Raw genomic sequence first — 71,875 nt, forward strand, 5'->3', positions numbered from 1 at the left:
TGTGAGACGTTCCCGTGTTCTGGGCCAGTGCGGGGTCAGGGGCTAAACCAAGACTGGGGCTGGGATGGAAACATGGGCGTCACTTGGGCTGGCTGTCCCCAAGCCCAGGCTTCAGATCACCACTGAAAGGCGTGCACAGGCAGGGAGAGTGCAGACCATCAGAAAGCAATCAAGGCTCGAGCCCCTGGGACCGGCGTCTTCATTGGCTTAGGATTTGCTCTGAGCATGGATCGCCAGCCCCGCGTGAAGTGGTCGATCCAGTTCCAGACACCTGGAGTCTGCCGTGTGCTGCTGGGGGCAGAGGGGGCCCGGTGGATTCTTTCCCGTGGGACCCTGGTCGTAGCTGTCCACTGGAACAAGTGGGGAACCCGCCCCTTGGAGGCCAGCAGGGTGAAGAACGGGCCACGGGAGTCGCCCGGGGATGTCGGCTGGGGTGGAAGCTGTCTCTCATCATGGACGCCCTGGTCGCAGCCGCATGTTCCTCTGCTGTCCAGAGGAGAGGGTCCCACGTGAACTTCAGCTGGGAGGCAGCCAAGGGCAGATGACTGTGGCCGTCCACTCCCCGGGCACACGGCAGCCCACTCTATCCATGCTGTCTTGGGATGGGCAGCTGGGATGGTCCGTCTTCCATGCACGGGGTAGCTGAGATGCAGCTGTGTGCTGTGGTCAGCTCCAAGTCACACAAGTAGACATAGTCCAGGTGGCCAGGGGACCGCACACCATGCTGGCTGAGGGCAGAGTCCACTTCATGGAACTCAAGTGACCTGGGTGTGTGCCAATGTGTCTGTCAATGTTTGTATTGGGGTGTGCCACAGGTGTGTGTCATGGATGTGCCACGGGTGTGTGTTCTGGGTGTCACAGATGTCATGAGTGTGTGTCCTGGGTGTGTCACAGGTATGAGTCATGGGTGTGTATCATGGTGTGCCCTGGGTGTGTCACAGACATCATGAGTGTGTGTCCTGCGTGTGTTATAGGTGTGTGTCATGGGTTTGTGTCAGTGTGCGTGTATTGTGTGTCATGGTGTGTGTCATGCACCTGTGTCACACGTGTGTCATGCATCTGTCTCAGGTGTCGCGAGTGTATGTCACCAGTGGGTGTCACGGGTGTGTGAACTCCCACCCCAGGGGCACTGGCGGCCGGGTGTCTTGAGGTGGTCACTTCCGAGTTGCTTCTAGCCCCACGTGACAGGAAACAACAGGGATAAGCACTGGCCTCGCCTGGAGGAACCTCCGCTGCCCCGCCCTGTGGGGGACACGGCGGCCGGCGGGGTCCCTGCTCTGAGCCCGCGGCAGGAGCGTCCTGTTCCTGAAGCTGCTGAGCGACACTGAAGGCGGAATGCTGAGTGAAGCCACACGTGAAGCACGGGGTCCTGGGCTTGCTGACACTGCAGCGCTGGCCGCTGTGTAGCCCCAACACTGAAACACATGAAGTCGTGTGTCCCTGCGGGCGCAGATCTGAGAAGCCATCCTCGCACTGTCATCACCGTGGGAACAACAGGGCGCAGGCTGACAACACCCGAAGGCACCGGCCAATGGTTTGCTGGCTCGGGACGCCAGTATGTCCTGCACACCACTCGGCAGGACCTCCTCCAGGTAGGTGAAGGAGTGCGCCCTGAAGCAGGGTCAAGTGCAGCATGTCAGTGCACGGTGCAGCATGTCAATCCCCGTGACTGACAGGTGTCAGTGGCTGGCGCAGTGCCATGCAGGTTTCCCTCATGATGAGCGGGTGTCATGGGTAGGCGTCATGGGTGGGTATCATGAGTGGGTGTGGTAGGCGGTGTCCGTCCATGTGACTGACAGGTGTCACCACACGGCTCCCCTCTGCATGATTGACGGGTGGTGCAGTGCGTGTGCTGGCCGCACATCACCACTCACTTGGGACCCATTGTGGTGTCACCAGGTGGTAGGAATTTTCCTGGCTCCACCATCATCTTGTGGGACGATCCTCATATTCGTGATTTGTCATTAACCAAAATGTCATTATGCGGCACATGACTGAAATAAAATATTACTAAAATAGTAAAAACTAATGGCTTAATTTATATTATGTTCTATAATTTATAAAGTGATTTTCCCTGCAATACATCATGTTAATGTGCTTGACTGGATGTAGGTAGAGCCATTTTACACCCCAAAGACATCTTGTAAAAGATTCCAAAAGTATCTGATTTGAGATGGATTTTATGGTGAGATGAGTATTTTGTAGAGTAGAGAAAGAACAGCCTTTCATGATTAATCCATTCTGCATATTTCTCATTTTCTATCCAGGAAATTAAATAAAACTGACCAGCAGGCCTTGGGGTGCTGAGGGAGAAAGGAGAATGACCCAGCCACGGCCAAGACCACGGCCACGGCCACTGACGTTGCCACTGCCACTGGGAGAGGGCAGGGCTCGGACCCTGGGAGACCTGGCACCTGGCACAGTTACAGCCGACGGAGTGAGGTCCACGCTGGGCTCGGGGGCTCACGGTAGGGGCTGAGAGGACAGAGATGGATGGGGCCGGACAGCGAGGCCCTGCCAGCCGGGGCCCTTCCAGGGGGACGGCTGCAAGCGGGGGTCCTGGGGCTGGGTCCTCCCGGTGCTGGGATGACAGTGGGCCGCAGGTAAGCAGAGAGCTCAGAGTCGCACCCCACAGAGCACACGGGGACGTTGCCATGGGGCCTTGTGGCCTTGTGGCCTTGTGGCTGGGGATGCTAAGATTGGACGCTGATGCCTGCCTTCTGTTTGCTGCACCCTGGAAGCGCCTGGACGGGCAGAGGAGGGGACGGGCAGGTCGCAGAGCGCAGCCTGCTCGGGGCCTGGAAGGAAGGGAGGGCACCAGGGTGGGGCGTCTGTGATCTGTCCCCAGCCTGCGCCCACAGACGGCCCTGAGCCCGTGGGCGGCCTCAGGTGAGAGCTGTAGGAGCTGTTTCTGAGGGGTCCCCGGGCTCTGAGAACACGGAGTCCTGAGCTCCCGCCGCCCAGGGCCCCTCCAACCTGCCTGGTGTGAGCGACACAATCTGGTGAGCTTCTAGCCCACCGGAGCCAACACTGCGCCCTCTGGGTCCTCAGGTGCTGGGGAGCCAGGGTGAGGCCAGCGGGCGGGCCCAGCCAGTGCCGTGGTGCAGGAGCGGTGTCTTCATGGGGCTGAGCTCCTGCTCAGAGCCGATCATCTTGCAGCGAAGCTCACGCCCTCTCTGCAAGCTGTGCCTGACCCGCGGAGCACGCAGCCTCAGAGCTGCGCCGAACCCTGGGGGCACGTTGCTCCTGTGGGGCGGCTGTCACGGCCTGGCCCCAGGCTGGCCGGGTGAGGCGATGGGGTCCTCCGTCCTCTGGTCCTTGCGCACAGCAGTGGCTTCAGTCTGCGCCCACACAGCCTCAGAGGGCGCCTGGGGCCACCTAGGGCACCTCAGCAAGAACCCAGCAGTGGCGGCCACTCCTCGCCCCTGCTCCTCACCCCGCCCCCACTCTTCACCCCTGCTCCCCCTCCTCCACTCTTTACCCCTGCTCCCCTTCCCCCATTCTTAATCCCTGCTCCTCCTCCCCTGCTTCTCACCCCTGCCTCCATGCTCCCCCTCCCCTGCTCCCCCTCCCTTGTTCCCCTGCTCCCCCTTCTCCCTTTTCCGTTCCTCTCCCCTGCTAGCCCCACTCTTCACCCCTGCTTCCCCTCCTCCACTCTTAATCCCTGCTCCCCTCCCCACTCCTCATCCTTGCTCCCCCTCCTCTCCCCCCTCCCCTATTTCCCCTCCCCTACTCTTCCCTGCTCCTCACCCCCACTCCCCCCCTCCTGCTCCCGCTCTGGTGCTTCTTACCCCAGACCCTCCTCGTCTACTCCTCACCCCTGCCCCTGCTCCCCCTCCCCTGCTCTTCCACCCCCACTCCTCACCCCAGGTCCTCCACCCCATTTCAATCGCAGTGGCTCTAATTAATAGATTCTGTATCTCAGCCTCCATGTCAGAAGTGTTTGGAAACGTCTCTTGCTTTGCCAACATATTTACAGAGTTTGAACGTACCAGCTGGGTCACAGTACAGGTGCGTGCAACCTGGTGACGCACGTGGGCCGACACGCGTTTGCTTCCGCCTGTGTCCGTGCCCTGGGTGTGCTGACTTTCTCGTGACTCAGGGAGATTAGGGCCCCAATTATCCTAACAGTGGTGAGGTTCCCACGGAGACGCAGGCCAAGGTTAGGCTGTGCTTACTCAGGGCTGAGCAAACGCCCACGAGGCAAGCGTGGGGAGGACTGTGGAGAGAAAGTGGGAAGTTCAAGATTCCCGACCGACCGACAGCTCCTGCTCCATTCATTCCTCTTCCCCAGTCCTGCACACGCACGCACAGGAGCAGGAGCCCTGGTGTGCCCCAGGGTGCAGACACGGGGTGGGTGCAGAAGCTCTTGGGGAACTGGGTCAGAGTCAGGGCACAGAGGGGAGAACGTGACTGACAGATGACGGTGCAGCACTCAGCGTGGACAGAGTCTAGAATGGGGCCAAGCTCCCAGCTGCTCCCGTTAGTGGGAGGTGTGCCCTCGACCCCTTGACTTCTGCACAGAGCAGTTCTCCTGTAGGAGCGTTGCACAGCCACTGAGGGGTGTTGCAAGCCACTCAGGGGTGTTGCACAACCACTCAGGGGTGTTGCAAGTCACTCTGGTCATTGATCCCTACACAGCCAAAACAACCCAGCAGGCCACTGACCTTTGTTCTGAGTTTTATTTTGATTTTTTTTAAAGAGGAACAATTCCTGGCCCCAAGGAAGCACACGGGAAGACTTGGGAGAGCCGACAGTTTGCTTGCTTCTGTGTTTGTCACGCTCTGCCTCCATGCTGGTCTGCTGAGTGAGAAGCCAGCACTGTTCCTGGGCCTCCTGCAGGTGGGGGCGGCACAGCCTGCAACCCAGGTGCTCTGTGTGCATGGCCGGGGCGGGAGTCACTGACTACACCGGCGCTGTGCCGGCTGCTGCCTGTGGATTGGTGCTCAGTCTTCTCTCTGTCCCTGCGCTGTCTGAGAAGAGAGAACAGAGCTGACTGGTTAGCAGTCCCTGTTCCCAACAGGCTGCGGGCTATCGCCTGAGTGCTTTGTAGGTGACGCGGACACAGGGCTGTCTGGTGAGGAGCCGTGAGAGGAGCCTGAGGTTTGAGCATAGGGGCGCAGGTTCCAGGTGGAGGTAGAGGCATGGAGATGTGTGGGGACTGGTGGGCCTGGGTATGGGCAGGTGCAGGGACCAGCGGGCCTGGGGACCAGCAGGCCTGGGGACTGATGGGCAGGCCTGGGGTGGGCAGGTCTGTGGACCTGCAGGCCTGGGGCGTGTCTGTTAGGGAAATGGAGACTGCAGGAACACGACGGGACAGGAGGCATCAGAGGACATTCACCACAAACAGCAGGCAGAGCTGCAGACTCGGCGCTGGGCGCAAGGCTGTGGGAGCTGCCAGCTGGCGTCTGCCCCAATTTCACGCCTGGCGAGGGTTCTCTCACGCAGAGCCCACAACGTATCCCCACGTACCCCAGAGACTGGCTCTGGATGGCTGATACTCCCCGATTCTTTACGGGCTGATGTCAGCGGCTGCCTGCCTCCCTGTCTCAGTCATAATAGGCTTTAACGCTGGACGGAAACCCAAACAATCCGGAGATTTCATGAGAGAGGCATCCTTGCAGGAAACCTGAGCCCAGGCGTCAGCAGCCACTGTCCCTGGGCTCCTGGCCACCTCACGGAGTCCATGCACCTGGACGTGGGCACTCATCCCCACATAGTGCCTGTCCCTGAGCTCCCGGCCACCTCACGGAGGCCGTGCACCCGGACGTGGGCACTCATCCCCACACAGTGCCTGTCCCTGGGCTCCCGGCCACCTCACGGAGGCCGTGCACCTGGACGCGGGCACTCATCCCCACGCCGTGCTTTTGTTTGGTTTAATTCCTGCAGCTTGTTCAGAGTTGTTATCCGCAGGGAACTGCTGTGACAGCCGTGAAGAGGATGAAGCCAGATCACAGGACTAGTGCCTGTCCTGGCCACAGTGACCCTCCGCTCCTCTGAGTTCAGGCCCTGAGAACACACGGGCAAGCCGCCCGTGAGACGCCACTGCAGGCAGCAACCTATGGCTTGGAGGGAAGGGCTGGGTAGAGGCACAGTGTGCACACCCCTGGAGGTACAGTGTGCACGCGCATGGAGGTACAGTGTGCACACACCTGGAGGTACAGTGTGCACACACATGGAGGTATGGTGTGCATGTTCATGGAGGTATGGTGTGCACACCCCTGGAGGTACGGTGTGCACGCGCGTGGAGGTATGGTGTGCACACACCTGGAGGTACAGTGTGCACATGCATGGCAGTACAGTGTGCACACACCTGGAAGTACGGTGTGCACACGTGTGGAAGTGTGATGTGCACACATGTGGAGGCATGGTGTACACACACCTGGAAGTATGGTGTGCACATGCATGGAGGTTTTGTGCGCACACATGTGGTAATACAGTGTGCACACACATGGAGATACAGTGTACACACACATGGAGGTATGGCATGCTTACATGTGGAGGTATGGTGTGCACACATGTGGAGGTATGGTGTGTGTGGGGAGCAATCCGGACTGGACTGAGTTACTGGAATTAAGACTTATTCTATGCATCTGCTCTCCCACAATATGGTGCTGGGAGAGAAGTAAACAGCTTCCGCACAGCTGCCTCCAGTTCAACCAATAAACTGTAGGACCTGCTCCTGATTGGAGAGCAGCGTACTCGGCGTGTGGGCAGCCGAGTTGGGATTGGCGGAGGAGGACTATAAAGGAGGAGAGAGACGGCATGCACCAGGAACATCTAAGGGGAACATCTATGGGGAACATCTAAGGGAACCCGTGCAGCCCCCGAGAGAACCAGCCGGCGGTGTGCCGCTCCCCTGCGGAAGTGGGGAATGCGGCCAGGGGGAACTGCCCTTCCACGGAGGTGGAAGGGATAGTAGCCAACCCGGGAGAAACCAGCAGCAAACCCGGGGAGGGCCGAGCAGACGAAAGAACAGCGCAGGGTCCTGTGTCGTTCCTCCACGAAGAGGGGGAGCGACAGTGTGCACACTTGTGGAGGTATGGTGTGCTTACATGTGGAGGTATGGTGTGCACACATGTGGAGGTATGGTGTGCACACTTGTGGAGGTATGGTGTGCACACATGTGGAGGTATGGCATGCTTACATGTGGAGGTATGGTGTGCACACATGTGGTGATACAGTGTGCACACACATGGAGGTACAGTGTACACACATGCGCTGATGCCTGGGGGTTTCACGAGCCGTGAGTCTGTGTCAACCCACACTCCTTTCATGCCCGACGCTGGGCTGACTTGCGTCCACGTTTCCCGCCGCCAGTTGAAGATCACTTCCATTCTTTCCACTCAGAACGCGGTTCCACCCGGCCCAGGTGCTGTGCTGGGCTGGAGAAGGTGCGGCAGTCAGAGCGCTGGAGCCAACACAGAGCATGCAGTGGGCCTGGGGGCGGGAGGTGGCCCTGGCCTGGGTTGGGGGGTCTGAGGACAGGCTGGCGTTTCGGCTGGACCTTGCAGGGTGGAGGGGAGCGGGGCATGTTCCAGGCAGGAGGCGCGGCCTGTGTGCAGGCGACAGAGAGAGCACAGATCCCAGGCTGCGGTGGCCGGCTGGGCTGGGCGGGAGGGAGACAGTCTGCTCAGAGCTCCTGCCTGAGGGCAGGGGTGGGTGGGTGGGTGGGTCTGCAGGCTCCGCCCTCCCTGCAGGGCCCCAGTGGCACCAGTGCCTGCTCGGCTTCCAACCCGTGCTGCTCTCTCTGTGGCACCCTCGCCCATGCTCTCACCATCCCCTTGCGAGAGTGACAAACCGGATCACGCCTCCGGCCAGTGTGTACTCTCACTCAGGCCTTTGGACACGCATGTGCCCCGGAGGCCGACGCGGACAGCACGCTCCATTTAGACTTGAACCTGGATGCTCAGGCAGCTCCCTCTCTCTGTGAGCAGCACCTCCGCCTCTCCAGCCTTGCCTTGGACGTCTTCCTGAAGCTGACCCCTCCCGCAGCTCCGCCCTCCACCCGTCCTGAGCAGTGGTTCTCAGAGCCATCGGCTGATGCTCACATCTGTCAAACACGACGCAGCTGGAGCGGGAATTTTTTGCCTAGACTTCTGCAGTATGAGCTCGCACTCCCATTCCTGCTGTGGCCCTTGCTCTAAAGCCCCCAGCTCCGAGCCAGGGGCTTCTGGGAAGCCATGGACTATGGTTGCTTGTAGAAATGGCTCCCAGGGCAAGAGGGAGACATGGGATAAACACCGCAGGGCTGTCGGGAGGAAGAAGGGCAGAGCTGGGGACGTCCCTCGGAGAAGCACGTGTATAAGAAGGCGACCCCAAGGGCTCCGAGGGCCGGACACTGGCCAAAGCCCTGGCCAACACAGCCGGGGGGTCCGTGGAGTGCCGCCCTCCCTAGGGAAAGAGGGGCAGCTGCTGTCGGGGGCGGCAGAAGTGGGTGTGGAGCTTGGACTGACCTCGGGGGCAGGAGCAAAGCTCCCCTCAGAATTCCTGCCTTCGGGCCCTTGTTCCGGGCTGGTGACCAGAGAAACCACAACCCAAGCCTAAGGTGCACATCAGGAGAAGTTGAGGTCGCACGATTTGCAAAACAAACCCAAGTTCTGTCGGGGGGAGCATAAACCCCAGCCTCAGAGAATTCTCAGATAAAGAGGTAGAGCCACAGTCAGAATGAACCAAAACCCAGGAAGCAACAGAGGCAGCGGGAGCCAAACCAGGGACGACAGCAGGAAGCAAACAAGGCAGACTCGCGGCCGCACTGACTACGAGCGCTCCGGTTGAGACGCGGTGTCAGAACAAAGTCCAAGAACTGCAGGAAGTTAGCGAGGACCAGGGCGAGGGAGCGAGGCGCTGCAGGGAACAGAAACCAGAGACTGTTCTAGAAGCTAGCCGTTGTGTGAGGCACGCTGTCAGTAGAGACAGGGGATGGAGAATTAAATTATCCAGGTTACAGGGACCGGAAATGACAACCACAGAGCTGAGGGCAGGGACAGAGTGAGGGTGGATGCAGGAACGGGCGAACTCGTCCCTGTCACGGACCCAGAGAACCCGAAATCCAGCGGAAGTGCGGTGAGATGCGTCCCCCGACCACAGCAGGCGGAGCTCTGGGGAGCGGGAGAGGACCCTGCAGGCAGAGAGCAGAGAGATCTGACCTTCAGACTGACACAGGTGCTTGGAAAACCACGCTCTGAGGGTCCCCAAGGGGAGGAGGCTTCTCCAGGCAGACAGACAGGAAAGAGCTGCCTGGAGAGAGACAGCGCCACTAAGGAAACTTGCCAACCACACCTGCGGAGTGCAGAGGGAGAGAGGGAGGGAGGGAAGGAAGGAGGGGGAGAGAGGGAGAGAGGGAGGGAGGGAAGGAAGGAGGGGGAGAGAGGGAGAGAGGGAGGGAGGGAAAGAGGGAGGGAGGGAGGGAGAGGGAGAGAGGGAGGGAGGGAGAGAGGAGGAGAGAGAGAGAGAGAGGGAGGGAGGGAGAGGGAGGGAGGGAGAGAGAGAAGGAGAGGGAGAGGGAGGGAGAGAGGTGGGAAATGCAGGGTGGGCGGGGGAGGGGAGGGGCGGGGGTGGTGAGCGTGGAGGTAAATCAGAATGAATGCCGTTTGTCTGAAACTTAAACAGGGCACGGGTTGGTTTGTGTGCTCAGAAAGCAGAAGACTGGGCTGATGCCGGCAGACAGGAAGCCAGCGGGGCGGCGCTGTCCGCGGCGAGGCCCCTGTGGCATGGCGTGTGCGGCCACAGCGAGGGGACACGGGGCTTCTGTGAGGCGTGGGATCCGCACTCCAGAGCCACGTGTCGTCGGCTGCGGCGGCTGTGAGGATGTGCGACCCGCAGGGTTCTCCAAAGGCGGCCGCGATGGGCTTGGGATGCTCCCGGCTGTGACGGAGGAAGTTAATGTTCTATTTTGTTGAGCTCAAATCCACTGAAGTACACGCTTAATGGCTCTAGTGTCTGCAGAGGTGGGCGGGGCTCAGGGCAGCCAGAGAAGCCAGGGCGGCGGCAGGCCCCTCCCCCATCAGTCTGGAGGGGATGTGGCCACACCCTCCACAGCCACAGGGCACCCAGGTCTTCTTCCCAGTGCGGGCTCCCAGGCCGTGAGGGCCTCTCTGCGCCTTCAGCTGAGTGAAAGCGTTCTTGTTCTGAGACAAAATTCACCTGCTGCTCCGGAAGACTCCCTGTCCCTGTCCCCGGCGTCCCCGGCGTCCCCGGCGCTGCCTGCAGGATGTGAGCGCTCTCAACAGCCTTGGGGACACAACAGCCCCCCGCCAGGCCGCCCTCTGCCCCTCTGCTCACCGCACACCTCCTCTCCCCCCCACCCCGTCCCGGGTGCTGGCACCACCGATCTGTCTCCACATCTGAGATGCAATGACAGGACACGGCGCCTCCGTCTCCATGTCTGTGATGCGATACATGGAGCACACATGTGATAGGGACGTAGCATGTCTGTCTCCACATTTGTGATGTGATACATGGGGCACATATGTGATAGGGACGTAGCATGTCTGTCTCCATGTCTGTGATGCGATACATGGAGCACATATGTGATAGGGACGTAGCATGTCTGTCTCCATGTCTGTGATGTGATACATGGGGCACATATGTGATAGGGACGTAGCATGCCTGTCTCCATGTCTGTGATGTGATACATGGAGCACACATGTGATAGGGACGTAGCATGTCTGTCTCCATGTCTGTGATGTGATACACGTGGAACCACACATGTATCACACACATCACAGGGACACGGCATGTCTCTCTCCATGTCTGACCTCCATCATGTCTGTGATGCGATACACGTGGACTCACACAGGGCACATATGTGACAGGGGTGCGGCATCTCCGTCTCCACTCGTGTTTTTCTGACACAATGGTTTTGCAGAGCGTCTGTGTGTTCACTCTGCCCAGCGGGGAGCAGGTGGTTGGCCGGATTCCACCTCTTCACCGACGCTGGGCATGGGCCGTGCTGAGGTGTACGGTGGCGTCACACCCCGGGTGTGCCGATGGCCGTGACCCTGGCCTCACGGGTCTGTCCGCATAGGGGCAGCATCTTCGGGCAATCCTTGCTTCCGCCCGCTCGTAGATGGGGTGTTTTATTCTTGAGGCCAGGCTTCGCTGGGTCCTGGGCTGTGCCTCTGGTGCCTGCCAGCCCCGGGCGGCTCAGCGCTCACCGCTTTGCTGTCTTGATGAGGTTCCACGTGGCACTGCTCTTCTTGTGTAAACCCCGGCCAGACCTTCCATCTGAGTGTTTTCTCCCATTTCCCACTTCTCCCGTGGTCTGTTTTCAGTCCTGCTTACGTAAGCTCCTTTGAGGGGACCAAGTGTCTCCAGTACTTTTTGTTTAAAAGGCTAAGTCTATTATTTGCTTACTTTTGGCCTTTAGAAAAAACAGTGGGTGTGTTTCTGCGGTCTGACCCGTGGGTCTTTGTTCTATCGATTGGCACATTTGTCGTTCAGTCCATGCCGTCTTGGTTATGGCGGCTACAGCGCGCGTCTTTGTACCCAGTAGACCGGTGACCGGCACCGTCTCTGCATCAGGACTGCTTCACCAAGCCGGCCCGCGTTGGCACCCTGGCCTGTGCCTGCTTTTCTCATGGCCGTCGTGCGAACGTGGCAAACCCGTCCTGGGAGACCCGGCATTGTGCTATGGAGAGTTCTAGAAGGCGCGGACACCGTGTCTCATCAGCACTTAGTAGAGTGGGTTTCTGAGACTGATGTTTCGTATCTGCGTATCTATCGATTGTGAACGGCACAGCCCTTTCTCTCCTTGCCTGCTCACTGCCGGCCGATGAGCTGGATTCGCCGTATTTGCCCAATTCCTGAGAGCTTGCCGGGCTGGCTGTTGCTTGCTAGATCCCTGGAGCTGCGTGCAGGCCGCGGTCTGGCTGTTTCCTGCTCTCAGAGGAGCAGGCCTCCTCCCCGCCGCCTTCCCGGCCGCGCTGGCCGCGACGCTCACACAGCCGTGCTCAGGTCCTCGTGCGCGGCACCCAGCTGCTCTGCCCTGCATCGCGGGTTTCCTGGTCGGTGCTGCTTTCCCGCGGGGAGCTCCCCTGCGCCCTGTTGTCCGCGTGGCTCTCATCATGCGTGCCGTGAGTGTGATCCTCCCGGGCTCTTCCTGGGCTGACAGATGCGAATGCTCTGCGGTGCACACACGGGGTCACGGGGTCCACGTTCCAGCTCCGTGAGTGCACACTGCTGTGTGCGGGTGCTGCAGCCCCTTGGCTCATTTCACTGAGAATATTTGTGTCCGCATTCTCGAGGGTTTTTGGGTTGTCCTTGTCTCCTTGGGCAGCCTCAACTTCAGAAAACGCATGGGGAGGGCTTTCGCTGCCGTCTTCTGGAGGAGTGTGGATACGGGCGGCAGGCATCGTTCCAACGTGCAGCAGAATTCTCCGGTATCACCATCTGGGGCCAGATAGTCACTTTGTGAATTTTTTTAAAGGAGTTGGTTTATTGATTTGAAAGTCAGAGTTATAGAGAGAGGTAGAGCCAGAGAGAGAGAGAGAGGGGTCTTCCATCCACTGGTTCACTCCCCAAGTGACCACAATGGCCAGAGCTGAGCTGATCTGAAGCCAGGAGCCAGGAGCTTCTTCCAGGTCTCCCACGTGGGTGCAGGATCCCAAGCACTTGGGCCGTTTTCCACTGCTTTCCCAGGCCACAGCAGAGAGCTAGATCGGAAGTAGAGCAGCCGGGACTCAAACCGGCGCCTGTATGGGATGCTGGCCAGCGCTTCAGGAAGCGGCTTTACCTGCTATGCCACAGCGCCGGCCCCAGTGAATTTTTAAATTGCAAATTTAATTCCTTAGCAATCACAGGGCTATAACGTCACCTATTTAATATTGTTATAATTTTAAAATCTACAATTAGAAGCATTTATTGTATTTACAAGGTGTAATCACCACTGCTCATTCCAGAACATTCCCTCCACCTTCGGCACCAACAGCAGCAGTGCTGCCCTCGCCCACCCCACCGCTGCCTGGGGACCATGCACTTGCTGCCCCTGAAGATCTGTGCATAGGGACGGTGCTGAACATACATGGAACACACAACACGTGGCCGTCGCCTTTCCCGTCTGGCTTCTTTCCCTTAGCACATTCTCAGGTGTTTTCCATGTTGGAGCATACACCACTACTTTATCATTTTTACGTAAAAATAACATTCTACCATATGAAATCCGTTACGTGAAATCCATTTTGCTTTTCCGTTTTTCAGTTGTTGTATACGAACAGCTTCAATTCCTTGGCTATTGTGTACAACAGTGATTTAAATATTCAATTATTAGTTTTTTCATAAATATACATTTTCAAGTATCTTGGATATATACCCCGCAGTGGGGTTTCTGGACCATATAGTAGTTCTACATTGACTTTGTGGAAAAGCCATCAAAATATTCTCTAAATCGGCTGCACCATTCACATCCCCATCGGTGACGGGGGTTCCAGCTTCTCCACGTCCTTGCCAGTGCTTTCGGTCGCGTGACGTTTGGTTTCAGCGTCTACGTGGGTCCTGACAGTGCCCAGCAAGGCCCTTGCCTCCCTCCAGCAGCGGGCGCCACTGAACGCCTTCCCACGGCTTCTGGCCGTTTGAGTCCTACTGGTGAGATGACCCCGTCTTTCCACCTGCTTAGTAAGGACCCGGGAGTCTCCTCGGGAGAGGATGGTTCGCATCCTTCCCTTGCCTGCTCCTTGACTGTGTTTCCGTCACTCAGGTGAAAACGTCCTCTGGGTGCTGCCTGCGACGCTGGCGTCCCTCGTGGACTCCGGTTTGGTGCAAGTCCCGGCTGCTCCACTTCTGATCCAGCTCCCTGCTAATGGTCTGGGAAAAGCAGGGGAAGATGGCCCAGGTGATTGGGCCCTGCTGCCCGTGTGGGAGACCAGGAAGAAACTCCTGGCTCCTCCTTCGGCTTTGCCCAGCCCTGGCCATTGCGGTCATGTGCAGGGTGGACCAGAGGATGGAGGACCTGTCTGTCCCTCCCTCTCTGGAATTCTAACTTTCACATAAATGAATAAATCTAAAAAAAGAGAAACTGACCTTTTTACAACCTATGTGTGAGAGCTTTGTCGAATGTTCAACTGGAAAATCCTTTTGCCATTTTCTGATTGTCTTTTCACTTTCTTAGTCGTGTCAATTAAAGCACAAAGTTTTAAATTTTGATTCCGTTCAATTTATCAATTTTTTTCCTTGCACGTCCTTTAGCTGTCATATCTAAGAAGCTGATGCTCATTCATGCTTATAAAGATTGACACCTTTGCTTCCTTGTAGGGTTTCGCAGTTTAACTCCTGCAGGCAGGCCTTCTTCCCATGCTGGACTAACGGCTGGAGGCGGTATGCCAGATGGTTCTAGCTGCATTATTTTGCATGTGGATGTCCACGTATCATGCACAATTTGTTGAGAATGCTATTCTTTGCTCATTGAATCGTCTTGTCTAGAATCGGTTGCTGAGACTGCGTGGATTTGCTGCTGAACCCTGAACCCTGATCTTTGTGTCTGTCCTGGCAGCGCAATGATTTGGTGCTGCTACTACAGCTTTGCAGTGAGTTTAAAAGCTGACAGCTGTGAGTCCTCCCAAATTCGTCCCTTTTCCGGACTGTTTGCTTATCTCAGGGCTCTTTCATTTCACGCAGATTTTAGAAAGAACTCGCCCGTGTCTGCGAAAACACAGCCACAGCTTCGGTAGAGACTGCATGGAAAGTGCAGAGCAGCCTGCACACGCTGAGCCGGGCGTGGCCGGGGGCAGCCCCACCTGTCGTCACCGGTCGTCACCTGTTGTCACCTGTCGTCACCTGTCGTCGCCTGTCGTCGCCTGTCGTCACCTGTCGCCGCCTGTCTCGCCTGTCGTCGCCTGTCGTCGCCTGTCGTCACCTGTCGCCACCTGTCGTCGCCTGTCGTCGCCTGTCCTCGCCTGTCCTCACCTGTCGTCGCCTGTCGTCGCCTGTCGTCACCTGTCGTCGCCTGTCCTCGCCTGTCCTCACCTGTTGTCGCCTGTCGTCACCTGTCCTCGCCTGTCGTCGCCTGTCGTCACCGGGCCAGCTCTCCTGAGCCATGCGATGCCACGTCCTAAGGCGGCGCTGACTTTCTCTGAAGGACATTTGGTAACTTTCTGTGCACCAGTATTCAGCTTAATTCTGTTTTCCAGCCTGTGACTGGTCGGTGCTAATTCTGCGTCGCAGGCAGCGGATGCATCGCTTCCGCATGTGTGCGCGTCCGTGTCTGCAGGACAGGCTTCGTTTGCATTGGTGGCCCCAGTGCCACTTCAGCATCACACTGGGCCCACTGCCATGTCTCCACCCTGGGGTGTGTCACCCAGTCCACTGAGGGCCTAAACAGAACCAAACGGCAGGTGGAGATCAGCTGGCTTCTGTCTGGTTGCCTGGGCTGATGTCGCTCTCTGTCTACGACACGGCAGGTCCTCAGGGCTGCTGACACGGGCTGGGATTCGTGCCTTCTGCTCCCTTGCTCTCGGGCCTCTGAGCTGAGCCTCTGTGTTTCCTGGTCCCCAGTGTGCGGATGGCTGACGGCAGGGATTCTCAGCCTCCATGACCACGAGTCAGTGCCTTACAATAAACCCCGTACACACCTGTGTGCACACAGACCATCCGCCATGCATCCATCTGCCCACTGTCCAGTGTCCATCAACCATCTGTCATCCACCACCACCTGGCTCGTTCTTTCTACCATCTATCTATCTACATCTACCATCTATCTATCTACATCTACCATCTATCTATCTACATCTATCTATCATCTATCTATTATCTATCTATCTATCATCTATCTATCTACATCTATCTATCATCTATCTATTATCTATCTATCTATCATCTATCTATCTACATCTATCATCTATCTATCTATCACGTTCATCGCATTGCATCGGTTTCTGGACAACTGTAACACATTATTTTAAGTTGAATTGCCTTTTCGTCTACATTTTTAGGATTGTTTATTACAAGTGTATGTAGGTAAATGTTTTCATGTTAACCTGTGTTTTGTAAGCTTTCTGAACTCATTTATTAGCTCTAAAATTATTTGCCAGGGTGTTTAATATTTCCTATGTGCAAAATAAAATCGCCTGCACACAGAGTCCTTTCTATTTGACCACCTGAGTTCTGCGTCTTCTTTCCTTGCCTGGCTGCCGTGACTGGGACGGCCAGGCCGATGTTGAAGTGGAGAGCCAGTCCTGCCCTGTGCTGTGCGTGAGCGAGATTGCAGACGCCTGTCTCAGGCAGGGAAATCCCGCCCTCCTCTGTTCCCGACTCCAGCATGAAGAGCCGGGTCTGAGAAAGTGCCGTTCTTCATCCACGCACACGGTCACGGGGCCTTCTGTGCCGTTCCCATGACTGTGATTCATTGCCGTGACAGATATTTCTAATGCAGAATCCGTCTTCTATTCTTAGCATGGACCTCGGCGGGCCGTGCTCATAACTTGTTTCATATTTGCGAGGTGTCGTTTTCTAGTACTTTGGTGAGACTTTTCGCATCGCTGTTCGTAGAGGATATTGGTCTCTAGTTTTCCATGACAGCATCGCGATGCTTTGTGGAGTGAGCTGGGAGCTCTCCCTTTTCCTGGTTGCTCTGGAAGAGCTGGTGGGGATCGGTGCTGATTCTTCGTCGACTCTGACAGAATTTGTAAGGAAGCCTGATGGGGCTGGCTTTGCTCCAGGCAAAGTGCTGTGGCCGCCACTCAGCCTGGCCGTGTACCAGAGCTGTCCGTCTCCGCAGCACGTCTGGTTGTGTCTCAGAAACACTGGTTTGTGGTGTCATGGTTATTTCAGCCTTTCTGTCAATTTTGTCACTTAATGCAGTTTCTGATTCATTTGTATTTAATGTAATCCATTGATATTGTGTGTAATCGACAAGGAGGATTCGTATCTGTGATTTTGCTTTCACATTAAAAATGTCTTAAATGTTTTTTGTTGCATTTCACTGTTAATGCCTTCTTTTGTGTTAAATAGATATTTTCTAGTACATATATCCTTGTTTTACTATATTTTAGTTATTTCCTTAGCAGTTACACTGGGGACTGCTATTACCACATCAACTTAATTTAAGAGTGTGAGAAACCTCGTTTTCCTAGTGTGCCCTCTGTCCACTCTTCCCTGCGTTGCTGGTATCATAGAAATTCTGAATTTACACGTGTGTGACCATGAACATAGACTAAGTATGATCACGTTACATGGCTTACTTTGAAATCAGTGGGAGGAAAGAAGCCTACCACCCAGTGAACACTGACACTCCTACCGCCCAGTGTATATGAACACTCTTACCGCCCAGTGAACACTGACTCTCCTACCGCCCAATGAACACTGACACTCCTACTGACCAGTGAACACTGACACTCCTACTGCCCAGTGTACATGAACACTCTTACCACCCAGTGAACACTGACACTCCTACTGACCAGTGAACACTGACTCTCTCCTACCGCCCAGTGAACACTGACTCTTCCACTGCTCAGTGAACACTGACACTCTTACTGCCCAGTGAACACTGACACTCTCTTACCGCCCAGTGAACACTGACTCTCCTACTGACCAGTGAACACTGACTCTCCTACCATCCAGTGAACACTGACACTCCTACTGCCCAGTGAACACTGACACTGTTACCACCCAGTGAACACTGACACTGTTACCACCCAGTGAACACTGACACTCTTACCGCCCAGTGAACACTGACACTGTTACCACCCAGTGAACACTGACACTCTTACCGCCCAGTGAACACTGACACTGTTACCGCCCAGTGAACACTGACACTCTTACCGCCCAGTGAACACTGACACTGTTACCACCCAGCGTACATGAACACTCTCCTACCACCCAGTGAACACTGACTCTCCTACCGCCCAGTGAACACGACTCTCTCTTAGGCCCAGTGAACGATCTCAAACACTCCCTTGTTACACAGCTGCGCATTTTCTGCACCCTGCCTTGCTTCTCCCACCTGCATTCAGGACGCGTCCACGTATCAGCCAATGGCGCCCGGGGTTACTGCTCTGTGCGGTTTGCCGGCAGCGCGTCCGCCCAGCGGGTGCCCAGCCAGGAGCGCCCTCAAACTTCTCCACTTTGCTGGTCCCAGGGCTTCTCTCCTTTGCGCACTCTGCCGTCCACTGCCTCTGTCCTGGGGCTTCCTGCGAGACGAGACGTCGGCTGCCGATCTCAACAGACATTCCTCACTCAGGCTGAATCATTCCCGCCTTTGCCATTTACAATGTGAACATGACTTCTCCATGGACTTTGTGAAGCTTGTTGCATTTCTTGGATTCTCAGATGAACGCCTTTCATGAGGTTGTGGAGTTCCTGGCCGTCATTTCTTCAAGCGTTTGCTCCCCCGTCTTCGCCTCGTCCACTGCCGAGGCTCCTGCCCGCCTCTCCGATGCGTGTGCTCGTCACATCTCACGATGCCTGAGCCTTGCTCACTTCTTTCTCTGCTCGCAGACCGGACACAGACACACAGACACACAGATCGGGCATGTGAAGATGCACATACACACAGACACATACAGACGTGCAGACACACAGATAGGCATCCACATACACAGACACATTGAGACACAAACACACACACAGAGACACACACATGCAGACACACAGGCACACAGACACGGGCATGTGCAGATGCACACAAACACATGTAGACACAGAAACACATGTGGGCACGCATGTAGACAGATAAAACACACATGCAGAGATACACACAGATACACACCACACAGAAAATACATACTAACACACTCATAGACACTGAGACACATGTAGACATGCACATGGATGTGCAGACACACACACAGACACTTAAATGCACAAACACACATACACACAGAGACCCAGATATGCTCTGGCACAGATACACAGATACTAAACATGCACCCACATGCACACACACAGACATGTGCAGACACAAATACACAGAGACACACACATGTAGACACACACAGAAACATGCAGACACACAGGCATATATACACGGAGACACACACAGACATGTGTGGACACAGATATATACCATGCACACACACACACACACACTAACACACACATAGACATTGATGCACATGTAGACATAGGCATGGACACACAGACCCACACATATACATGCAGACACACAGACACACAGAGAGACATGTACAGACATGCATGGACAGATACACACCACACACTCACATGCACACACAGACACATGCAGACACACACACAGAGACACACACACTAACACAGACAATTAGACATATGTAGACCTGGGCATGAACACACAGACACACACAGAGATATGTGCAGAACTGGACACGCAGAGACACACACAAACATGCATAGACACAGATACACACCACACACCCACACACACACATAGACACAGGGAGGAGGCGCCGTCGGCAGGCTGAGCAGAGACCTCGGGGGCAGCCAGGTGGGGCACGGAGGCGATGTTGGGTTTGCAGCTCCAGCTCTGAGCAAATGCAGTCCTGTGCTGCGAGCCCCCAGGCAGGCTGTGCTGCTAAATCTGTGGGTGTGGGCGTGGCTCCTGCACTCCCTACATCAAGCCTCCTGGCCAGACACTGACCTTCCAAGTCCAGTGTGCAGTCCCTTGATCCTTTTGTCCCTAGAGAGGACTGGTGCAGATTCGGTCCAATCAGCTTTGCTCCCCGTGACACATGCTCCTCCAGGGCCCCCAAGACTCCCGATGGGACAATCAAGAGTAGACTTGTGCTCTCATTGAAAGTACTTCCTGTGTGGGGCCACCATCCACATGACCCCTGAGCACATCCACATGATCCGTGAGCACCTGCTCACCCACACCCATGAGCACCTGCTCCCCCACACCCATGAGCACCTGCTCACCACACCCATGAGTACCTGCTCCATCCACACCCATGAGTACCTGCGCACCCACACCCATGAGTACCTGCTCCATCCACACCCATGAGCACCTGCTCACCCACACCCATGAGCACCTGCGCACCCACACCCATGAGCACCTGCTCACCCACACCCATGAGCATGTGCTCACCACACCCATGAGCACCTGCTCACCCACACCCATGAGCACCTGCTCCATCCACACCCATGAGCACCTGCTCCACCCACACCCATGAGCACCTGCGCACCCACACCCATGAGCACCTGCTCCATCCACACCCATGAGCACCTGCTCCACCCACACCCATGAGCACCTGCTCACCCACACCCATGAGCACCTGCTCCATCCACACCCATGAGCACCTGCTCACCCACACCCATGAGTACGTGCTCCACCCACAAACATGAGTACCTGCTCACCCACACCCATGAGCACCTGCTCACCAACACCCATGAGCACCTGCTCACCCACACCCATGAGTACCTGCTCCACCCACACCCATGAGTACCTGCTCCACCCACACCCATGAGTACCTGCTCCACCCACACCCATGAGTACCTGCTCACCAACACCCATGAGCACCTGCTCACCCACACCCATGAGTACCTGCTCCACCCACACCCATGAGTACCTGCTCACCCACACCCATGAGTACCTGCTCCATCCACACCCATGAGCACCTGCTCACCCACACCCATGAGTACCTGCTCACCCACACCCATGAGCACCTGCTCAGCCACACCCATGAGTACCTGCTCACCCACAGCATGAGCACCTGCTCCCCCACACCCATGAGTATCTGCTCACCACACCCATGAGCACCTGCTCACACACACCCATGAGCACCTCCTCACCCACACCCATGAGTACCTGCTCACCCACACCCATGAGCACCAGCTCACCCACACCCATGAGCACCTGCTCCACCCACACCCATGAGCACCTGCGCACCCACACCCATGAGCACCTGCTCACCCACACCCATGAGTACCTGCTCAGCCACACCCATGAGTACCTGCTCCATCCACACCCATGAGTACCTGCTCCACCCACACCCATGAGTACCTGCTCACCCACACCCATGAGCACCTGTTCACACACACCCATGAGTACCTGCTCACCACACCCATGAGTACCTGCTCACCCACACCCATGAGCACCTGTTCACACACACCCATGAGCACCTGCTCACCACACCCATGAGTACCTGCTCACCCACACCCATGAGCACCTGCTCCACCCACACCCATGAGCACCTGCTCCACCCACACCCATGAGCACCTGCTCACCCACACCCATGAGCACCTGCTCCCCCACACCCATGAGCACCTGCTCACCCACACCCATGAGCACCTGCTCCATCCACACCCATGAGCACCTGCTCACCCACACCCATGAGTACCTGCTCCATCCACACCCATGAGCACCTGCTCACCCACACCCATGAGCACCTGCGCACCCACACCCATGAGCACCTGCTCCATCCACACCCATGAGTACCTGCTCCATCCACACCCATGCGCACCTGCTCCCCCACACCCATGAGTACCTGCTCACCCACACCCATGAGCACCTGCTCCATCCACACCCATGAGTACCTGCTCACCCACACCCATGAGTACCTGCTCCATCCACACCCATGAGCACCTGCTCACCACACCCATGAGCACCTGCTCACCCACACCCATGAGCACCTGCTCCATCCACACCCATGAGTACCTGCTCCACCCACACCCATGAGCACCTGCTCCATCCACACCCATGAGCACCTGCTCACCCACACCCATGAGCACCTGCTCCATCCACACCCATGAGCACCTGCTCACCCACACCCATGAGCACCTGCTCACCCACACCCATGAGCACCTGCTCCACCCACACCCATGAGCACCTGCTCACCACACCCATGAGTACCTGCTCACCCACACCCATGAGCACCTGCTCCACCCACACCCATGAGCACCTGCTCCACCCACACCCATGAGCACCTGCTCACCCACACCCATGAGCACCTGCTCCCCCACACCCATGAGCACCTGCTCACCCACACCCATGAGCACCTGCTCCATCCACACCCATGAGCACCTGCTCACCCACACCCATGAATACCTGCTCCATCCACACCCATGAGCACCTGCTCACCCACACCCATGAGCACCTGCGCACCCACACCCATGAGCACCTGCTCCACCCATACCCATGAGCACGTGCTCACCACACCCATGAGTACCTGCTCACCCATACCCATGAGTACCTGCTCACCCACACCCATGAGCACCTGCTCCCCCACACCCATGAGCACCTGCTCACCCACACCCATGAGCACCTGCTCACCACACCCATGAGCACCTGCTCCCCCACACCCATGAGCACCTGCTCACCCACACCCATGAGTACCTGCTCACCACACACATGAGTACCTGCTCCCCCACACCCATGAGCACCAGCTCACCCACACCCATGAGCACCTGCTCCACCCACACCCATGAGTACCTGCTCACCACACCCATGAGCACCTGCTCACCCACACCCATGAGCACCTGCTCACCCACACCCATGAGTACCTGCCCCACCCACACCCATGAGCACCTGCTCCATCCACACCCATGAGCACCTTCTCCATCCACACCCATGAGCACCTGCTCACCACACCCATGAGTACCTGCTCACCCATACCCATGAGTACCTGCTCACCCACACCCATGAGCACCTGCTCCCCCACACCCATGAGCACCTGCTCCATCCACACCCATGAGTACCTGCTCCATCCACACCCATGCGCACCTGCTCCCCCACACCCATGAGTACCTGCTCACCCACACCCATGAGCACCTGCTCCATCCACACCCATGAGTACCTGCTCACCCACACCCATGAGTACCTGCTCCATCCACACCCATGAGCACCTGCTCACCACACCCATGAGCACCTGCTCACCCACACCCATGAGCACCTGCTCCATCCACACCCATGAGTACCTGCTCCACCCACACCCATGAGCACCTGCTCCATCCACACCCATGAGCACCTGCTCACCCACACCCATGAGCACCTGCTCCATCCACACCCATGAGCACCTGCTCACCCACACCCATGAGCACCTGCTCACCCACACCCATGAGCACCTGCTCCACCCACACCCATGAGCACCTGCTCACCACACCCATGAGTACCTGCTCACCCACACCCATGAGCACCTGCTCCACCCACACCCATGAGCACCTGCTCCACCCACACCCATGAGCACCTGCTCACCCACACCCATGAGCACCTGCTCCCCCACACCCATGAGCACCTGCTCACCCACACCCATGAGTACCTGCTCACCCACACCCATGAGCACCTGCTCACCCACACCCATGAGTACCTGCTCCATCCACACCCATGAGCACCTGCTCACCACACCCATGAGTACCTGCTCACCCACACCCATGAGCACCTGCTCCACCCACACCCATGAGCACCTGCTCCATCCACACCCATGAGCACCTGCTCACCAACACCCATGAGTACCTGCTCACCCACACCCATGAGCACCTGCTCAACCACACCCATGAGTACCTGCTCCATCCACACCCATGAGCACCTGCTCACCCACACCCATGAGCACCTTCTCCATCCACACCCATGAGCACCTGCTCACCACACCCATGAGCACCTGCTCACCCACACCCATGAGCACCTTCTCCACCCACACGCATGAGCACCTGCTCCACCCGCCTACTCTGTGCCAGCATGCATGGGCCTTGGCTCCTAGGAGAAGTGGAGCCAACATCAGTGCCAAGTTCCTCTGCAGCCACTAGCAAAATGCTTTAGAAAACATTTGTGACTTCCGCTGATTCCGAGAGGCAGACTCTGCCATCACGGCTGCGCGAAGCTGTCCCAGCCTTGCTGGGAGTGCTGGAGATTGGAGGATCAATCACTAAATGCATCATGCAGTGAGCACACCTTAATCAACATCCCTTGTGACGCAATCATGGCAAAGCAGAGTGTACGGGACGTTGCCCTCAGGAGACTCCCAGCCCCGTGGGAGCTGCAGCCTGGAACATCCACACAGAAGTCCCCGTGAGGACGCACGAGGCGGCTCGGGAGAGCCAGGGGAGGTGCGGGCAGAGGGGTGGAGTCCTAAGAGCTCAGGGAAGCTGAGTTCAAGGAACCTAGAGGTGACTGACAACCAGATGGGGCTAAACACAGACGTGCACGTGTGTCGCTGCCGTGATGACTGACGTGGTGAATGTGGTTGAACTGGGACTGGCTGGAAAACAAATTAAAGCCAGGGTGACCCTAGAGAGAGAGAGGCTGTGAGGTAGGGATGTGTGCTCTTCCCTCAGCCAGGCCTTGCTGAAGGCACGAGGGCCCTGGGCAGGCGCAGTGGTCGCTGCAGCGTGCAGAGGGGCAGCTGTCCCTGTGCGGGAAGAGCCCTACAGAGCTGGGAGCAGGGCTGGGAGCAGGGCTGGGTCACGGTCGCAGCGGTGCGGTCAGTGGGTTTCCAGCTGAAACCTCCTCCTTCCCAGCCCCAAAGCCCAGCTTCTCGGAGTTCCAGTCAGAAGGGTTTGTGGGAGTGGGGCGCGTGTGGCCAATCAGCACCACAACTGTGGACCGGGCATGGACCCAGGGCCCTCGGCATGGACCCAGGGCCCTCGGCATGGATCCAGGACCCTCGCCATGGACTCAGGGCCCTTGGTGTGGACCCAGGGCCCTTGGCATGGACCTAGGGCCCTCGGCGTGGACCCAGGGCCCTCGCTGAGGCTCTGGGCAAATCACTGACCCCTTGCCAGTGCCCGGCCCCTCTGCAGAGGGCGTTGTCGCAGGGACCTTGTGAGGGTGACTGGTCATGTGGAATTCCTGGACATCACAGCCGCACACGACATGCTCATCACTGGCGACCGAGAGGAAGGCAGCAGGGAGGCCCGCGGGCCCCGGGGTGGAGGAGCCTCCGTGCTCAGAGGCTCGTCAGCCTGATGTTCCACAGGCGCCTGCCTGGTGGCTCTCGGAGGACTCCCAGGGCCGGGGAAGCCTGGGACAAGGCAGACACCTTAGGCCAGCGGTGTTCCCAGGGCTCGAAGGGCAGAACTGGCCTTGCCCAAACCGTAGCTGATGGCGATGGAGAAATCCTAGTTAGTGATTAAGGAAGACATCACAGAGGCTGAGCTGATGTCCCCTGCCTGGGCGCACTCGAGGGTCCTTGTCTCTGCTTCTTGCTGTCCTAGACGACCTGCCTGGAGGACTTGGACAGGCCACACGCAAGCCGCTCCCCTAATGCCCTTTGTCTCCTGGCTCAGGGTCCCCACCTCTACACATGCACCTGCACAGGACACCCCACCTGTTCACATGGCGATACACCTGTTTACACAGCTGCCCTCACACCCGTTCACATGCCAACACACCTGTTCACACAGCCATCCTCACACCTGTTCACATGGTGACACACTTGTTCACACAGCTGTCCTCACACCTGCTCACCTTTCACACAGCTGCTCTCACATCTGTTAATGTGGCAACACACCTGTTCATGTGGTGACATATTTGTTCACACAGCTGCCCTCACACCTGTTCACATGGCAACACAGCTGTTCACACAGCTGTCCTCACACCCGTTCACATGGTGACACACTTGTTCACACAGCTGTCCTCAGATCTGCTCACCTGTTCGCACAGCTGCTCTCACACTTGTTCACATGGCAACACACCTGTTCACACAGCTGCCCTCACACCTGTTCACATGGCGACACACCTGTTCAAACAGCTGCTCTCATAGCTGTTCACATGGCAACACAGCTGTTCACACAGCTGTCCTCACACCCGTTCACATGGCGACACACCTGTTCACACAGCTGTCCTCAGACCTGCTCACCTGTTTGCACAGCTGCTCTCACACCTGTTCACATGGCAACACACCTGTTCACACAGCTGCTCTCACACCTGTTCACATGGCAACACAGCTGTCCTCACACCCGTTCACATGGTGACACACCTGTTCACACAGCTGTCCTCAGACCTGCTCACCTGTTCACACAGCTGCTCTCACACCTGTTCACATGGCAATGCTCTCACACCTGTTCACATGGCAATGCTCTCACACCTGTTCACATGGCAACACACCTGTTCACACAGCTGCTCTCACACCTGTTCACATGGCGACACACCTGTTCACATAGCTGCTCTCACACCTGTTCACATGGCAACACCCCTGTTCACACAGCTGCTCTCACACCCGTTCACATGGTGACACACCTGTTCAAATGGTGACACACCTGTTCACACAGCTGTCCTCACACCCGTTCACATGGTGACACACCTGTTCACATGGTGACACACCTGTTCACACAGCCATCCTCACACCTGTTCACCTTTCACACAGCTGCTCACAGCCCTGCTCTCACTCTGGGCACCCCCTGCCCGGCTGCGCTCCTGTGGAGAGAGCTCCCCGTTGTTCAGGGGGGTCCTCTTCAGCAGATACCAGCTTCTCCTGCAACGCCGCCCCAGCTCATCTCCAGATGAAGTCCTCCAGGCCTCCTCCACCACAAGCACCTTCGCCTTGGCAACTGCTCAGCCGGCATTTAATAGAGGAGGAGGCGTGAACGGCCGAGCCCTTTCACCATGCGTGGAAACAGCTTTCCTGCCTCTAAGAGGGGAGGGGCCTGTGCCTCAGGCCTGCCGGTTCTCACCCCGGAGATGACAAATGGCTCCCCATGCTCAGCCCTGGACGAACGCCACCTCCTCTTGGTGGGAAGCAGGAGGCCTCCCATTAATCCAGCATCATTAATTCAGCAGGAATGCGATGTCTCGTGATGACCTTGATTCTGTTTTGTGGTGATTCTTCAAGCTCACAGGCTGGGGAGGTGTGTGTGGCCAGGCGGCTCTGTGCGGGCTGAGACGGTAGTGGGCGGGCTCCTCTCCTCTTGGCCCTGTCCGGCTGCTTCCTTCCTTTGAGTTCTCCTGGCTGCCCAGACCCCGACTCGGGCCCCCTTCCCTGACTGCCCTGAGCATGCTCGGGGTGGCCCCTGTGGCTGGCACTCCGATTCTTCAGCACCTCCACATTCGTGTGCACGAGACACACGGGCAGGTGTCACCGTTGTCAGCCTCCTCCCGTTTGGTTAACCTCAGTCTCCCTGTGGCCATGCAGGCTGTCGCCACGGAGAGGAAAAGGGATTCAACAGCGCACAGCAGAGATTCAGCCCCAGGAGCTGTTTCTGTCTCCTGCGTTCCCTTTGCTGCTGATGCTGGAGGCAGGTGTGGCTCTCTCCTTGCCACAGCCCACACTCTTGGTCCTGCCTGACACGCTCAGCAAGGTCCCACGAGCTAGGAGGAGCCCTGGGGGCTACCGCTGGCTGCTGGGCAGTTCCCAAGGGAGCCCCCGCCCCCCGTTTCCACTCTCTACAGGGAGGGGGCTGTCCAAGAGGTCCCAGGATTGAGGATTCTACAGAGCCGAGGACTTCGGCTCTTCATGGAACTGTTCCTGAGTGTGGGGGGCAGAGCTAAATGCAAGGAGCGAATTGGAACCAGTGCCTCTGTTTCCCCAGCTTTGTTGGGTCCTTGTGGTAGATGTGTAGAGCAACGTGCATCATTCTGGCTTTCATCAGAGGGAACTGAGGCTCAGCTCGGAGGCTGCTTTCCCCGAAGCCCACCCGTGCAGGAGACGCAGCAGCGCTGGTCTCTGTGCCTGAGTCAGAAGTTCTGCCGGGAATCTGCCTCCCACCCTGCGCCGGGAACCCCCGGAGAAGCTGGCCTTGATTGGCTGTGTGCGGTCCACGTGTGAGGGGTGAAGCCAGCACTCACACCCTGTGCTGTGCCGACGCCCGTGGCCGCGCAGGCCTGCCTCTGCACAAGAATGCAAAGCTTAGGTACTTTCCCGGGGCTCGCTCTCTCTCGTGAAGGCACCCATGTGGCTCCCACGCATCTCTGACGTGGGCAGGTTTGCAGCAGACAGAGGGAGAGGAAAGGACGCTGGCCAAGGCGCTGGCAGCACCCAGGCCTGGTGGGCCCCTTGTGTGCCTTCCCTTGTGTGGCCACAGAGAGCGTCCAGTGCTGGACCTTGCTGGCTGATAGAAAACCCACACTCGGTGTCTGCCTCAGGAAAGCGACGGGTCACAGAGGAGTTGGAAGGTGCTGTGGCCCTCGCCTGCAGGTCACGTGGACGGGGGCACCGGTGCTGCCCACCTGCGGTCCTGGGGGTGCCATCGGGGCACCCAGAGACCCTGCTCCTCCCTCTCCCAGGAACCCCAGGGCCGTGGGGCAGCTGCCGTCTTTCCCTTTGCTGCTGCCCTGCCCATCCCCTTCCCAGCCGTTTCTGTGGTCACATTCTGGAACCTTCACCAGCTGCCCTGCACTCCTGGAGGTGATCGGAGTCTTCAGCGGGTGCCCTTGATGGGACAAGCACAGGAGCCCAGGTGGGGCTGACCTGGCCAGAGGAGGGCGCCGCTTGTTCCCGTGCCGGGCGCCGCTCCCCGTTGGGTGCAGGCTGAGCTGTGCGTGTTTAAGCAGTGCAGAGGGCACACGCTGGCCCACGTGACCTCCCAGCCCCATGCACCACCGCGTTTCAGATTCTCGCAGTTCCCTCTGGAGAGTGATCGCTTTGCCGAAATCCGATGCAGGGTTTGCAGGTGCGACTTTCCCCAGTTGCCCCCGTCCCGTTCATCCCAGTCTGCTCCAGTCTAGGACTGCAGGCCTTTAAGAACTGTTTGAGAACTTCCATTTTGACTATGACCTTATCTAAATATGGTAAGAGTCGGTGAACTCAAAAGGCTTCCATAGCCTTGGCAACTCATGACTGGAGCCTAGGGAGATTACTGATGCCATAAACAAGAGTGTCAAATTGTTAAGTCAACAACAGGAGTCACTGTGCACTTACTCCTCATGTAGGATCTCGGCCCTTAATGTGCTGTACATTGTGATTTAATGCTGTAACTAGTACTCAAACAGTATTTTTCACTTTGTGTTTCTATGTGGGTGCAAACTGTTGAAATCTTTACTTAATATATACTAAACTGATCTTCTATATATAAGAGAAATGAAAATGAATCTCGATGTGAATGCAAGGGGAGAAGGAGCGAGAAAGGGGAGGGTTGTGGGTGGGAGGGAAGTTATGGTGGGGGGGAAGCCATTGTAATCCATAAGCTGTACTTTGGAAATTTATATTCATTAAATAAAAGTTTAAAAAAAGAGAGAGAGAGAAAAGAACTGCTTGGATCACAACCCCCAGCCGAGTGTGCTAGCTCCGGTGCTTCATGGTCAGGTCTGTGCGACGCGTGTGCAGAAAATCACCTGGCCTGCCCCTGCCCATCCCCGCCAACCCACACCAGCCGTTCTTTGCTGCCCGTGCCCACTGGTTGTGCGCCGCCGTGCCCCACCCCGCCCTCTGCTGGCCCTCGCAGTGGCTCTGGTGCGCGGCCTGGGTCTCTCCTCCCTGCAGACCCTATCCCAGGGGCCATCAGCACCGCCGCTTGATCATGGCCGTGCAGCTTCCTGCTGCTCCTTGCCCGTGATGTGTTCCCGGGGCTCGGACAATCGGCAGCCTGAGACGGCAGTTGAGGGGAGATTTCTGCCCTCCGCCGGGCGCCGCCTGAGGCTTTGGTCTCTGAGACAGTGACGCGGAGGCGGGGCTTGCCAGAGCTGCGGGGCGGTCACTGCCGCTGGCCTGAGGGTCCCCTGTGTTTCCTGCCCACAGCCCCTGAGACTCGCCAGGCCTTGCTGTCATCCAAGTCTCAAACGTCATCTCCAATGTGAGGGAACCCTTGCATTTCCGGCAGATCGCCCGCTGAGTGAGGAGCATCCTGCTCGGACGCGTCTCCCGGTCGGCCATCTCTGCTTCTCCTTCCCGCCCCAACAATTTGGACTTGTAACCCCCCCTTAGACTAGTAACCTGCCCTCACTAGTAACCACCCCACAGACTAGTAACCACCCTGCTGGACTAGTAACCCCCGATGACTAGTAAACCCCCCCGGACTAGTAACCCCCTGGACTAGTAACCACAACCCTTGGACTAGTAACCACCCCCCTGGACTAGTAAAACCCACCTGGACTAACAAGTACCCCCCTGGACTAGTAACACCCCAGGACTAGTAACCACCCCCCTTGGACTAGTAACCACCACCCTGGAATAGTAAACTCCCTGGACTAGTAACCACCCAAAGGATTAGTAACCCCATCTGGACTAGTAAACACCCCCTGGACTAGTAGCCACCCCCCTGGAATAGTTACCACCCCCCTGGACTAGTAAATCCCACCCGGACTAATAACCACCCCTCTGGACTAGTAACACCCCAGGACTAGTAACCACCCACTTGGACTAGTAACCACCACCCTGAACTAGTAACCACCCCATTACTGGTAACCACTCCCCTGGACTAGTAACCACCCCATTACTGGTAACCACGCCCCTGGACTAGTAACCACCACAGTATGATTTTCTTGATCCAGAAAACCTCAGCTTAAGCGTACATTGTCCAAGCCTCACCCTGCTTCTCAGTGGCTCTGCACAGGGCAGGCTGCACTCCTCACCAGTGCCCTCCTCACACTCCCTCCTCACTCTCCCTCCTCACACTCCCTCCTCACACTCCCCCTCACACTCCCTCCTCACACTCCCTCCTCACACTCCCTCCTCACACTCCCTCCTCACTCTCCCTCCTCACACTCCCTCCTCACACTCCCCCTCACACTCCCTCCTCACACTCCCTCCTCACACTCCCTCCTCACCAGTGCCCTCCTCACACTCCCTCCTCACACTCCCTCCTCACACTCCCTCCTCACACTCACTCCTCACACTCCCTCCTCACACTCCCTCCTCACTCTCCCTCCTCACACTCCCTCCTCACACTCCCTCCTCACACTCCCTCCTCACACTCCCTCCTCACACTCCCTCCTCACCAGTGCCCTCCTCACACTCCCTCCTCATATTCCCTCCTCACACTCGCTCCTCATATTCCCTCCTCACACTCGCTCCTCACACTCCCTCCTCACACTCCCTCCTCACTCTCCCTCCTCACACTCCCTCCTCACCAGTGCCCTCCTCACACTCCCTCCTCACACTCCCTCCTCACACTCCCTCCTCACACTCCCTCCTCACACTCCCTCCTCACACTCCCTCCTCACCAGTGCCCTCCTCACACTCCCTCCTCACACTCCCTCCTCACTCTCCCTCCTCACACTCCCTCCTCACACTCCCTCCTCACACTCCCTCCTCACACTCCCTCCTCACTCTCCCTCCTCACACTCCCTCCTCACACTCCCTCCTCACCAGTGCCCTCCTCACACTCCCTCCTCACACTCACTCCTCACTCTCCCTCCTCACACTCCCTCCTCACACTCCCTCCTCACACTCCCTCCTCACTCTCCCTCCTCACACTCCCTCCTCACACTCCCTCCTCACCAGTGTCCTCCTCACACTCCCTCCTCACCAGTGCCCTCCTCACACTCCCTCCTCACACTCCCTCCTCACACTCCCTCCTCACACTCCCTCCTCACACTCGCTCCTCACACTCCCTCCTCACTCTCCCTCCTCACACTCCCTCCTCACCAGTGCCCTCCTCACACTCCCTCCTCACACTCCCTCCTCACACTCCCTCCTCACACTCCCTCCTCACCAGTGCCCTCCTCACACTCCCTCCTCACACTCCCTCCTCACACTCCCTCCTCACCAGTGCCCTCCTCACACTCCCTCCTCACACTCCCTCCTCACTCTCCCTCCTCACACTCCCTCCTCACCAGTGCCCTCCTCACACTCCCTCCTCACACTCCCTCCTCACACTCCCTCCTCACACTCCCTCCTCACACTCCCTCCTCACCAGTGCCCTCCTCACACTCCCTCCTCACACTCCCTCCTCACACTCCCTCCTCACTCTCCCTCCTCACACTCCCTCCTCACACTCCCTCCTCACACTCCCTCCTCACACTCCCTCCTCACTCTCCCTCCTCACACTCCCTCCTCACACTCCCTCCTCACACTCCCTCCTCACACTCCCTCCTCACACTCCCTCCTCACCAGTGCCCTCCTCACACTCCCTCCTCACACTCCCTCCTCACACTCCCTCCTCACACTCCCTCCTCACTCTCCCTCCTCACCAGTGCCCTCCTCACACTCCCTCCTCACACTCCCTCCTCACACTCTCTCCTCACTCTCCCTCCTCACCAGTGCCCTCCTCACACTCCCTCCTCACCAGTGTCCTCCTCACCAGTGCCCTCCTCACACTCCCTCCTCACTCTCCCTCCTCACCAGTGCCCTCCTCACACTCCCTCCTCACACTCCCTCCTCACACTCCCTCCTCACACTCCCTCCTCACTCTCCCTCCTCACACTCCCTCCTCACCAGTGCCCTCCTCACACTCCCTCCTCACACTCCCTCCTCACACTCCCTCCTCACACTCCCTCCTCACTCTCCCTCCTCACACTCCCTCCTCATACTCCCTCCTCACACTCCCTCCTCACACTCACTCCTCACACTCCCTCCTCACTCTCCCTCCTCACCAGTGCCCTCCTCACACTCCCTCCTCACACTCGCTCCTCACACTCCCTCCTCACACTCCCTCCTCACACTCCCTCCTCACACTCCCTCCTCACACTCCCTCCTCACCAGTGCCCTCCTCACACTCCCTCCTCACACTCCCTCCTCACACTCCCTCCTCACACTCCCTCCTCACACTCCCTCCTCACACTGCCCTTGTCACCCTTGCCCTCCTCACACTCCCTGGGAGTGGTAGTCAGCTGCATGGTGTCAAGGACTGACTCCCCACCCTGACTGACTCCTCACCGCTGACTTCGGTGGCCCATGTCCTCGCTGGCTGCTCCATAAGTCCATTTCTAGGGCTAAATACCTGGGCCAGTGTCGCTCCCCCTCTTCGTGGAGGAACGACACAGGACCCTGCGCTGTTCTTTCGTCTGCTCGGCCCTCCCCGGGTTTGCTGCTGGTTCTTCCCGGGTTGGCTACTATCCCTTCCACCTCCGTGGAAGGGCAGTTCCCCCTGGCCACATTCCCCACTTCCGCAGGGGAGCAGCACACCGCCGGCCGGCTTTCTTGGGGGCTGCACGGGTTCCCTTAGATGTTCCCCATAGATGTTCCTGGTGCATGCCATCTCTCTCCTCCCTTATAGTCCTCTTCTGCCAATCCCAACTCGGCTGCCCACACGCCGAGTACGCTGCTCTCCTCCAATCAGGAGCAGGTCCTACAGTTTATTGGTTGAACTGGAGGCAGCTGCGTAGAAGCTGTTTTCTCCTCTCCCAGCGCCATATTGTGGGAGAGCAGATGCATAGAATAAGTCTTAATTCCAGTAACTCAGTCTAGTCCGGATTGCTCCCCACAGATCCCCCTTTCTTTTTATTTTTGGCGTTGATACGCGCCTGTCTTCGGTGTCCCGCGGCACACACTCTGCTCTACTTGCTAGAGTTGCCACAGGTTCTTACAAGTCCTATCAATCAGGCAAACCGAATCCGGGTCCTCTCTTCGCCATTGTGAGGAGGTTTTTAGGCGCTGATACATGCCTGTGTTCGGTGCCCTGCAGCGCATGCTCTGCTCTGCCTGCAGGGGCTTACAAGCCCTAACAATCAGGCAAACCGAATCCAAGCCTTCTCATTGCCATATTGTGGGGGAGACTTATTAGTGTTGGTTCGTGCCTATCTTCGGTGACCTGCGGCGCATAAGCTGCTAGCCGCCGCAGGTGCTCATCGCCTCACTAATCGGGCAGACCGAATCCAAGCTTTCTCATTGCCATGTTGAGGGGAGGCCTTTCTATTTCTCTATTTCTCTATCTCCGGGCATTCCTATTTCTCTCATTTTACTTCTAAACTGTTTCTCTTATCCCTGCGGCTTCCCGGCGGCGCTCGCCCCGAGGCTGCTTCTCGGCACCTCGCCCCGCGGCAGCTTCACGGCTCTGCGCGGCTTCCCGGCGCCTCGCCCCGCCGGCGGGTTCCCGGCTCTGCGCGCACGCTCCGCGGTCTCCACGCACTTCGCGCCCGCACCACGGCCTTGCGCCAGCCCCGCGTTTCCTATCTATTCACGCCCCGTGCTCTCTCTGCACGCAGCGGCTTCCGCGAATGTTTCCGCCACCACCGGCATTCAGTCCAAGTTCCCCGGACTAACCTGGCGAATCCTGGCGGCCCATGTCTCTGCCTCTGGTTCCAGATCTTCGCCTCTTGCTCCCCGGGGTGACTTGAAGAATTCCAAGATGGCTTGGCCTGCACTCGCGGCTTCATCCTCCCTAACATTTTTCTCTACCCGGTATGTTTCCCTAAGTTTTCTTCCAACAATATTCCTCCCTCATTTCTCCTGGCCTCTCTCCACAGTCCGTATCCAAGTCTAAGTTTCTTATAGGTTTCACTTTCACTTTCAACCTGCAGTCCGTATCTGAGTCTAAGTTTCTTCTTGCTTTCACTTTAAATCCTAACTTCTTTCCCACAGTCCGTATCCGAGTCCAAGCCTCCTCCAGGTTTCACTTTCGCTTTCAATCTCCTAGCTTCCCCGCCATAGTCCGCATCCGAGTCTATGAAAGCTTTCACTTTCGCTTTAAATCCTAACTTCTTTCCCACAGTCCATATCCGAGTCTATGCCTAGGCTTTCAATAGCTTCTTCCGGCACCTTTCTCGTCCGGCTTTCCCCTAGGCTCTTCGCTAGTCTCTCTCTCCGGTATTTTCCTGCTTCCTCCCGTTTCTTCCCTCCTAAGTTTCCTATCCGTCCTAGGTTTCCTATCCGAGTCACGGCACCATTATGTCGCTCCCCCTCTTCGTGGAGGAACGACACAGGACCCTGCCCTGTTCTTTCGTCTGCTCGGCCCTCCCCGGGTTTGCTGCTGGTTCTTCCCGGGTTGGCTACTATCCCTTCCACCTCCGTGGAAGGGCAGTTCCCCCTGGCCACATTCCCCACTTCCGCAGGGGAGCAGCACACCGCCGGCCGGCTTTCTCGGGGGCTGCACGGGTTCCCTTAGATGTTCCCCATAGATGTTCCTGGTGCATGCCGTCTCTCTCCTCCCTTATAGTCCTCTTCTGCCAATCCCAACTCGGCTGCCCACACGCCGAGTATGCTGCTCTCCTCCAATCAGGAGTAGGTCCTACAGTTTATTGGTTGAACTGGAGGCAGCTGCGTAGAAGCTGTTTTCTCCTCTCCCAGCGCCATATTGTGGGAGAGCAGATGCATAGAATAAGTCTTAATTCCAGTAACTCAGTCTAGTCCGGATTGCTCCCCACAGGCCAGCCTTACCTGTCCTCACTCACACCTCGCGTCCAGTGTCTCTGGAAAGCTTGGAGGACATATCCTCAAAATGCACCCACGATCTGCATTGTAAAGTTAGTATAATGCCCTGTCTGTGTGCCGCTGCATTTACCCCGAGCGCTGGGCAAGTTGATGAGTGCACTTGGAAAACCAGCAGGACACACAAACTCGCCTGGAAGAGAGCAGCGGGGGGTTCTGAGCCTGCCGGACAGAGAGCTCTGACGTGGAGGGTGAAGCGGTGGGGCCCCAGCGAATGCTGTTAAGAGCAGAAGATCCAGAGACAGCGTGCGACGTGCGATGTGCAACGTGCGAGCGCTTCCCGTGCAAGGGACTCGGCCTGCAGGCCAAGTGCAGCACTGGCGAGCAGAGAGGACACACAGTGCCCTGTCTGCCTTGACTGTGGCATTGGGCCCAAGCACGGTGTCCCTTCTGCCCTGACTGTGGCGTTGGGCCCAAGCAACACACCCATGATGGAAATTTCAACAAAACAAAAATGGAAAATGAAAATTCTCCTAAATCAAAGGCAAAATAAAACTAAACTTGCAGGGTACCACATGCGTACTATAGTTGAAATAAATGTGCAGACCTTAATTATTCAAATGCATTCAAATCAATAACTTGTGTGCTACAAAGAAAGACTGTGAGAAGGTAAACCCATTCCAGTGTCGCATTCTATCAATACTGACATTGCTGACCTGAAACATGCACACATGGGGAACCCTACCCCGAGGCCAGACTGCAGGCTGGAAGCAGCAACACCCAGAGGTCAAGACAGAGTGGGAGGTGTCCTGCAGCTTCACCACACAGAAGGGACAGGCGGTGAGGGTGTCCTAGCAACACCACAGAGAGGGGACAGGTGGTGAGGGTTTCCTAGCAACACCACAGTGAAGGTACAGGGGGTGAGGGTGTCCTAGCAATGCCACAGAGAAGGGACAGGTGGTGAGGGTGTCCTAGCAACATCAGAGAAGGGGCAGGCGGTGAGGGTGTCTTAGCAACACCAGAGAAGGGGCAGGCGGTAAGGGTTTCCTAGCAACACCACAGTGAAGGTACAGGGGGTGAGGGTGTCCTACCAATGCCACAGAGAAGGGACAGGTGGTGAGGGTGTCCTAGCAACATCAGAGAAGGGGCAGGCGGTGAGGGTGTCTTAGCAACACCACAGAGCGGGGACAGGCAGTGAGGGTGTCCTAGCAACACCACAGAGAAGGGGCAGGTGGTGGAGATGTCCTAGCAACACCACAGAGAAGGGACAGGTGGCGAGGGTGTCCTAGCAACATCAGTGAAGGTACAGGTGGTGAGGGTGTCCTAGCAACACCAGAGAAGGGACAGGCGGTGAGGGTGAGCTAGCAACATCACAGAGAGGGGACAGGCAGTGAGGGTGTCCTAGCAACACCACAGAGAAGGGGCAGGTGGTGGAGATGTCCTAGCAACACCACAGAGAAAGGACAGGCAGTGAGGGTGTCCTAGCAACACCAGAGAAGGTACAGGTGGTGAGGGTGTCCTAGCAACATCACAGAGAAGGTACAGGTGGTGGAGATGTCCTAGCAATGCCACAAAGAGGGGACAGGCAGTGAGGGTGTCCTAGCAACACCACAGAGAAGGGACAGGCAGTGAGGGTGTCCTAGCAACACCACAGTGAAGGTACAGGCGGTGAGGTTGTCCTAGCAACACCACAGTGAAGGTACAGGCGGTGAGGTTGTCCTAGCAATGCCACAGAGAAGGGGCAGGCGGTGAGTGTGTCCTAGCAACATCAGAGAAGGGACAGGTAATGAGGGTGTCCTAGCAACACCGCACTGAAGGTGCAGAGGATGTGGCCCCAGTGTGGCTGATGCCTGCTCTTGCGTGTTGCCAGCAGGAAATACCTAGGAGCCCGGCTTCCAGCCTGAGCAGGTAGCGGCGAGCACCCCCACTCCGCTCACTGGGACGGCTGTCAGGGGAGGCTCAGGGCTGGGCTGCGCTTTCCTCAAACCCAACGTTGGAGGCTGCCTCGCTCCAGCCGCATGTGGAGGTGACGGGAGAAGTCGGCTTCCTCCGCTCAGTGCCCGCAGCAGCCAGGGTCAGCACCCATCGCTCCAGCCGCAGGTGGAGGCCACGGGAGAAGTCGGCTTCCTCCGCTCAGTGCCCGCAGCAGCCCGGGGTCAGCACCCATCGCTCCAGCCGCAGGTGGAGGCGACGGGAGAAGTCGGCTTCCTCCGCTCAGTGCCCGCAGCAGCCCGGGGTCAGCACCATCACTCCAGCCGCAGGTGGAGGCGACGGGAGAAGTCGGCTTCCTCCGCTCAGTGCCCGCAGCAGCCCGGGGTCAGCACAGGTGGGGAGCAGGCTTCCCCGCCACACGGCTGTAAGGAGCAGCAGGCAGCAGCGGACTGAAAACAGTAAGTGTGTTCTGGAAATCGCCGGACGCAACAGAGTTCCGGGATCCGTGCCAATGGAGAAAGCAGGTGGGGCAACCGCTGGGAACAGACCCCACGCTGCTGAAGTCTGGGAGATTCAGGAATCGAGTGGGCCCCCAGTGCCAGGGAACCCCCAGCAGACGCAGCTGCCCAGCCTTCCGGAAGCCGGGCCCAGCTCTGGAGCCAGCACACAGGCGCGGCGTCTGCTCTGCAGGGTCGAGCAGCTGAGACGTTCAGACCACGGGCGCTCGTCCAGACAGTGATGCCGAGATCAGCGGGGAAGCAAGCGTCGGCCCCGCGTTCTCCTCCCCGCGAGAAAGCGGGGACGCAGGCACGCGGGCGACACAGCCAGGCCCACGCTGGGTCTCACGTGGACAGTAGCACACTTACAACACACACGGTTACACACACGTGTACTTTAGTGAGATGTGTGCACGCACGCATTTATAAGTGTTCTCTCTCCTCCGTTTATGATGTTTGCCATGAATTCCACAGTATGTGCTATTTATATATGACTGCTTTAAAAACAGCATGTATGTTCATATGTACAATGTCTATGTGTGAAATGCACGTGGCAAATGGCAACACATGTTCAGTCTGTGTGCTCTTTGAACTCTCCTTTATACTTTTCTGTTTGTAACATACACGGGAAGTACCCCACCCTCAGATGAGTGAAAACTGAGAATCCACAGCCGGGGTATGCGGTGTACAGGAAGTTCTCAGAACGGAAGCAGGACAGAGAGGGAGGAAGGAAGGACAAGGAGAAGACAGGGTGAGAGAGTGCGTTTGACGTCTCCTCTTGAGTTTCTGCTGCATTTCACAGTTCGAGTGGACGTGGTAGCCCTGTCTCGTGTATAGTGAGGGTGTTTGAGAAGCTGCGCATGAACACGGAGCTGGAGAGGTGTGAGGTCTCTGTGCTTCTCTCGAGCTGAAGAAATGGTAGCAGAGTGAGCAGTCAAGGCGTCTGCGTGTTTTTAACTGGGGTGTATCTGAAGCAAACACTAACATAGCTACAAAAATAGATACACTCAAAGTACTATGGGTAAGTCAAACGAGAATTCTAGGGGCCAGCACTGTGGCATAGCAGGTGAAGCCACCACCTGCAGTGCTGGCATCCCATATAGACGCTGGTTCTAGTCCCAGCTGCTCCACTTCCAATCCAGCTCTCTGCTGTGGCCTGGGAAAGCAGTAGAAGATTGCCCAAGTCCTTGGGCCCCTGTGCCCACATTGGAGACCTGGAAGAAACTCCTGGCTCCTGGCTTTGGCCTGGTCCAGCCCTGGCTGTTGCCACTATTTGGGGAGTGAACCAGTAGATGAAAGATATCTCCTCTCTCCCCCCTCTCTCTCTGCCTCTCTGTAACACTGCCTTTCAAATAAATAAATAAATGTTAAAAAACATCAGAGGGGCTGGTGCTGTGGTGCAGCGGGTTAACGCCCTGGCCTGCAGTGATGGCATCCCATATGGGCACTGGGAAAGCAGTAGAAGATGGCTCAAGTGCTTGGGCCCCTGCACCCACGTGGGAGACCTGGAAGAAGCTCCTGGCTCCTGGCTTCAGATTGGTGCAGCTCTGGCTGTTGCGGCTAATTGGGGAGTGAGCCAGAGAATGGAAAACCTCTCTCTCTCTCTCTCTCTCTCTCTCTCTCTGCCTCTCATCTCTCTGTGTAACTCTGACTTTCAAATAAATAAATAAATCTTAAAAAATACCTAGAATTCTAAATGATGTTCAGGTAACTCACAGGACAGTAGAAAAAAGAAATAGAATAATGAAAAGCAGAGACCATGAACAGAAGACAGAAAATAAAATGAAAACCTAACGTCTATGAAACCCAGTTACTCTAAGTGAAAGTGGCCTAAACACACCAAGTAACGGACCCCACGCCCCTGTGAAATAATGATGGTGGACAGGAAAATCACACGACCACATCAATCAATGGAAGAAAAACTATGTAGCAAAATTAAAGGCTGGCACCACGGCTCAGTAGGCTAATCCTCCACCTTGCGGCGCCAGCACCCCGGGTTCTAGTCCCGGTCAGGGTGCCGGATTCTGTCCCGGTTGCCCCTCTTCCAGGCCAGCTCTCTGCTGTGGCCCGGGAGTGCAGTGGAGGATGGCCCAAGTGCTTGGGCCCTGCACCCCATGGGAGACCAGGAGAAGCACCTGGCTCCTGGCTTCAGATCAGCATGGTGCGCTGGCCACAGAACGCTGGCCGCAGCGGCCATTGGAAGGTGAACCAACGGCAAAAGGAAGACCTTTCTCTCTGTATCTCTCACTGTCCACTCTGCCTGTCAAAAAAAAAAAAAAAATTAAATACGTCCCGTGATCAGAAACTCCGAAATGCAAGGGTCCTCAGGGTACTGGAAGCTACAGCTCCCGGCCCGCCCCCACTGAACACGCCACGCGAGCAGCCGGGTGGTGGTGAGACGGCGCCTTCTCCCGGGGTTGAGACTAAGGCAGCTGCTCTTGCTGATCTTGCTGAACACAGGGTTGGATTTCCTCTCCAACTTGATCAGGCAGGAAAAGGAGTTAGAGCTTGCAAACAGAAAGAACGGAAGCTTCCCAACCACCAAAGGAATCAATGATGCCGTCTACTAGCTGTCCGGTTTTAGTTAGAAGGTGACAAGATTGCCTTCCTAGAAAATCTCAGAGAATCTTTCAAAGAAATCTATTGGCAGAGATGAGTTTATCAGGATCACAGAATGTAATATAAATATATAAGTTGAACTATATTTCTTTACTTTTCTTTTTTTTGACAGGCAGAGTTAGACAGAGAGAGAGAGAGAGAGACAGAGAGAAAGGTCTTCTTTCTGTTGGTTCACCCCCCAAATGCACTGATCCAAAGCCAGGAGCCGGGTGCTTCTCCTGGTCTCCCATGTGGGTGCAGGGCCCAAGCACTTGGGCCATCCTCCACTGCACTCCCGGGCCACAGCAGAGAGCTGGCCTGGAAGAGGAGCAACCGGGACAAGAACCCTGCGCCCCGACCGGGACTAGAACCCGGGGTGCCGGCGTCACAGGCGGAAGATTAGCCTAGTGAGCTGTGGCACCGGCCAAGTTGAACTATATTTCTACACACAGTGAACACATAGAAAATTAAAACTGTAGTTGCTCAAAAAATGAAACACTTGGATGAGAATGCAGCTAATCAGATGCCAGTTTTTTACGCTGGGAACCACGAAGGCCGACGAGAGAATCTGGCTGGAGGCAAAGGAAGAAGACCGTGCTGTGGCTGGGGTCTCCAGAGAGGAAAGGCTTCAATTTCTCCTAAGTCGATATACAAATCTAATATAATTACTAGTAAAAATCCCAGCAAGACTTCCTATGACTAGATAATGCCATTTCAGAATTTATAGGAAGAGACAAAGGAATTAGAACACTCGATCAATTTTTCAAGAGCAGCATAAAATGGGAAGAATCAATTTACTGTATTTTGAGACGCGTTCTGGGCCTGCAGGGAGGTATGTGACACTGCTGGGGAGCGGACACAGCACACACCCGGACGCACACCTGGACGCACACCCGGGCACACCCGGGCACACCAGACGCACACCCGGACACACCAGATGCACACCCGGACGCACACCAGATGCACACCCGGATGCACACCCTGACGTACACCCGGATGCACACCCGGACGCACACCAGATGCACACCCTGACGTACACCTGGATGCACACCCGGACGCACACCCGGGCACACCCGGGCACACCAGACGCACACCCGGACACACCAGACGCACACCAAATGCACACCCGGATGCACACCCGGACACACACCCAGACGCACACCCGGACGCACACCGGACGCCCAGCTGATCCTGCGGGTGGCCTGAGAGCAGTGTCCTGGTAGTGGGACAACATCTTCCAAACAGGCGGCGCCAGGGCAATGCTGATCTCATGGGCACAGAAACGGTGATGATGGTGCAAAGATCTCAGCCTCACACCTTCTATAAATGTTGAAATAAAAGGGATCACGTAAAGCGTAGAACCTTTAGAAAAATCTTTTACATCTTTGAGATCTAGGACTAGGAAAAGAGTACTTAGGGAAATTTGACAAAGTGACTTAAAATTACAAGAAAATGAAAATTTTTCTGTGTTAATAGTCCTGATAAAAGGAAGAAAACAGAAGATATTTGCAAATTACATATATAACAACTATATAATATATGTAAAGAACACTCAAGAACTCAACCAGTTGAAGCTGGCACCGTGGCTCACTAGGCTAATCCTCTGCCTGCGGCGCCAGCGCCCCAGGTTATAGTCCAGTTGGGGCACCGGATTCTGTCCCGGTTGCTCCTCTTCCAGGCCAGCTCTCTGCTGTGGCCCGGGAGGGCAGCGGAGGATGGCCCAAGTGCTTGGGTCCTTGCACCCGCATGGGAGACCGGGAGGAAGTACCCGGCTCCTGGCTTTGGATAGGCACAGCGCCGGCCATAGCGGCCATTAAAAGAGTGAACCAATGTAAGGAAGACCTTTCTCTCTGTCTCTCACTGTCTATAACTCTCTCTCACTGTCTGGCAAAAAAAAAAAAAAAAAAAAAAAACAACAAAAACAAAACAAAACAAAACCTCAACCAGTTAATAAAACAAGGAATTCAGTTCTTTTTAAATGTACAGAGGCTGGTGTTGAGGTATAGAAGGTTAAGCCGCTGCCGTATGGGTGCTGGTTCCAGTCTTATCTGCCTCATTTCTGATCCAGCTCTCTGCTGTGGCCTGGAAAAGCAGCAGAGGATGGCCCAAGAGCTCGGGCCCTGCACTCACGTTTGAGACCCACTTGAAGCTCCTGGCCCCCGGCTTCAGCCTAGCCCAGCCCTGGCTGTGGTAGTCGTGTGGGGAGTGAACCAGTAAGATCTTACTCTCCTTCTCTCGGTGTGACTTTGCCTTTCAAATAAATAGGTAGATCTTTAAGGAAATAAATAAAAATAAAAATGTACAGAAGAGGTGAACAGCCCGTTCCTCAGAGATGATCTATGAATGTAAATGAGCTAGGGTTTGTGAATTAAAACCACCGTGGGCCCAGGCTCCCCGGGACGGAATGGCTACATTAAACACCGTGACACTGACACCCGCTGATCAGAATGCCTGCAGCAGAGATGGAGACGAGTGCTGTGAGGATGTGGGCGCCGCGGTCACGATTCCTCCTGCTGGTCCCAGCGCTCTGCCAACAGTTTGGCAATTTCTTTAAAAATCCACACACAGCCACCACGTGCAGCAGCCAGTGTGTGCCTGGACATTTATTGCAATGAGATGAGAACTCACATCACACAAAGCCATACACGAATGCTTTTTATGGTCTATCAATAGCAACCCCAGACTGGAAGCAGCCCAGTTGTCGGTCACAGGGCGACTACTTGAACAGACCATGGTGGCCCCGCCAGAGACAGGATGGAGTGGACGGCCGCCCTGCGCTGTGGCCTTGGAGGCGGCCTCCACATGTCCATGTTCTGTGAGTCTGTCTATGTGAACCGGGGTGGGGCAATCATAGACAGGAAGATTGGGGTTCAGCAGGGAGTGGGAGCAGCACAAGGGAGCTTTTTATTAGGATTTATTTATTTATTTTAAAGACAGAGAGAGAGAGAGAGAGAGACAGAGACAGAGAGAGAGAGAGACAGAGACAGAGAGAGAGAGGCAGAGATCTTCTATCCACTGGTTCGCTCCCCAGGTGACTGCGACAGCTGGGACTGGGCCAGGTGCCAGGAGCTTCATCTGTGTCACCTACATGGGTGCAGGGGCCCAAGCACTTGGGCCACCTTCTGCTGCTTTCCCAGGCACATTAGCAGGAGACGGATTGTAAGTGGAACAGCCGGGACTTGAACCAGCGTCTGTATGGGATGCCGGCAGCACAGGTGGTGGCTGACCCCACTGTGCCGCAGCGCCAGCCCCAGCACAAGGGATCGAGGGACCTGGTGGGGCCGAGAGCATCCTGTGTCCTGTGTGCCTCAATGCTGATAGCCTGAGTATTTTAGCACAGTTTGGATGAGGTTACCACTGAGTACACTGGGTAAGTGGTGCATGGGTCCCTGTGCATTTCCTGGGAGTCATGTCAAGGAGATTAGCTCAAGATGTAATTATGATCATGCATTGGGATACATAAAATATGTGAAGTCCTGGGTTCCCAGCGACACAGAATCACATCGGTCCCCTTTGGAGACGCGTCAGTATTCTGAGAGGTAGAAAATAACGCAAGTAAGCGACTGCCTGCCCCTCTTGTGTAAACTGTGCCCCGGGGCAATCAAGCACTTGCTGAGGGACATTATCTCTGTCAGAGCTTCGTAACTGCGCAAGGAAGGGCAGCGTGTCGCAATGTCGCTGGTTTGCAAAGCTGACCACGATGGGTCTGCACAGGGCTCCTCGGCGCGTGCTGGGGCTCAGGAGGGAGCCGAGGGTGTGATGAGCCCCCAGCGCCCTGCGTGGCCGTCCGCTGTCGCGTCCCAGCGGCAGGAGGAGGTGGAGGAGGCACAGCTGGGCGTGGGCGTCCCTCACTAGAAAATGCACCTCCAGGGCAGCCTGCCTCTGCCGCCAGAAACATCTGGGGGTCTGCTCGAGGGGGAGCGCCGCCTGTGAGGCGGCTAGAGGACCAGGAATGTGTCCCCACCACGTGGGCAGGATCTGCAGCCCTGAGGACCATTTCTTCAACAGCAAATTCAGGGAAAGAAAACAGGAAGAGAACTTGCAGGTCGTGAGACCCTGGTGTGGTGTGGTGGCACTTGTTTACATACTGATTCCAAAAAACAGAATCACAAAACACCTCCTGCCACAGTGAATTCGGACGCCGATTCGATGCTCGCTGCTGGGCGGGGATTTTGGTCCCGGTTTTGGTCTGGAAAGGGCAGCGTAGCGGGTTTTCCCGAGGACTCGGATGCAGACTCAACAGTCACGGGTCTGTGTTTGCTTCTCGCTGGCCCAGTGGGAGCAGCAGAAGCCGGCAGAGCAGAGGGGCCGCAAGCGGGAGGTGGACAGCACTCACTCCACTCTTCGGTCCTTGCCATTTTTGTACTTGTTTGCCTCTGCTGCAGCCACACAGCATCACCCTGGCTCCCACCTTCCCCGCTCACAGGCTCGCAGGGGCCGTGGCCGCCCCTGCACAGCCCAGCCGGAGCCGGAGCCGGCAGCACTGGAGTCTCCGGGGTGAAGCGAGTGCCACTCCCCCGCCGCCAGGGCCCTGTCGCCCTCTGCCCGGCAGCCTGGTGCTCACCTCCTGTGTCCTTGTCCTTGTCTGACTGTGTACGGCCCCGTCAGCGTGTCTGCCTTAGCCTCTCATTTGCGGATCACACTGTGACTGGAAGCCAGACAAGTGCCAGGGGTGTGAACAGAATCCCGCCAGGGGCCTCTCCTGGCCCAGGTCAGTTTCTGCACCCAGGGAACCGCTCTCCTGGCCCAGGTCACAGCTTCTGCACCCAGGGAACCGCCCTCCTGGCCTGTGCAGCTGCTACTCCCGGCTCTGCTGGCCGGTGGTGGTGGTCCTGAGAGCGTTGGTTCCTGCAGCTCAGCCCCACACGGCAGCCCTGGGCTGTGCACCTGCTCTGTGTTTCTCCTGCCGCTAACCTCTCGTCCGCAGTTTATCCTCGGCTTTCAGTGACCCGAGCCTGTCAGAGCGCTCCCTGTGAGATGACCCTTCTCACCGGAATTGCATCGCTCTCTCGGGCGAGTTGTCCCTAACTGGAGTGTTGTAATTTTACTCCTCAGAAATCTCTGGCTACAGGGGACTCCCCGTCATTCCCTGGGACTCTCCGGGTTTCAGACCCAAGACAAGGATTCCCCATTGCAGGGAGCAGCCTCCCCGTGCCAGGCCGGCGCCGGCTTGCCGCGAGCATTATTTCACTTAGTCCCAACAACACGTGGATTCCTCCTCACAGGCAGATCCCGGGTGGGCAGTTGGTGTCCTGGTTAAGGTGCCACTCGAGACGCCTGCATCCCACAGCAGAGGGCCTGGGTTGGAGTGCCAGCTCTGCCCGTCTCCAGTCGCTGTGACGGCTCCTCCTCGAGTTGTGGGGTCCCTGCCACCCGCATGTGAGGCCTGGATGGAGTTTCTAGCTCCCAACTTTAGCCTGGCCCGGACTTGGCGGTTGTGGGAATCTGGGGAGTGAAACGGTGGGTGGGGTCTCTCTCTCTCTCTCTCTCTCACCCTCTCTCCTTTTCAAATAAATCACATGAATGACTGAACATTTTTTTACCAAGGAAGACATAGTTCAGAGATTTTCAGTGCGTAACTGAAGGTGCGTGTATCCTGAGCCGTGGGACCACGGAACCAGAGTTCAAATCCAAGCCCCAGCTCGAGATGCGAGCCCTTCAGTGGAAGCTGGGGGGGGGGGGAGGCGTTTTCCTCCATATCCTGCTGGAGGAATCAGCCCGTTCGCAGAGCTCCGCTTGGCCACGCACAGCTGGCTCGGTGTGGACACACCCGCCTTCTCTGCAGAAGCTTTCCAGCCATGGTCAGAACCCGCTGCTGGCCGCAGACGCAGTGGACCTGGGTTTCCTTAAGGGCAGGGCACTCTGGAACACGTGCAGACTTTTGTCTGGGCAGGAGAGACCTCAGACAGGAGGCGGGGTTTGCTCGGCCGACACAGCAGACAAGGGGACTCCCAGCACTGAACCCTGGTCTCCGGGTTTGTCCCTGGGTGCCCTGTGGACTTGCCCCGAGGGCCCAGAACAAGGAGGCTGGAAGCGGGCAGGAAGGGGAAGGCTGGGCTGCAGCCCACACCAGGGGGGCTGGGCGCTCACTGGGAGAAGGTGAGGCCTGCCGGTCAGTGGCTCAGGACAGCTAAGATCAGGGAACCTTCTCTGAAGCCCCTCAAAGTGCTGATGCCAAGAGGGGTTCCGGTTTTCAGCTGTGAACCCCTGACGTCTCGTCAATCCCTTGGTGGCAGTGGTGGCCTTGTCCGTGCCCACGGAAGTCACCGGGTGGGAACGGCACAGGTGGAAGGGAAATGCAGGTGCACCTGCAGGCAGTGGTCAGCTCCTCGCTGTGGAGAAAACTCACAAACAGCAGGTCTGGCTGGAAACGCTGTCCACCTGGTCACCTGGCGACCCCTGCCTCCTCTTCCAGGTCATCCAATCATTTAAGAGTCGTCCCCATGAACCTGGGGTCCTCAGTGGGCCGGGTATCCACGCAGGGCCCTGCCCTCGCGGCCCCACGGGGGTGTCCTGCCTGGTTCTTAGGGCAGTGACACCTGGAGACCATAGAGGGCACCTGCCACTCTGCATTTTAAGTTCCTGGCCATGGCTGGAGCCTGGTGGGTTGAGTGACCCCACTGGCAGCCCCTCCCAGAACAGAACAGTCCTCTCCTCCCATCACTGCTGTAGACTCACGGGCAGGCGCCTCCATCTTGCTGTTCTTCACACAATTCTCCAAGCTACAGGAAGCAGCACTGACCAAGTGTGTTCTGGGCACCGACCTGCGTCCAAGGGCAGGAGGGTGTGAGGGGTCCCTGTGCCCGGCGGTGCCTCGTCCGGAGCTCCTGGGCCCACGTTTCTGGAGGGATCTTGGCAGGGAATCTGTGCCAGTCAGTGTGACTGACAGGACAGCTGGCCCCAGGGGCTCCCGGTCTCAGCAAAGTGAGAGGAGAGAGAGGCCTCCAGCCCGGCAGGTGCCACCTGTGGAGACCGGGGGCCAGGGCGGGGACCGGCGAGGCTCGTCCTGGGTGCCTGTAGTGGCTACAGTGGCTGGAGACTCACTCCAGCCACCACGGGCAGTGCTTGCTGAGCGCTCGCTCTCCCAGGCCCCTCCCTCTCCCCTTCCCCAGCTCTGTCCCTGTGCCGCTGGCTCTGGGCCCTGGCGTCTGGGTGGTCCTCAGACCCTGGGCACAGGGACCCTTCGAACCCTCCTGCCCCTGGGTGCCTGCATCGTGGAAACGAGGAGAGGGTGGCAAGGCAGGGAGGCGGGCGGGGCAGAGGGAACAGCAGGTGCACCGGGTCCCCGTGCAAGTCCTGTCACCAGAGTGGATGGGGCTGGAATGAGCGCCCCAACGTCCAATCCTGCAAAGCATCCTGGGGGCTGGGGCGGGGCTCGGGCTCGCAGGAAGACGCTGCTCCCCCACTGCAGTCCTGGGCTCTGGCTCTGGACTCCAGCTCCCTGCCAGTGCAGACCCTGGTAGGAGCAGAGATGGCTCAGGTGCGGGCGACCTGGGTTCTGGTCCTGGCTCCCAGCTCCAGTTCTGGCCTCAAGGGAGTTTAGAGAGTGAACCAGCAGCTCGGAGCACTCTGCCCCCACCCCCCATGCCGTGTGTGTGTGTGTGTGTGTGTGTGTGTGTGTGTTTCTCACATAAATAGGTAAGACTTTAGAAATGTAAGGTAGTAACAAACACCGAAGCAGAAGCCCTTTGGAGGTGCTTGGGCGTGGCCTCGGGCAGTGAGGGTCTCTGCAGGTGAGCTCGAAGCCCTCCTCCCCTCCCGCGCTGCGTGGGAGCTGGGAGCGCGGACCCTGGACAGTGACACTGCCTGCAGACTGTGATCTGGAAGGGGCAAGGAGCTGATTCCCCACGGGGAGGCAGAGTGGGGCTCATCGTGGCGGTGGGCTCTGTGGTCAGAGTGTCCTGGGGGCTCGGGGTTCTGGGGAGATGAGGCGGCAGACAGGAAGGCAGAGACGTCCAGGAGCAGGGGACACTCACAGCGATCAGAAAAGAGAGACTTGGAAGGCAGGAAGGTGGGCAGGGCAGAGGGAACAGCAGGTACAGGGAGCCGGGCGGGGGAGGTGTGGGGAGGAGGGGGCGCCCCGGGGCCTCCTGTCCCCGGCCTCATCCTGCAGTGGAGGGGGTGCGGGTTTCGCACAGTTCTCTCCCCTCCTGGATGCAGATCACGCCTGCCAAGCGGCCTCTGCCTGCTGCCCCCGACTGGCCTGGGACTGCCGCGGAAGCCCGTGAGGCAGGGCAGCGGGCGGCTGGGAGCAGGGCGCTGGTGGCCTGAGTCCGGGAAGCCTTCTCCCTCTGAACCACCCCTTTTCCTGAAGCTCCTTCACCGCGTGGCACCGCGGGTGCGGGGAGTGAGCAGAGGGACCTGAGCAAGGCAGAACACGCAGGCGTCGGGGAAGGTAAATGACTGCACATGGGACATTTATCTCAGGGGGTGCTCCCCGGCAAAGCAATTACCGGCCTCTCCCGGCAGACGTGTGCCGGGTGCCAACGCACCGCGGCTGGCGTGGAAGGCTGCCGCGGCATCCCCACAGGAGCCTGGTGTGCAGAGCGTTCCCGGGGAACAGTCGCTGTCTCCTGGGCGGGTGCTGGCGGGCGAGGGTGGGCACCTTTCAGAGGAACTCTGAGGGGCGGTGTGAAGTGAGCCCGTGCACCTGCACACCTGGGCTGCTGGTGGGGGCCGGCTTGGCCTGGGAGAACGGGGGCGGCAGGGGCGCTTTCTGCCCAGCTCACAGGCAGGCGGGGGGGGGCTCCTGTGACCGCCTTGCTCTGGCGGGGCGCAGAGCGATCCCGGTGCTGGTGGGAGTGGGGCTGTATGGAGGCTCTGGGCTATGCCGTGGGCCCTGGGGGGCCTGCCCTGCCTTCTTCAGGCTTCTCTGGGCAGGCTCTCCTGCCTCCTCTGCGCCCCCCACCCCAGGCTGTTGTGCTTGGTGGTGCAGACTCGGAGGCGGGAAGGCCTCGGTCGCAGGCGGCCTGTCCTGGGCGCTGTCTGCTCACGGAGCTGCTTTTCCACTGAGTTCACAGATCCCTACAGGCAGTGCGGGCCCTGCAGTGTCCTCGCGTCTCTGCACAGGTGCAGCCGAGAGCTGAACAGGACGCCAAGAGCCGGGCTGGGCCGGGTGGGCAGGGAGGCTCAGAGCCCGGTACGGCCTCCCCAGGACCCTGGCGACCCCTGGGCAGCAGCAGCAGGGGCCGCCCTCACAGAGGCACCTCACAGCCCTTCCCTCATCCCGGGGACTGAGGGGCTCGATGTCTTCTGGTGTCAAGATCGCCCAAACTCCCACCTCTTTAGCAGCCAAAGGGATTAGGAGACTCCGGAATCGCGCTGGTGCTGCTGGGGCCTCCCGGGCTCGCTGTGCCGTGACTGGCACGGGAGCCTCCCGACACAGGACTCCCTGGTGTCCGCCAAGCCTTCTCCCCCGGGGCAGGTGAGCTTGCCCGGGGCCCTTGCCCACCCCTCCCCGGTCCACGGGGCCTCCGCGCATTCCTGGCCTGGCTCCTGTGGGTCCCTTGCTCTCGTCCACGCCCCTTGTCCTCCAAGGAGAAACCAAGGCTCAGGGAGGGCAGGCCCTGGCTAAGCCCCCTTGGCGGCCCCTGGAGGTCAAAGGTTGTGCTGAGTCTCAGCGCCTTTGTTCAGTGCTGCTCTTCTCCGAGCTTGAAGCGACCGCATTGGTTTAACGGATGCTGCCTTGGGGAGAAGAGCTGAGCCGGTGCGCAATGACCTGGGCCTTAGCCATGCCACGGTCTGGGGACAGACTGTGCTGTGGGTCCGGCTCCAGCTGTGGCCCACGTCTCTGTCCGTGAAAGGAGGACAGTGGCTGGGATCTGGATGAGAGGGTGGCTTGGGGAAAGGCCACCACTGACACGGGACAGGACAGGACCCTAGAGAGCGACATAAGTGCTCGACACACGACTGGCCTTGGTCCACACCTGCCCTTCAGACACAGGCTGGCCCGGCTTGTTTGTGGATGCGCGTGTGCCTCCGTGAAGCAGAGTGAACCGGAGTGAGAGGCAGTCACTGCCGACAGGGCCGCTGAGCGTCGGGCGTGGGCACAGTGAAGACGGCTCACGCACGCCAGGCTTCCACCGCGACACGCAGCAAACACTGTCGCTCCCTCCCGCACGGCGTGGTTCTGCAGAGCGTCTTTCACACGCTGACTCAGGAGGTGGCCCTCTGCGTCCGTCACACACGAGGCCCCACAGGGCCTCCAAGGTCGCCAGGGAGAAAGACAGCACCGGGAGGACACTCATGGGCCAGGGAGTGGCACGGATCCCCCCCCCCCACATACTTAGATTTCATTGGCCAGAACCAGTCACATGACATGGCCTCGATGCAAGGTAGGCTGGGAAATGTAGTCTGGCTCGACCATCTCTGCTCAGCACCAGCTCTGCTCCCCGAGAGGCCCAGTCACTGCCCCCATCTCAGGTTCCACGAGAACACCAGAGGATTTGCCAAGGTCACGGACTTTACCAGTGACCCAGATGGTACTGCAGGGTTGCAGATGAAACTGGGGACGACTCTGCCTCCACCGATGCGATCATCTCTCCAAGGGCTTTGGATTTCCTGGTCTCATAGTTCCCAGGCAGATTTGCTCAAGGGTGGGGACTCCCGAGTCAGGCGGTGGTGGCTTGGAACCCGTGCACTTCTGGCTGCGTAACAGCGGGAAGGCGGGCCTGGCGTTCTCGTTTCCCAATGGACACAGAGAGGTTGATGTCGAGGTCTGAGGATGAAGTGAGTGACTGCAGGCACAGGGCTTGGGTGGAGCCTGGGTGCGCCATCCGTGCTGTGGGGCTTCATGTCGCAATCCCGGCCAGGCGGCCTCGGCATCGGAGTCGCCGTCAGTCCGCGCGCTCACACCCAGTGAGCTGCATCCACACTGCTTCTCCTCTCCCCGAGCTCCAGGCCCACAGAGCAGGTTTCTGTCTCCTGGAGAAAGTGCGCCCTGTCTTCCCTGGGCCGGGCAGGAGCATCCTGGCCTCAGGCGAACAGCTCGGCCTTTGGCCCAGCCAGCATTTCCTCACGGCACCTGCTCAGAAGCAACAGTCCGGAACTGTGGGCTGATTGACACATATTTTATCCTGTGAGTGACTGGGTTTTAGGAGTCTGCAACTGATACACAGTTTGTTAAAACTGAGGGGCTGTGGGGTTTGGGCACACCTGAGGACTGACGGAACAAGCAAGCCCAGTGTGTGCCGGGGGTTCACGCCAAAGAAGAGGCTCCTGGGAGCTCTCATCCAGTGGCCGCCCGTGAGGGCCCCTGCATTTGCCCCCGCACTTGGCTTGGGCAGAATAGGCCTCATGTTGAACTTGTAAATGTCAGAGGTCGTTCATAACGCTCACACGCTCGGGGCCTCTCGTGTGAATGCCACATGCCTCACGTGTCACTGACCTGCTCCCTCTGCGCCTACGCGCCCCCAGGAGCACAAAGGCCCGACCACAGCCCGGACACTGGGGCCAGCGCCGCAACCTTTCCCTGACACCACGGCCTCCCTCGCCTCGGGCTTTGCATGGTGCCCATTGTGGGCTCGGAACACTGGGCCGTTGTGGGCTGCGCACGGGGCCGGCGCCTGGGACTCAGCGGTCCTCGCCCAGTGACACTGGAGCGTCTCCCCCGAGGGCACACACACTCCCGGGTCACAGGCGCAGGACACGATGGAAAGCGGGGATCGGGGCTCTCACCCAGCGCCCCGCCTCCTGGTCCACCCATTCTCTGGCCCAGCCGGTGCCTTCTTGTGTGTCTGAGCACAGCTTGAGGGAACTTGAAACCCAAGTGGTAAACCCGGCGCTGGACGGCTCCCTGGGGAGTGGCGGGGGGGCGCACAAGACACCTTGCATGCCCCGCGAGATCCCAGGGTAGTGGGGACGAGGCACCCACGCACGACTCAGGAGTTCACGGGGCAGGACAACTGGCAGCCACCCCCAACTGTGGTCACTGAAGTGGGAAGACACCATGGCTCATCCGTGCGGCTGTGCCTTCTCCAGCCCCTGGTGAAGTGAAACGCGAGTGGGAGGATCCACGCGCCAGAGCACAGCGGCTGAGGTCGCGCCTGGGACAGCGTGGGGGAAGGGGAGACCGGAAGCCATTGGCTGTCCATCATACTCTTGACTCTTATTTGACTTTGGTTTTCATACGTTGTGCAAGTGTTCCGTAAAAGAAAACCAAGGATGATCTAGGAGATGTACACTGTCTTCCATTTTACCCCTCCCTCTCTCTCTCCCTCTCTCCCTCTCTCCCTCTCCCTCTCCCTCTCCCTCTCTCCCTCCCTCTCTCTCTCTCCCTCTCTCTCCCTCTCTCTCTCTCTCCTCTCCCTCTCTCCCTCTCTCCCTCTCTCTCCCCCTCTCTCCCTCTCTCTCTCCCTCTCCCTCTCTCCCTCCCTCTCTCTCTCTCCCTCTCTCTCTCTCTATCTATCTATATCTATATCTATATATATAGCTTTGAAAATGTGCCAAAGTGTTGTTTTCACAAACGAGCACACAGCACGGCGGCAGCTTTGTTACCACGTGGTTCTCCTCGCTGTGTCCCGGGGCAGAGGGCAGGCCGGCCTTTGCGTTCGGCATGATTTCATAGCTTCAAATGTGACGGGGTTGTTTCTGTGATGAAACTAAGATCACACGGCAAACGCCACGCCCCTTCGTAAATTGGAAAACAGCAACTCCGGATGGCATTAACGATCTTTAAGCCACATGGTTTGGATGATTGCAGAATGCGCAGCTTCCCGGCGACCTGTCAGCCAGGCTCTGGCTGTTGCCCGTTAACTCGCTTTCTCGCTCTCAGTCGTCTTATCCCTGAGCGTTTGCTCTACCTTGCTGTTACGCGTCACCTGTCACAGGGTAAGATCCTACAAGCGGGAGAACTGGTCAAACCATCTGCATGGTTTTAGTCTCTGATGACCATTGCCAGGCCCTTCCAGAGACTCCCCAGCTCCCCAGGCGGCCGAGGGCCAAGGCAGGTCCTCCCTGCACCGGGGGACAAAAACACTCGACCAGTCACAGCGGTCCCTAGCATTCAGTCGCATGTCAGCCACTAGCCGTGCCGTGATGCCAGGGAGAGGCCAGGGTGTGCGCCGGGCACCTGCTGGGGGGCAGGCTGCTCAGAGACTGCCCAGCCCTCAGGGCCAGGACCTCCCCCGACGCGAGGCCACACAGGGGCAGCGGGCGCCCAGGGATCAGCAAGCACAGGGTGGAAACGGGAGCCGGGACGCCCAGAGGCCCCGGGCTACAGCGAAAGCTCCTGAACGCAGCGGAGCTGAAGAAAGGTCACTTTGTGCACAGAATCGGGCTGGGGAATCTTGCTGGGGACAAGGCAGGCCGACAGCCCCCTTGGCCACCTGACGACGTGCCCGGTGGAGTTCAGAAGCCGTGCAGGGGAAGGCGATGCCTCCTCACCGCGCTGCTGCTGCCGATGGCTGCCTCTTGGCCCTCTCGTTGCAGCAACGGTTTAGCCACGGGCACGCAGCACAGGTCCTCCAGCCCTTCTGTTGTGGGTGGGGACTTGGGCTACTTCCAGTTGGAGGCTGTTTGGGGCGCTGCTGTCGTGAGTGTGAGCACGTGTGTGAGAGCAGAGGTGTGGGGTAAGAGGGCACGTGCACCTGCCAGCAGGTGAGGCGGCCATGGCGTCCTGGGTGGCTGAACTGAGTGGTTCTCCTATCTGAGCACTCTGGCTCCACCCCCCACCACTTGGTGCTAACAGATTATTATTATTGTTGTTGTTGTTATTGTTGCCGCTGTCAGGCAGGTGCACAGCGCTGTTTTACTGTGGCTTTGGTATTCACCGTCGATCTCTCATTCTCACTTCTTGGGCAAACATCTGGAGGCCCTGGCCGAGCTCTCGGCTTTCCTGGGGCTGCCTGCCTGTCTTTGTTCTGTATCCTGTGTGCGGCTGCTTTGTGGATCTCTGAGCTAAGTGCTGTTCTCTGCTCCTTTGGTGGCTTTTAATGAAAGAGAAGCTTACATCTGCACCTTCCTAAATGAACTGTTCAAAACAGATGAGGAGACGCAGGTCCCAGAGAGTCCCCCTGGGTGCCTGCCCCCGGGTGCCTGCCCCGTGGCATCCCCTGGGTGGACTGGAGGGTGGGGTTGGACGCCGGCTGCAGCTCCCGCCGAGCACTGGGCAAAGTGCAGTGAAGTCAGGTGCCAGGGCGCCGGATGAGCGGCGAGGGTCCCGGAGCCCCTTCCTCTTCCTTTGGAGAGAATGCTGGGGATGCGTCTCAGGGGAGTGGGCTCTGGGCCCCACCTCAGAAGTCTGTTGGTGGGCCCTGGTCAGAGCAAGGCGGGTGCTCCCTGTGCCGCCGGCTGGACCACAGCCTCCGCCTGCTCCTGTCTGCCCGTGAGCCCCCACCCCGCCACTGCTCCTCAGTCTCTGACCAAATCCAGACCTTTTCTCTCCCCTCCCAAATCACTGCCTGCCGTTCAAACCCACGAGGGCGGAGTCTGGTTGGGTACCAATGGGCGGTACAGCATCTCCACCAGCCCACGCACCACCCGGGCACACGTTCCTCTGTCCAAGGCCTCTTGTTCACATCGCTGTCTTCCGTGCTCATTCACTGCTGGGACAATACATCGGCACCCATGGCAGCTTCTAAGTGGCTCCCGGCTTTCCCCCTCTGAACTGGACGTATTATTGTCACACAGAGTGGACGCATTGCCCTCGAGTGCTGAAGCGGATGGCTTCCGGACGTCTGTTTCTCCACCTGAAGCATGGGGACCAGGGCCCTGAGTGGGCGGGGAGGGTGGGGAGAGGGAGCTGGTCTTGGGGAAGGGAGCACAAACACAGATGGGCAGAGGACCGGGGAGCGGGTGTGAGTGTCTTCACCGGGCTCACAGCAGAGCGTGCCGTGCGCAGCACACAGGAGCCACAGGAGCAGGTGCATCTGGGCAGAGCTCTGAGGGAGGGGGAGGGGAAGGGGGAGGGGGAGAGAGGCAGGGGAAATAGAGGAGAGGAAGACGGGGGGGAGAGGGAGAGAGGGAGAGGGAGAGGGAGAAGGAGGGGTAGGGGAGGGGGAGGAGAAGTGGAGAGGGAGGGAGAGGGAGGGGAGGGGGAGGACAAGAGGGAGAAGGAGGGGTAGGGGAGGGGTAGGGGGAGGGGGAGAGAGGCAGGAGAAAGAGAGGAGAGGAAGACGGGAGGGGAGAGGGAGAGAAGGTGAGAGAGAGGGGGAGAGGGAGGAGGAGGGGGAGAGGGAGGGGGAGGAAAGGGGGAGAGGGAGGAGGAGAGGGGGAGAGGGAGGGGGAGGGAGGGGGAGGGGGAGAGAGGCAGGAGAAAGAGAGGAGAGGAAGACGGGAGGGGAGAGGGAGAGAGGGAGAGGGAGAGGGAGGAGGAGGGGGAGAGGGAGAAGGAGGGGTAGGGGGAGGGGGAGGGGAGAGGGAGAAGGAGGGGTAGGGGAAGAGGGAGAAGGAGGGGTGGGGGGAGGGGGAGAGGGAGAAGGAGGGGGAGGAGAGGGGGAGAGGGAGGGAGAGGGGAGGGGGAGAGGGAGGGAGACGGAAATTTTGGCTTAAGGAAATTCGCTGGGGCTGTTTATTATTATCTGAAGCAAGCATGCTTATTTCAAGGGCAGAGTGATGGAGAGCAGGGGAGACTGACACACAGAGAGGCCTTCCGTCCACTGGCCTGCTCCTCAAGGGTCCACCGCAGCTGGGGCGCTGGTGCTGGATCCGGCTGAAGCCGGTGGTGGGAACTCCGTGTGTGGGTTAGGGTCCAAGAGCTTCAGCCCTCACCTGCCACTTCCCAGGCACGTTGGCAGGAAGCTGGGTCTGACGTGGAGGGGCACAGACTCCAGCCGGTGCTCGGCTCTGGGATGTGGAGCTGCAGGTGAGGGCTCTGTGCCGGCTTCGCTGAGCGACGTGGCAAAGCATCACGCTGCCTGCGGGGGCTGCAGGAGCATGGCCTGGCCCACGGGAGCCGGCACGGCGTCTTGGGACGCGGTGTGTAGATTGCCATCGAGTAAGAGGAGGCTGCTCGGGGCACATTCTAAACATTCTCACGCATGCGTGGGTTGGGGACTGTCGCCCTAGCACGCTCCCTGGTGCAGCCCCTGCCCCTGTTCTCACCCCTCCGCAGCCCCAGGCCCTCACAGCAGTCCTGCTGTGTGTCCTCCATGGTATCTACAGCTGGAGTCACGGCGCCAACGACCTGTGAGACAGACACAGCCCTCGCCAGGCCTCGAGGGTCCCAGAGGGGCTGTTAACGGCTGAGCAGTTTTCTGTCGTGTGGGAGCCCTGTCTGTGGTCTGCGCACTCACGGTCTGAGTGTCTCCAGTGCGGCTCTGAGTGGAGCTGCCACAGAAGCCAGGGCGGGTGTTGGCACATGAGTGAGCGCCGTGTGCTCTCCTCTCTGGGATCACCCCGCAGTTCCACTGTACAAGAAGCACACACGTGTTTTCCAAGCGGCTGCACCGCTGTCATCAGCACCAAGAGGACACGGGGGCTCCCGCCGCTCCGTGCGCCTGCCCACGCGGATTTGTGCTTTGTTGGAGCACCACGTTAGCAGGTGCACAGCAGCCCCACCCGAAACCTGTGCTTCCTCCAACTGTATTGTTGCTGTTCAAATTCTCTTACCCTCCCAGTTTCTTTGCCCTCGTATAAATGTTAAAATCGGTCCGTTTATAAAAACTCTTGCTGGGATTTTGACTAAGACAGTGTTGGATCCATAGATTAATTTGCAGAGAGCTGGCGTCTTCACTATTTTGAGCTTCCAATCAATGAACATGAGCATAACATTTTTTTGCCATTAATTTAGGTCTTTGTTCATTTTTTTTTCCAAAAGTGTTTTGTAAATTTCATGACATGGATCATGTATATGTTCTTTTCTGTGGAGAATTATAAAAATGTTTGTTTAATTTCGGAGGCTTTTGTAAATTTTGTCCACTTGCAATAATATACATGGAAGTGGAGGACATTACTGTACGGAAACTAAATCAGACACAGGAAGAGAACCGCGTGTGTATGTTCTCTGTCATATGTGGAAGCCGAGAAGAAGCGGTTGAATTCAGAATAGAGACACCAGAGTTCGGGAAGGGCTGGGGCAGGGGGCAAGGGAGGGACGATGGCAGGAACCAGGGGACAGGGGCGAGGGCCATGGCGGGCGGCTGGTTCACACTGAGCTGGGAGAGACCGGTTCAGAGGAGAGGGGCAGAAGTGCTGATCCGTACGGGCTCCCCAGAGGTCTCCAGGGGTCACGATGCACCCGTAACTGTGCACAGTTGATACACGCTAGTTCAAATGTACAAAGCTTTGTGGGACGAAAAGCAGGTTGAAATGATAGAGCTGGGGGCTGGTACTGTGGCGTAGCGGGTAAAGCCGCCACCTGCGGTGCCAGCATCCCACGTGGGCACTGGTTTGAGTCCCAGCTGCTCCACTTCCGATCCAGCTCTCTGCTATGGCCCGGAAAGCAGTAGAAGATGACCCAAGTGCCTGGGTCCCTGCACCCACGTGCGAGACCTGGAAGAAGCTCCTGGCTCCTGGCTTTGGATTGGCTCAGCTCCGGCTGTTGTGGCCAACTGGGGAGTGAACCATCGGATGGAAGACCTCTCTCTCTCTCTCTCTCTCTCTGTAACTCTGACTTTCAAATAAATATATAAATCTTTAAAAATAAATAAGTAAATAAATAATAAATCTTTTTAAAAAGTCCCAGGGCTAAGCTGAGGAGGAGCAGTGAGGGTAAAGGCTCTTGTTTTTTGGAATTTAGCAGCACATTCAGCTTTCGCCAGTGGTGAAGCCACGTGTCAGGTGGAGGCCACTGGTGGGGTCGAGGGAGTTCCCTTTGGTGCGTGGTTCGGTTACAGAGTTCTCGGGGTGGACACTGGGGCCCGGCAGCCACCGTGTTTCTGCATCCAGCGCTCTCGCTGTGGGACGCGTGCTGTTGGATTCTTGGGTGGTTGCGGTGCAGTCGTAGGATCTGGATGCCCCCTGCATTGCTGAGGGGGACTCTGCTCCTTTCAGCGTGTGCAGTTTGGTGGACAGGCGTTGTGTCTGAGGTTTTGGTGGACAGACTTTGCGTCTGTGGTTGTTTTGGTGTTGTGTTTATTTATCGGGGTGACGCTGGCCTCGTTTTCTGGAAGAGACGTGCTGACCTGGCATCACAGTTTCTGGAACTGTTCCTGGGACATGAGTGAAACCACCTTGGATTGGAGATTTCCTTTTCAGAAGAATTTTTATTATGAACTCGGTATTTTAGCAGTGCAGGACTCGGCGTGTTATCCATTTCATCCTGGGTGAGTTTGCAGCTTTTTGGTGTTCCCACCATTTGGTCTGTTTCCTCTTGCAGGGAGCTGGGCGCAGCTTCCCCCGTGGCCTTGAGTCAGCAGTGGTGCGGTCTGCAGTGGTGTTTCTTCCATTCCTGGTGTTGACAATTCATGCATTTCTTCTTTTTATTGCAGCTCTGTCCGTCTTGTTAGAGTTTCACCAATTTTATTGATGGTTTACCAAAGATAAAAACAAACTTTTATTTATTTTCCCTGTTTCCCTGTGGACTTGGCATTGGGTGGACATGGGGTATTCTGTCTGAATTCTATATGTGGTCCTCCAGACTGGCCACACGTGACACTGAGGACCCCCAGTGGAGGCAGCCACTCGAATGGGCCCCCGTGCCGGCCTCGGGCCTTTCCACCACTGCCAGTGTCCACTGGGTGCTTTCCACGTTGGCTGCGCTGCACTGCACTGCTCTGCGCCCTACAGACACAGCCCCGGGAAAATGGACGGAGATCCCTGCTCCCTGCAAGATTCCATCTGGGGGAAGACAGAAAATGCAGGCCGATATGCTTTGACTCCGGGGGTGAGGAGAGGGTGAGGAAGCACCAAGCGCGTACCGTCTCAGAGACGGGGGTGAGGAGGGCCTCTCTGAGCAGGTGTGTCTCGGACAGGGAGGGATGGAGGAGGCTGCCCTTGGTCTGGAAAGAGCCTTTGAGGCTGCAGAAAGCTGTGCAGAGGCCCTGGGCACAGGCCAGAGCGAGGACCCGGTTCTGAGCTGCTTGGTCCTGTGCTCCCACCCCAGTGGGCATCCGTGGGCCCCGGGGCTTATTGGAAGCTGCTGAGCTCCACGCCATGCATTGAGCCCGCGTGGCCGGGATGCACGCACGCTGCGTCCGCTTTAGTAGACGCTGGGGGAGGTGGGTGTGGGGCCCTTGGGCCACACTGGCCGCACCTCTGCTTCTCACCCTGGCTCTGCCACTGGGGTTTCTAGAGCGGGTGACAGCCCAGCAGTGCCCACCCTCCTCACCCTGGTCCAGCTCATCTGGGGCAAGAATGGAGGCAGCCCCGCGGGGTAGCACATGGGCCAGGCCTCCTCCATGACCCCACAGCTCCGGAGCCTACTTGGAGGGAAGGAGGTGCGTCTCTGGCACGGAAAATGGAGACCAGCAAACCAACGAGAAGACAAGTGTGGCTCATAATTAGTCAGTGGCAAAATGCTTAGTGACGCATCCGCCTCGGGGCAGGAGCCGGGGCTCAGCGCCATTCCCACGGTGAGGGGCTGACCCTGCGAAACGCTGATTATCCGAAGTTTTCCAGGGGCCTTGCTGGTCCTGCGCTGCCGAGACCCCGGGGACCTTCCGTGGCGGCTTCCCGATTGGCAGGGCGAATGCAGCCCCGTTGCTCGGGAGATTAATTAACTTGTCAAACAATTAAGCAGACAGCCTGTAATCGAGGCTTCCACTCCCTAATTGATTCATCACTTGCAGCTTCTGGAGCCGCAGGGCCGAGAGCACGGCTGTGCGGGCCGGCCTCTCCGAGGACGCCCAGCTGCCTCCCACCACCCTCAGGTGCCACCTGCCGGGGGCGCTGGACAGGGAGCTCCGTGCAAGTCCCCAGGCCTTGCCCAGCCCGTGCTCTCTGGTGGAGCAAAGACTCCCCGCTATGTCCACTGTGGGAGCCTCCCAGGGCCTCCCCTGTGAGGAAAGTGGCAGAGAAGCGTCGCCCGGATGCAGGCTGAGCCAGCCTCCCCCTCCCCGTGTGCACCCCCGATGGCGTTGGTGCGTGTGGGCTGTGTGCCAGTGTCGCTGGGTTCGGGCGTGTGTAGACCTGTGTGAGCGTGTCCGTGCTGCATGTTCTTCTGTTTGCATACATTTCTGACTGTGCAAAGACATTGTTTCTCGCAGGCTTAGCAATGATTTTCCAGACAGGCATTCAACCAACACTGCTTTCACCGCGTCTTGTCTTGCCTGCCTCCCTCCTGGCTCCCGGCTGCGTCCCTAGCGACCGTGTGCTGGCGTCAGCCCCTGAGTCCCGCGGGGCCGGCCAGCTCAGGCCCTGGCTCCCATCGTAAGTGCAGAGGAGCCACTGTGTGCCGGGAGCTCTCCCTGCCCGCAGGAGGCTTCCAGAAGTGTCGCTGTCTGCACCTCAGGGTGACTTTCACACACTCGCATGACTGCTTCATGGACAGCAGCACGGGCACTGGAGAAGCCTCCCTTCGCCCCTCCCTTCCTGCCACTGCCCCCTCCCCTGAGGCTGGTGTGCACTGGATCTGTGGCTTCCCCTGGCTGTGGCCCGTGGCTGCACTCCCACAGCGGCACCGTGCACTGAGCTGGCCACTGCTACTCTTCCACTTGCACACCTGTCCTTTCCCATCCCCTCAGCCACTCCCGCACTGCTTGGCTGCTTAGCACGTGCTGGCCCTGCGGCGGTCCCCTGCTGTGGCCGTGGTGTGGCTCTTTGTCCATCTCCCAGGTGCACGTGGGGCACTTCCTGGGGACACCTGGAGGAGGAGTAGCTGGGGCCCGGCCACGCCGCCCTGGGCCACTGACCAGATCCTGTGCGTCTCTCCTCACTGCTTTCACTGATGTTCAAGGATATGTGGGGCCTTTTCCCACGCCACCACTAGAAGGTAGACTTGTCAGACCGAGTGAGTGCTCACGCCCTGTGAACCAGAGGGGGAAGGGAGTCCAGGAGCGTTGCTCTCGCACAGGGCTGCAGGAGGACTTGGGCGCACACGGGAAAGCCCCCAAGGAAGGAGGGAGAACGACACAAAGGCAGGTCCCTGGGGTGCCGGCAACTCGCTGACACCACGGTGCAGTGTGACGTGCTGAGCTCTGCTCCAGAAGGCACAAGTCAGTGAGAACAATTCAGGTCTCCTAAAGGCAGGGATCCGAGCCCGTGGGAAAGGATCCGAGCCCGTGGGAAAGGAACATAAAGCATGGGTTGGAGATCTCAGGCCTCTGCGTACTTTGTGCGAGGGACCCTGTGACGCATGAACATGTCTGACCTCAGCGGATGGCCCGGGGCCTCTGGGCATCGCAAATCCCGGTGCATAGCGGTGTGCGGCCGCCCACGTCCCGTCCACGTGCAGGCGCCCACCTCTGCTTTTATTTCACATTGTTTTGTTTGTTTGAGAGGCAGAGAGACAGGCAGGGCTGCCAGACAGATGTCCCGTCTGCTGGTCACTCCCCAGGTCCTGCAGTGACTGGCCCCGGGCTGAACTGAAGCTGGAAGCCAGGCTCCCTCGGGGTGCAGGAACCCGGCCATTCAAGGCTTCGCTGCTGCCTCTCGGGTCTGCTGGAGCAGGAGCCGGAGCCAGGGGCTGGGCTGGCAATAGGAGACGTGGGCGCCTGATTGGCGTCTGAACCATGGGGCCAGCCCCTCCGCTCTCTTGTTCCTCCCCTGAGCAGGCAGAGACAGACTCGGGCTGGTCCTCGCTGGATGATTATTCCGCCTGCGCTGGAGGAGCCCGTGGTAACGAGGACTTGTGGAAACTGAATAATTGATGCATGTGCATTTCTGAGCCTAATTAACAGCAGCACTAATTCTCTTCTCCTTTCCGCTGTGTGTAGACAAGCTGCCTCTGTGGCTGATCCGCTGGCCTCGCAGCCAGACTGCTCCCAGGAAGCCTTGGGAGAGGGCCCACCTCTCCCCTTGTGCCTGGTCAGCCGGGAGTGTCCAGACGAGTCCGTGGATCCGATCCTGCCGCCCGCCGATGTCTGCCAGCAGCAAGGTGGCCACGGCGAGCCCTTCGCAGCGCTGGCACGGTGGGAGCACGGCCCCTCCCCCAGGGGTTCTCCAGGCTGACGGGGAGACAGCCCCCACAACGTGCCCTACCCTAGCAGGCGAGACTGGGGTGAAGCAAAGCTGGGCACTGTGACCAAGCAGCCGCCCCAGGTGCGCCGGGGCTCGGGCTTGGCCATCTGAACGGGCACCTGTGCGGGTGCTGGTGGCGCTCACAGCACAGCGGCAGGGAGCTGTCAGGGCCGCTCCCAGGAGCCTCCGGGTGGGGCCGGGCAGGTGCAGTTTTGCCAGCTCCTCTGGGGCGGTGGTTCCCAGGCGCTGCCTGCACAGGAGCCCCCAGGAGGGCTGGGAGAGCACAGGGGCTGGGCCCCCGCAGCTCTGACTTGAGGGAGGTGTAGCCTGAGCACCTGCATTTCTGACCAAAGTCCCCAGCCTGTCGGTCACACCTGCACTCCGAGAGTCTGCCAGCTGTGGACGTGTTTGCTGTGTCTTCCATAGACGCAGGCATCGCGTGGGCGATGAACACAGAGCAGAGAAGTTGGTGGAGGTGGGAAGAACAGAGTGCAGGCGGCACGGTGCTACCAAGGACAAAGGCGCACCTGCCGGGCCTTGGAGCAGTGGCAAATAACCGGGAGGGCCAGACACATCCAGGGCTGTGAGTAGCAGAAGCCCACCAGTGCACCAGTGCTGGTATGGACGCCCCGCGGGGAGGAGCAGCCACTCCTGTGTCGGGGGCTGACTCCATGGGACAAATGAGACAGCAGACCCGGGGAGGATGGCGGCTGCAAGACAGCGGCTGACGGCCCTTGCTGATGGCATGTGGAGAGGCGGCTGGGCCCGGGGAGCCAGGGGACGCCAGCCTCTTCACACCCCCAGTGCCCAGTCTCCAGAAGCGGAGGCTGGCAGGTCCCCGCCTGCGGCAGATGCAGTATGCGTGGAGCCGTGGCGCTTGCTGACCGCACACGGTATCGACAACCACCAGTGACACCAGTGGCTGCACTACGGTTGCGCCTGGAGATAATTACGACGATAACACTGGTTCAAGTGTCTAATGTTTTATTCAATATTTCGGTGAGTTTCAATTACTCCCAATTATAATTCAACAGCTTTTCTATTTAAAACAATTATTGCCCTTTGCAGTGAGTTTTGAAGCAAATAAATGGTTTGTGGTCTGCAGTCATCGCCTCTGCGGGACTCTCTCCCTCCTGCCTACTCTGCTACCTTGCAGCTCGCACCTGTCGGGGGTGGCTGGGGCCGGCCTTCCCTGTCCCCCAGCAGCTGGCTACAGTACAGAACGGGCAGGAGTGAGTGACGTCGGGGTGGTGAGAGCGAGGGTCGGCGGAGCCCAGCAGTGGTGCCCCGTGCACCCTGAGTCGGGAGCAGAGCCTTTGAGGCGCCTCAGGGCGGCTGCTTCTTGCACTGTCACTCCTGCTCTTGCTGTGTGATTTCCTTCTTTGTCCAGAGTCCGGCGTGAAGAGTGAGGACCTTCGCACCCACAGAGGGTGGTCAGGGAAGACGGGGCCGCTGCAGAAGAGCACGGCTGTCGTCCTCAGGGGTCCGGCCCTCACGGGTGTGGTGAGGCTGGGCGGGGCCGCACCTGCAGCCGCTGCCCCCTCGAGGACTCACACAGGACGGACATCGCGCCTCCCCCGGGGACCTCACCGTGCCATCAGGGGCTCGGAGCTTGGTTAGGGTCCATCAGCAACTACTTGGGTGGCAGCTGGTGACACAGAGGTGCCATCTATAAGACCCCAGAACAGCGCAGCGGCCCCTTGGTAGAAGACTGCAGCATCGATATTTTGCAACAGCTAAGGTGTTTTTGTGACAACTGCAGTGTAGCACAAACTTCAAGAAAGCGCAATTTAAATGTGACGCAGAGAGCACTTCCGTAGGTGCCGCCTCCCTGTGCAAGTCTGGCTCTGCTGGCACCAGCGCATGTGTCAGATTCGGCTTGGCAGCATGGATGCTGGCTTCGCGTGCCGACACCTGGCACCACCAGCCAGCGGGAGCAGGTTTCCTCTGTGGGCGTGGCCCTTGCCAAGTCACGGTTCAGCAGCGGGAGTGCAGATTTCACTGCTGTGCCTTTCTCTGAACGAACGCAATGAAGAAGAATGTTCTTTGCTCAGTCGTTCCGTCGCCCTTGCGAGGCTCACGGCACAGGGTGGAACTGTCAGCTGCTGGCTGAGCCAAGTGGGGGACCAGGACCGAGGCCCCGACTTCTGGCCGACTCCAGCATTTTGAGGTTCATGTTCACTCTGGGGTGCTTGCTCACCATCATTCTTGGGGCTCAAGGAGAATTTCCATGTGGAGGTAGAAGTTTTGGAGTCACCGGCCCTTGAGCTGTGGGATGGGATCAGCTCACCTGGGAGCACAGTTCGTGCAGGGAGCACGCGTGGCTGTGGACGGGGCTGGGCAGACAGGCAGCGAGCCGAGCAGCAGGGAGGAAGGAGAACCAGAGTGGCAGGTGCCTTCCCACAACCCCAGCGAGCTGGGTGCCCCAGAGGAAGGGCACAGTCCACCCGGACAGGGCTGGGGTGTCCAGAACGTCGGGGCTGCTAGCGACTATGAGTCCTGCACGAGGAAGGTCTGGTTGGGGCCGGCTCCCCTCTGCCAGTGGGGAGGAATGGTGGCTGCAGGTTCGACGGCTCTGAGGGGACAGTGCGCTCCTTCTGTTACCCCCCGGGGTCGTTTCTAGGTGGATGACTGTGGAGCACGTGGGTCTGCTTATGGGAAGAGGATGCTGCCCGCCGGAGCTGAGGTCTCCCTGGGGCGCTGGCCGTGACAGCCACGAGCTTGTCCCCCGAGAACATCCGGGAGACAAGGGCAGCAGGCCACGTAGTGCGACCACTCTGCTGCCGACGCATTCCTACAGGTTGTCGCTTTGGGGCGTGCTCTGTGCAGCATGATTGAAACAGGGCCATGGTCTTATGTATGAGAGTATCCTCGTCCTTATAAAGGAGAAAAATGAGATCCAAACGAAACCACGCCTTTCATTCAACTACACAGAGAATGGAAACCCAGCCTCTCCACTGCCAATCCAGAGACTTGCTCGCTCCACACGAACGGCTGCTCACAGCCGCCTCTGTCTGTTCACACCTAGCACTGAGCTCACAGCCTCCTCTGTCTGTTCACACCCAGCACTGGTCTCACAGCCTCCTCTGTCTGTTCACACCCAGCCCTGGGCTCACAGCCTCCTCTGTCAGTTCACACCCAGCCCTGGGCTCACAGCCTCCTCTGTCTGTTCACACCCAGCCCTGGGTTCACAGCCTCCTCTGTCTGTTCACACCCAGCCCTGGGCTCACAGCCTCCTCTGTCTGTTCACACCCAGCCCTGGGCTCACAGCCTCCTCTGTCTGTTCACACCCAGCCCTGGGCTCACAGCCTCCTCTGTCTGTTCACACCCAGCCCTGGGCTCACAGCCTCCTCTGTCAGTTCACACCCAGCCCTGGGCTCACAGCCTCCTCTGTCTGTTCACACCCAGCCCTGGGCTCACAGCCTCCTCTGTCTGTTCACACCCAGCCCTGGGCTCACAGCCTCCTCTGTCTGTTCACACCCAGCCCTGGGCTCACAGCCTCCTCTGTCAGTTCACACCCAGCCCTGGGCTCACAGCCTCCTCTGTCTGTTCACACCCAGCCCTGGGCTCACAGCCTCCTCTGTCAGTTCACACCCAGCCCTGGGCTCACAGCCTCCTCTGTCTGTTCACACCCAGCCCTGGGCTCACAGCCTCCTCTGTCAGTTCACACCCAGCCCTGGGCTCACAGCCTCCTCTGTCTGTTCACACCCATTCCTGGGTTCACAGCCTCCTCTGTCAGTTCACACCCAGCCCTGGGCTCACAGCCTCCTCTGTCTGTTCACACCCAGCCCTGGGCTCACAGCCTCCTCTGTCTGTTCACACCCAGCCCTGGGCTCACAGCCTCCTCTGTCTGTTCACACCCATTCCTGGGTTCACAGCCTCCTCTGTCAGTTCACACCCAGCCCTGGGCTCACAGCCTCCTCTGTCTGTTCACACCCAGCCCTGGGCTCACAGCCTCCTCTGTCAGTTCACACCCAGCCCTGGGCTCACTGCCTCAAACCCTCATCAATAACAAGGGCTCAGTACCATAAGAACCCACCGAGCAAGTCCATGTGGGGTTACAGATCATGCATAAAACACCCACGAGACACAGCATCGCAGTGTGAGGTGCCATGCTCACAGCAAGTGATTTTAGTGATGGTTGGGTGAGCGGTATTAGATGCTCACGGGCAGTGAGTTACGTTGCATCGATGTAAGAATTCAGGCCAAGTGGCTGAGACTGAACAGTTTTCCTCTAGGATTTCCTAAAACCCAAAGAGACAATTAGACCAGGAAGTGCTGTCACAGCTGAAGAGGAGCAGTTCAGGGTTCTGAGGTCTTTCTTGAATCTCTTGAGGCTTCCAGAGGCAGGTAACTGTCCACCTGGCCGTCGGCAGTAAGCCCAGCCTCATGCCTGACAACAGCCGTCTGTCAGGTTGTCCTGGCCATCTGCACTAAGCCCACCCTCCCATCTGACACACCTGTCAGTCTGTTCAGCCTGGCCACGCCCACCCTCAGGTGCTCTGCACGCTGTGGGAGCCCCACATCCATTTGCTGGCTTGAAGGACAGCCGGCTCAATGCTGGCCCGAGGACTGGGCTGTCCGGATCGAGAGGAAGTCTGCATCCTGTCTCCCTGCATTGGCGGCTGCACCCACTCTCCACACCCTTCGCTCAGCCCCAGCCACCTGCACACCTTTGTGAGACAAGAGAATCGCTGTCACCACAGCAAGGGGGGACGGGGCTGTCCCAGGGTGGTCCTGCTCCCTGGTGTGGAGGGGCTGCACTGGGGACTGTGGGGGACGTGGCTGTCCCAGGAGTGGGGGCATTGCTGCTGTCCCCAGCAGGCAGAGAGGCGCAGGATGGCCGCACAGCCCAGAAGTGTGGGTCTAGGGTGTGGACAGTGCCCGGGCTGAGAATTCTCGCAGTGAATAGTCATAGCTGCTTCCTCTTAAACTTATGCCCAACTCAGCCACAAGGTCATCCTAGCAGATCATGAGCCCCCCAGACACACAGGTTGTCTTAGCAAAGGTCGTCTTAGCAGACCGCCAGCCCTCCGAGCCGACTCTGTCCTCAGCACTCGTCACAGCCAGGCGTCCAAGCTGCTTGTCAAAATGCCGATTGCTTGGCCCTGGCAATGACTCACCGATGTAGAACACAGGATCTGCACTTTTAAAAATGTATACTTTTGAACTTTTTTGAAACATCTTTTGAAAGGCAGAGGGAGGGGAGGAGAGAGGGAAAAGACCTTCCATCTGGGGGTTCAGTCCCCAAAATGCCCGCAACAGTCAGTGCTGGGCCAAGCCAAAGCCAGGAGCCAGGTGCTCCACCGGGGCTCCCGTGGGGGTGAGGCGCCGTTTGCTGCCTCCCAGGTGTCTTGGCAGGAAGCTGGGTTGGAAGCAGAGTGGCAGGAACTGAAACAGCGCTGGGACACAGGGTGTGGCCGCCCGGCTGGGCTTAGACTGCGGCGCCCCACGCCCACCCCTGCAGGCGCCCCACGCCCACCCCTGCAGTTTTAACTACTTGAACTGGTCCTGCTATGGAAGTCCTCCCGTGTCTGTCCCCCAAGTTCTGTAAGTCCCCGCTGAGCTCTCACCCCTGAAGTTCTTCCTGACACAACCCCCACTGGACATGGTGAGTGCTGGCCGTGCTGGCTGCTGGCCATGGTGACCGCTGGCCATGGTGACTGCTGGCCATGGTGACCGCTGGCCATGCTGACCGCTGGCCATGGTGACTGCTGGCCGTGCTGACCGCTGGCCATGGTGACCGCTGGCCGTGCTGACCACTGGCCATGGTGACCGCTGGCCGTGCTGACCGCTGGCCGTGCTGACAGCTGGCCGTGCTGACCGCTGGCCATGGTGACCACTGGCCGTGCTGACCGCTGGCCTGCTGACCGCTGGCCATGGTGACTGCTGGCCATGGTGCCCGCTGGCCGTGCTGACCGCTGGCCATGGTGACTGCAGGCCGTGCTGACAGCTGGCCATGCTGACCGCTGGCCATGGTGCCCGCTGGCCATGCTGACCGCTGGCCGTGCTGACCGCTGGCCTGCTGACCGCTGGCCGTGGTGATTATTCCGACCTTCAGCTACATTTCTAGGTCTGGAACCTGGCAGGGTTGCAGGTGCCTCAGGGTCAAACGCCGCGTTACTCGCTGCCTTCCGGCCACCCAAAGGCGAAGCTCTGAGCCTCCGTGAAGTGGCTGGAGGTTGACCACTCGCACTTCTTGTTTGCCAGGAGCGATGCTGCGATGTTACAGACTTTTCCTAAAGACTCTGAAATGTCAAATGCAATTCAAATGGAAAGAGCCTTGCTGACTGTGACCACACGCGGCCCCTGACCTGGGGACTAGCAGAGGCCAACCCCGCAGCCCCGACCAAGATGCCCCACAGACAGCGCAGCCGGGCACTGCGACCCGTGGCCGATCAGCTTTCTCACACAGGAGCCTCCCACGCTGCAGGGCCCCGGGGCAGCAGCGAGCAGTCTCCCGGCAGCAGGCAAACAGCAGGAAAGAAGGAAGTGCCAGGCAGGCCGTGGTCGGGCTAAAGCCTAGTGAGAGCGAGAGGGGCGCTCTGGCAGAGGGAGGGGACCGTGCAGCAGCCAAGGACACACGTTCTGGAGTCCACCAATGCTTCATCCCTGCCGGGCTCCGGGCAGACGACTCCACCAGGGAGCTCAGCATTGGCCAAACGGCCATGCGCCGGCCGCCCATGCACCTCCCCTGCATCGCGGCAATGCAAACCCTGGGAAAATGGCCAGAATCCACTGGCTCTCACACGCTGACAATTAACTGAAGGCTCGCAGCGATCACGGGGCCTCAACCAAGACCAGGTGGCTGAGGGCCACGGGCAGCGGGGTCCTCGGCCTGCTCCCACCCTCGTCAGCCCAGCTCCAGGGTTGCAACCCCGGGAGCCCCTGCAGGCAGAGTGGAGCTGCAGGTCATCCTGGGCCTCAACCCGGAGGCTTGGCCTTGTCTGGCCAGACTGCGGGTTCCCTGGAAGCCTCGCTCTCACGGCCGCCTTCGTCTGACCTGACTCAGGACAGATTCTCCCTGGAACCTTATCAGAGACAGACATCTATGTCTCGCCTGCCTGAGGGTGAGGTGGGTGACTCAGGAGCAAACCTCTCAGAAGGGGAAGCTGGGATGCGATGTCCTCAGGGACCCTGGCAGCTCTGGCATGGTTCTGAGGACCCAGGAGATCACGTGTGCATGGACAGGCCTCATTCACGCCCACTGTTGAGCGTGGGTTCCTGGAAGATCTGACAAAGCCCCCGAGTTCTCACCTCTTGCTAACCATGAGTCTTTGGGTGAACAGGAAGTGAAGACAAAAACAGAGTGGTACGTTGCCTGGCTGAGTGATGAAGGCACATGCTGTGTGCACACTCACACAGAGACACAGACACACAAGCATGCACACACAGAAACATACCGACATACACACAGACAAGGCTGCACCCACATACACACATAGCACACACAGATATACACATGCAGGAACATACCTACACATAGACACATAGTACACATGTACAAAATATATGCACACAGGAACTACAGACATACAAAACACAGATACACACAGAAACATACACGGAGTTCTACAGACATACATGCAGATACACACAGCACACACACTTATGCACACACATACACACAGAAACATATACACACAAATACACATAGCACAAACAGGCATATACACACAGAAACACACACACAAATATGCACACACACAGGAACCACAGATATACACAAATACAGAGACATACACAGATACATACACAGAGATATACACACAGGCACACACACATATACACAAACATACCAACATAAACATACATTGCACAAACATATATACACACAGATACAAGGACACACATGCTCGCACATTCACACAAATATACACACACACAAGCATGCACACACAGAGATATACTGACATATACACAGACGCACACTGCACAGACTTATACATACATACCCAGGGACACACACAGAAACACAGACACGCATAATACACACAGATATACACATGCAGAAACATATATAACATGCTACACACAGACACACACATAGCATACAGACATATGCACACATATACAGATATACACACAGGGACTACAGGAGTACACATGGTACACACACAGGTATGTGTGAAACATACACACACAAACATACACACAGAAAATCATAGACACACTGAGACATCCACACACATGCACAGATACACGCAAACATGCACAAAGCTCTACAGACATACAGCACACACAGAGACTTATGCACAGAGATGTATCACACACAGAGACGTGTGCACTTGCACACAGACGTACACAAACATACACACACAGAAGCACAGAGATATACATACAACACACACAGATGCACACACTTGGCAAAGGTGGGGTCGTGTTAGTCTGAGATGTGTAAGGCGATCTCTACCCCGTCGACAGCTGGCTGCTGCGTCAACCACAGGAGGACTTCAGTGAGCTGGGACAGACAGCAGAGCTGAATAAATTATGACTGAAGTTTCACATATTTGATGAAAAACGTGAATGTACACATTCAGGAAGCTTATCACACTCCAACTGGATAAGCTAAAACGATCAGCTGCTTCTCGCCTCATGAAGAGACCGTGAGAGCCAACGGGAGACGCTGAGGGTGGGAGAGAAGCTGCTCGCTCCCACGCGGGCGCCCGGGGAGGCCGACAGACGACTTCTGCTGGGAAACTCTGGGACCCGGCAGGCAGTGGGACGGCTGAGTCTAAGTGCTGAGGTGGAGCCAGGCCAGGAGCCCCAGGCCCAGCAAACTGTCCTTGGTGCACAGGAGGCACTAGCCGGTTTCCAGGAGAAACAGAAGCAAGCCCGAGCCCGTGAGGGCGAGGTGCAAGGGCCGCGGGCGGCAGGACCAGGCGGGCGGCAGGACCAGGCACACGGATGAGCGTGAGGTCCTTCTAAGGCCAGGGCGTGCCGGCAAGCTCTAAGATATTTTGCCCCAAAATAAACTTACCTTTTTAATTCTATTTTCCATTTGCCACAATGCCAGTTTCATCTATTCTCTTTTTTAGTTTTTAAAAATGTATTTGATTTATTTGAAAGGCAGAGTGACAGTCAGAGACAGAATCTTCTATCTACCGGCTCACTCTAGATGATGGCAACAGCCAGAGCTGGGCCAGGCTGAAGCCAGGAGCCTGGAGCTCCATCCACGTCGCCACACTGGGGGCAGGGGCCCAAGTGCTTGAGCCATCTTCTGCTGTTTTCTAGGTGCATTACCAGGGAGCAGGATGGGAAGCGGAAGAGCTGGAACTCAAACCTGCGTCCTGGTGTGGGATGCCAGTGTCACAGGCAGTGACTTCACCTGCTGCACCGCAGGGCTGGTCTCACGTGGAAGTCTGTGTGAGGGAGCTAGGGGACCTGGGAGATGTCTCTGCCACCCACAGTCCCTAACTGGGGGTCCTCAGCTTCCTTCCCGGGGCCTCCCTGGCTTGCCCCGTGTGCCAGTTCTAGGCCAGGCTGCCTGCCATGCTGTTCCGCGGCTCTGAGCCCAACCTTCCCCTGGGCCCTGGGCCTTCCTCTGCCTCTTGATCTCTGTCCTTAGAGAGCTGGATTCTGAGAGCTAATAGCAGAGCCTGTTCTCAAAGCTTTAATTCGTTGTAGTGTATTAGGTGGGAATATTCTTATGTCTCATAAGCTACGGTTATGTCTAAGAGCTTGCAAAAGACGTATTATTCTTGGGTTCTTTTTCAAAGTTAATTAAGTTTCTTGAAAATATATATACATAAATTAAACTTCAAAAAGGTTTGCTTTTATTGAATTAAAAAGTTTTTTTCTTATTGTAAGAATAATCCTTCTGGCGTTCTA

Source organism: Oryctolagus cuniculus, chromosome 12 (assembly GCF_964237555.1).
Source record: "Oryctolagus cuniculus chromosome 12, mOryCun1.1, whole genome shotgun sequence".
In the NCBI taxonomy this organism is placed as follows: domain Eukaryota; kingdom Metazoa; phylum Chordata; class Mammalia; order Lagomorpha; family Leporidae; genus Oryctolagus; species Oryctolagus cuniculus.